The following is a 72,089-nucleotide window of genomic DNA, read 5'->3' on the forward strand; positions in this document are numbered from 1 at the left end:
TTTGGCTGGGCTCTACAGGATAAATTGTAAAAAAAGATTGACATAGAATACTTTTTTTATCAAGATTGAAAGTAAAAATAATCTGAACCATAAATATGTTGATAATTTAAACATTTTAGGAATATTTTTTGTTTATCTTTGCAAAACATAAAGGCATACACTTATAAATGTCGTAAGTTTTGTTGAAAATACTAAACGCAATCATTAAGGTGCTGAGTTAAAAGGGAAAATTACACAAGTGCAGCTCATATTTTTCTCCAAAAAAAAGATATACAAATGTGAAAACAAATTTATAATTACATTTCAAAACACATGGCAACCATGTTATTTAGAAAATGACCATAACAAATCAAACATTTAGCATCCACTACCGCCACTTCTGCCTATACCTATATACCGATAGCATTTGCTACCCTCGTGGATAAGGAACCCCTAGTAGGAACTCATAGGCACTACAGAAAATAGTAGGAATATGGAAGGAATTCTGTCAAGGACACTAGTCAAAAATCTGACCTCGTGGATGTGTTCAACATGGTCAAAATAGTAGGAATCGGCCCTTAGATCATGGTTTTTGACATAAAAATGTTTTTTGATGTTTGAAAATTTGGTGCCTTGTAGGTCACTGATTTTTCAACCCTCTTAAAATCTGACATATACAACAGAAAAATAGTATCCAAATGCCAGTTTCTACTAGAGGGTCAGATGTGCAAAAAAACTGAAAAAAATATATATATATATATTTTTTTACTAAGAGGTTCCTTACACATGAGGGTTATGAGAACTTAGATGGTAAGAGTGCGAATTAAGGAAACTATCTCATGGAAGGAATTCCATAGCAATCCCACCAGAAGAATCAGGAAAATTATCTGTCCCTTGAGATCACAAGTCGGTGATTCAGTACTTGCGACATGACGAGACTCATCTGTCACTGTGTTAGGCCGTGTGGGAGACTAGGTCCTCCCATTACCACAAAGGTGAGGAAGTAAAACCAAGATTAACCGTATACCAAAGATGATACCTCACTGAAGCAGTAATTCGCATCCGACTGCTGGAATGAAGCCTGTCAAGTGGTTTACACTTGACTCCATAGGGCCCTATAGCAAACCACGACTGACTGACTTTTCAACCAATTGAATGCTGCCAACATTAATATAACTTGACAAACCTCCATATAAGACACACACAAAGATTATATATATATATATATATATATATATATATATATATATATATATATATATATATATATATATATATATATATATAAGAAAACAAAATGTCAAATATACTATTAAAAAAAATGACAGTGTACCGCTGTAATTTGAGAATACACTTCAAATTCATGGTATTTTTTAAAATACATAGTTGCTAATGTAACATGCATCTGAGGACAACTCAATTGGCACAAATTGAAGAATGGATTAAAAATGTTACGTATATTAACTATGAAAATAAGAGGTAAATGGAATGGTACCTTTAATTTGCTCATCTTCACAAAGCTTTGCTACTGAAGTACTCTTTCCACATCCTCCAAAACCATAGATTCCAATCACAGAACATAAAGTTAATTCCTGCTGAAATAACTTCTGCTTTACCTCTTCCAGTGGCTGGTCCAGACCAAAAGTTAGGTGTCGAAGTCTTGGCGGAACACAAATAGAATCAACATACTTTTTTCTTTCCTACTGCAGTTGTGCCAAAAAAATTCTGACATTAATCCATGTCTCAGCCTGCATAACCTTACAAAATCTCCATCCAGCCCAATTTGTGGGAATAATAGAGCTTCATCACGGCATTCCATTTTGACACTTTGGAACATTTTTTAACGAGCTTCTTGCCATTAACCAATAGCTTCCATAGCCTTGCAACCTTTTCCATGTTATCCTTACGTACTCCAGCAACTAAACCATCATTCTTTGTGCTATATGCTAATTCCGCATCCAATTGTTTGACCTCTTCAACATAATCTTTTGAAGTTTTTGCCATAACTTCGAGCTTAGCAGCTTGTTTTCGGAAATATTTAATTAACTTGTATGCTTTTAAAACAGTTTTAAACGCTTGAAAAACGGCACCTAGTACCACTCCACCAACTAATGACCTAGCCATCAAGCCTGGATTTATGGTTGTGAAGTAATCGAAGTGATTTTACCAGAGATTTGCGAGTATAAATGGACTTAAGCAAGTCTTTCGAGTCCCAATGATTTCAAGTGAATGTGTGCAATTGCATACTTTTCTACCGTGAATGCACTCAACAAATTCAGATCTGCCCATACAGCTGCTAATACATCCACTTCAGAACCAGCAAAGAATTTCATTATCTTATACATTAATCAAATTTTGTTTTCTCGGTCAAAATATGCATAGGTACACAAGCTAAATCATCAGACAAAAGTGAAACAATGGCTTGCAGTCAATTTGTTGTGTTGAATTCAGCTGATTAATAATATGAATTTTGACTAAATGAAGCATTTAAGCATTTGAAATGAAAAATTTAATGTTCTACATTAACTTTTATAGCATTCAGGATCCTCAAAACTCAACTTGAATTTTAGCAAGGGATGTTTAATTTGCTGACTAACAAGTTGGATTTATATTATAAATATGGAGCAACATTGAGGACATATGACATACACTAATAAAATAAAATCCGTCATCTCTTCCAATGAAATGGCATAACAGGCATCAAAACTTCAAAAAACGATGCAAAGACAGATTCAAGAAGCTGAAGCACTAAAACTTGGTCAGGGGGAATGCAGTTTATTCTCATAAAATGCATAAATTGTTCATCTCTGTCAATCCTAAACCATAAACATGACAAGGTGCTTACCAATACTTTCATGTACCAAACTTCTCCATTTTCCAATTGATATAGCATGTGTCTCACACACAGAGAGAAAGGTGAACCAGTTATGTGTATAAAAAACCAAAGGTAAAGAAGCAATTAGGATTGCACAATTGCCCATCAGGATGTTAAAAACTTAAAACAAAGAGAAAACATAACATACCCCAAGCATCCAAGAATTCCTAATTTAGTATTACCAAAGGTAAAGTTTGACTAGGGAAGAATAGGAGGTTTCCAGAAATGACAATTTATGGGATAGAATATGCATAAACAATTCTCATCAACTCAGCTTAGACAGTTGGAGATATTTCCGATTCTTTTTTATAACTTCTTCTCTGCATTAATATAGGCCATTGCAGGTTAAACGAGGCTTATGACCTGGTTGAGCATAGAAGTGATATCAAACCCCACTAGTAAAGCCATGTTTTGAAGTGGGAAAATTTCGGAAATTTTTATACAAACTATAAAATGCAATAATAGAATCCTCCAATGCTATTCAAAACGAGAGAAACATTTTCATAGTTCAGATTTTTGTACAATTTCACCAGCCGTACATATGAAAAACACCTTCGCCCCAAAAAGATGCAGAAATGGTGGTGAAATTTTTCATAGTTGTATTTCCAATGCTTTTCACATGATATACATATTTTGTTTTTCTATGAAAAAATTTACCACTTCCAAACATGGTCTAAAATGCAATGATTACACTGAAACTTGGTTGGCAGAATGCATGAATAAAATATTCGTAAGAAAAAAAAATATGTATCATTGTCCTATATCTGCAAATGGAACCCAGCTGAATCTCTAGCCAGAGCAACCACGGCTCGGACTCTTTCTGGACCACTGTATGATCGATGGTGCAGTTCTCATCGTAATTAAAACTAAATGCTCAAAGGCCGGATTTGCTGCGAGGAATTAGCGAATTCCTGGATTAACATGTCAATGTGCAACCCAGTCTAGACTTGATCGGACCTCTATCCTGGCAGGGTCAGAATAGACCTGAAAAAACCAGCCACTTCCACTGAAGTAACTGGTTACTGGTCCACCAAAACCTATCTGAATTAGTCCCGTCTGAGAAAGATGTAACCTGATTCCGCCCTTTCATAAATCTTGCATCAACCCCTCTTAAGACTGAACCAACTCGGTCCCGCTGGGACAACCACTTTCACTTTGGAAGGGGAGTGAAGGTAACCGGTTCGGGTCGAAGTCAGGACAAACCCGGTCATACCTGATCCACACACCCGACCGGTAACAAGAGTATTTCACAGAAAGCTGCTTCACGTATCAGATATTTACGAAAAATGCGAACATATCAATACATTTTAAAAATATCACGATTTTAACTTGTATTAACCGTTATTTTACTGTTTAAAACGTGATATTTAAAAAAAAAATAACGAGATATAAGTTCATTCAATATGATTTCTTATTATTTATACGTTACTACATTTATATCTACTGTATAGTTTTTTATGTTTTCGAGTATAATGATATTTTATGGAGATCTTTAGAAAAAAAACAAACTTTTGAAAATCTCCCGTGCTTTCCCTTCATCAAGATTTGCAAGTCAAGGATCCAGTACCACAGGGTTGTGAGTCAAGAATCGGATTCAGAATAATACTATAAAATTGAAGTTGGATTTAGATTTGGATCTGGATCCACTTTTCAAAATTTAAATCTACTGATGGGTCAAGCTTGACCTAACTAATATCCGACCCGTTTGCATCCTTAGTAGGTTCTTGCTTGTTTTTCCAGGAATCAGCTTGAACCCACTGCTTAGGAATCTGCTTTGAATTATTCAAAGGACACGGAATTAATTGTAAAGAGTTGTGATAAGGTGACGTCCACATTTTGAATATGTATAGTCTAGAATAACTAGAATATGAGAACTGGAAATATGAGAACTAATATGTGAACTGTGATTTTCATGGATTCTTTCTTCTTTTCTCTTAAATCTAATCGTATAGATGTGATCTGCATGTTGGTTTTATAAGAACTCACTTTTGATTCATTGGATTTTAGTTCATTCGAGTAGAAGGAGGACCTTTGGACGCCTGTCGTCTGATGATCTGAAGGAGGAGGAGGGCCCTCCCATCGTCCGGTGATCAAACAAGCAAAGACTCGCCCCTGCTGGATGGCCTGATGAGGAGAACCGACTGCCGTTCGATGAATCGAGCAGACGATGACTCCTCCCATCGTCCGACGAGCAAAGAAAAAAATCTGAGGAGGGCCGAATCGCCCTCCCGTCCGATCTTCTGAAGGGGGAAAGGCCTATCGGCCCTTCCCGTCTGGTCCACTGAAGGGAGAAGGGCCTATCGGCCCTTCCCATCAAGCTAACCAAAAGGGGAAGGGTCTGCCAGCCCTTCCCGTCCGACAAACCGAATGGGGTAAACCCCTTTGCCGGCCGACGACAATTCGATATTCAGAAGTGGGAGGGTCGATCGGCCCTCCCACCTGCCTGAAAATGCTAAGGGGAGGGTCGATCGGCTATCCCCATGTTCGGGTACGTCTGAACAACACGAGAAGGGTCGATCGGCCCTCCTTCGCTCGTGCCCCAACAACGATCAAAACAGATCATCGCCATCAATGAAAAAAGCATGAAATATATACTAAAAAATGAGTTTTTCAACGATTCAATAGGAACAAGCCTATCTGATACTAATTGTTGGATTTTAAATTCATCGAAAAACTAAATAGGTCGTTAAGCTTGTTTGTGTTAAATCGTTGAAAGTAAAATAGAAATCAAATCTTGATACAAAAGCGTACCTAAATTCATTGGTGCTCCGATAAATCTTTGATAGATATGATCTTCTAGGACCTCTATATGTGGCTTTGTCTTTCTCTAAACCTTACGAGAAAGGGACAATTTTTTCTTGATGTTGACGAAGAGCTTAAAGAGAACGCCAATATATATGGTTTGGGGACTGTAACTAATTGTAATCATCTTAAGGTATATTTTCAAATCAGCCTTTTATAAAAAATAAAAATTGAGAGATAATTACACGTAATAAAACCGTACCATATGAGATATCAGATGACCCAACTTAGATCACATAATATGGGCCTAATCCTTATACAGCCCATAACGTACAGCCCATAACGTCTGATTGAACATATGTACGCACGAGATTTTCACATGGGAACGTCTCGTAAGGAGAGTCCGGTTCCAAATTAGGAAGGAACGTAATAAAGGAAAGGCTTATAAACGTGAGTCATTGGGATAGGGAAACTTCTAGTTGCCTCATCCCTGTTCCCTATAGGAACTCGTTAAAATCTATATATATTAACCTCTCCCACTCTCTCAAATAGTTAAATAGAGAGGGAGAGAGGCTTTCGTGGATGTAGGCTTGTCACCGTCGAATCAAGTAATTAAAAATCATGTTTCATGTTGCGTTTTTTCTATCATCTTGTTTTGGCCTGAGATCTGACCCAGCGTCAGATCTGTTTGTTTTCATTGTTATTGCACCTGATCCCATCGCGATTGTTTTTATAAGCATGCTTATTAAATCACTCAAATTTGGATCCCATCTCAGCTTATAGCAAAAAGGAAAGAGAAACATAAAGCACCCTCAATGAAAGTTTCCCGTGATAGTGAAAGGAGAAGAAAGGGGGGGGGGGGGGGGGGGTTATGCTCCAAAGTATCGATAGTTGTAACGGGCGAAAGAATTGGGAGAAAAATAGAAATAATAAAAGCAGAAATAGAAGAGAGGCACTTGGATATTGGGACAGGCTCCATCCCCACATCATTCAGATTTGCAGTGACATGTTATGACCAAATACAGAAGAACCAAATCCAAATAAATGTACTTTAAAAACTAGCAGAATTTTATTGCGGGGTCGATGCATCCGCTAGTCAAAAAAAACCATTGAGAAAACCACACAAGTTCAGGTCGTCGATAGAAAGCCCAAGTTCACTTCCTGTTTGCGCTTATCCAACTTTATCCCGAATTCCTCCCACAGATGAGCATCATCTTCGTAACAGACGATCGTTGTACGGCCTACCATCAACCCCACCGATTGAGGGAGGTGAGGAAGGTCGTTCAATGACAAACAACCCCTCACGTCCATCTTCTTTAGGCGGGGTAGCGCACCAATTTTCTCAGGGAGCATTTCCATCTTCCCACAGTCGGATATATCCAGATGTCTGAGACACTCATGTTCGCACAACGAGTCTGGCAACCCATTAAGATCTGAACAACCATGCAACCTCAGCACTTCTAATTTTCTCAAACCACCGATCCCTTGCGGCAGCTCCATCAAATCAGGGCACTTGGTTATGCTCAGCTTCTTTAGTTCGTTCATCTTGCAAACTCCGGGCAGTAGCTTCTGCAACGTTCCCTGACAGTAGTTTGCTTCCAACTCTATTAGATTGGGAAGGAGGATCGAGGCATCGAATGCTGGACGCTTATCACTCTCTTCTCCGTCAAACGTGCAACTGTTTATCGATAGCTTCTCCAGTCCCTGCAATGGTTTTGGATAAGCATTCCTTGCTGCAGAGATGTAGATCTTCCCAAGCCTGACACATCTCAGTTCCTTGAGAGATCCTACAGGAGGAAGATCACTTAGTTTTGCATGAACGGAGCTGCGATTTGCAATGATCAAAACCTTGAGATTCGTCATGCTCCTCAAGAAGGGTGGTAAACAATACGACTCAGCAGAGAAGTTCAGTATGAGAACTTCAGCTCCAAGGAAGGATGGCGAGCTGGGCCAATCGTTGCGTTTCATCTTGTCTGCACACAAATCAAATTGAATGCTTGTCATGCTGAAAAGCAACCCTACACACGTCGGAGCAGATCCAGTGATGGGGACCCGAGTACTTTACAAAGTAAGCCTACACAAGAACATAAAAATTCGCTGCACTTGTAAATTTTCGCAATTGCATGCAGTGATTTTCCATGTTTGTGTTTACACACAAAATTGCAGAATGCACGGCAGTTTTTTGCATTTTGTGTGGCCAAGTACTTTGAAATGTACTCAGGCCCGATCACCTAATAACCATGCCTGCCGGAACAGAAGGGAAAACAAAATAAAAAACAAAGTTTCACACAAACTTCTTTGGTGTAGAAAATAATCACCTGTGTTAATGGAAACAATTTGAATTGTGTGGGCTTGATCCTCGCGTCGACGGAAAGAGGAACTGAACGAATCAACAAGATGGGAAGGTGACAACGTGTCACCTACTAGAAGATAAGCCAATACGCAGCAGAAAAGCAGGAAACACAGCAGCAAAACTGAGACATAATGAAGAAGATATCCAAGAGCTAATGCAAAGCAAAGAACTGCTAGAATGAACCCCGAGTCGGTCCCAGCTGCCATAGATAATCCACGCCTGCTAGATTGTTGTAGGTTGTGCCAATTGAGGCGGCCGTCCTCTCCTTTGTCCACGACAACTCTTATAGTCTGGTTCGCATGGTTGGTCTGCTTACTGCGATAGATGGCCAAGTCCCTTAGTAGATCGTGTTGCTTCACAAAGAGGCCGCTCAAGCTTCCATCAGCTTCCCCTGCTTCCTTCCTTGAAGAGTTAAAAAACATAACTACAAGTATGTGAATAGATTTTTCATTACAGCAAATCTGAGCTATAATCACCAACCACATATAAACGGGTGCACCTTGTTCTTTCGAAGAGCACCACCAGTTGCCTTTTGGAGAGTTTTTCCAGGACTTGGAAAGCGTCAAGTTCGTGAAGGCCTCGGATCACAACCCACATGTCTATGAGAGCAGACCCGGGGATGCTTGCATCTTCTGGAAAACAACCCAAGTCCATGAAGCACTCCAGTTCTGTTTGACTCATGTCCATATCCAAGCTGCTCTGCAGCCGCTCGAGGATCTCCTTATGATTTTCAAAGACTTCGCCTCCTTTCCGAAGCAACTGCGCTGTGCGTTCCCACTTTTTCCCACTCTGCTTCTTCAATGCGGCCCCTATCACTTCCAATGCTAGTGGGAGGCCTTTGCAGCCTCTCACTATCTGCAATCAGATAGTTGTAACACATCATTAATACGAAAGGAAGTAGCATGGATAAAAATTGAGAAATGCTATAGCTACCGCTTGGTGGTATTCATTTAGAGTCCCAAGGTGCTCTCTCTCTCTCTAATAGAGTTTGGTATGGGAACAATCCGAGCGAAACCCAAGCCATCGCTAGCCCTATTCATATTACTATTTGCACAAGTTTGCTATTGGAGAGAGAGAAAGAGAGTAAATAATCACCTTGGGACTCTAAAGTGGTTCTACCGGTAAGAAGCCCTCCCAAATGGATAAATTCTTTGGAGTTCGTGGTTGTGTAGGCCTCCTCTCACAGCCCCAAGTAACAAGCAGAGTTCTCAAATGGGATGTGCGGTGGAGGTTGTGTATAGCTATTGATCGGTCATATGCAATATGACCTGATCTGCTTTCCAATCTGATGGGTAGGAGATTAGTGTTTGGAAAGTGGCTATCAGTGATTGATGCAGGTTTAAGGCTCTGTGGGAACTGGCAACAGGGATGGGAGTTGATGCGTTTGATTAAATATTGGTAAAACTACCTTGGTGGTGGATGCTTGGAAAGTGGCAGCTGGGGTTATTATGTATTTGGTAAAGAAAGTGAGATCCACTCCCCTTTGTATTTGCACTAAATTCTAAAATTGGTAACTATCACCTCCCTAGAAGTGGTAGCTGCCAAATCCATTGGCACTCCTTCGGTCTACCTCTGTTTTCAAGTAGAGAATAAAGCTTGCCAACTTTGACGTGGTTTTGTGTGTTGAGAGAGAGTCCAATTTCTTTTAAAAAACTACAATCAATTTTGTAAAATTTTAATTTTTGAGTTTTTTCACAATCGTCCATCCATTGTAAGGCAAATCCAGAATCATCTTTCCCTTACATTTCAAAATATTAGGACAAATGCACCCTTCTATCATGTTATTTCTAGTTGCCTGAAGGATGACTTTGCCATGGATGGAAAGAAAGGGGGATGACTTTGAAAAACAGGTGGATGATTTTGCAAAATCAAATAAGGGAAGGATTATATGGATTTGCCTAATAAGATGGATCATTATTGAAAAAAAATCTCTCAATTTTTCTTAGGGCCTGTTTGGAATCTAGGAACTGGGACAGGAGTTAATGCATTTGGCAAAAAGTTGGTCAAACTACAACCTGGTGACAGTTTGCTGGGATGGGAACTAATGCATTTGTGATGAGAAGTGGCATTGTATTTACACCAAATCCACTTCCTGAAATGCCACTTTCCATCCCAGCTACTAGTTTTCAAACAAGACCTTAAAGTCTTTCATTAATCTGGATACATTCATTAGGAGAATTGAGATCAGGTTTTATGTGTGCTGCTGCACCTGATCACCCAACACCTACTGTTGGGCCCCATAGCTGACAGGTTGTATCCCAAAGATGGTAGGCAACCAGGTTCCCAAGCACATTAAAAGTGTGCAATAGCGTTTTACCCAATCCTACCTTCCCATCAGGAAGTCCATTTTAGATACTATTGGTTCAAGCATACACGTGTGAATGATGGGGTTGAGTTTTTCTTTAGTGCTAAACTAGACTGGAAGAGTACCTGTTCCACCAGCTGATCATCCAAGCCCTTTTCTTTTGACAAGACAAGCTGGTCATCCGAGTATTGGAGGTCTTCATCAGGGTCGAGGGCATGATAGAGGAATAGCAGCTTGGCGTCCCTCATCCCCAGCATTTTCGGTTGGCAACTCCGTTGATACTGCGTGAAATTCTCCCTAGACGTAACCAGGGTTTTAAAGCCCCTTTTCTTGATCACCAGGGCCTTCAGAACTGATTCTTTCCAAACATCGTCCAGAACTACCAGAACCGGTTTCTCCCCTTTTTCTCTATCTCTTACAGCGTCTCTTAGCTGGTTAATTGCAGCTTTCTCGTCTTTAAAATTAGGCACGTAGTTTGGATTCACCAACGCCTTCCACAGCGTCTGAACCTGCTCTGTCAAATTCGTCGCCGTCCTCGAAATAGTCAAGTAGACAATAGTTTCAAACTTGGCTGCAAGATGCAAAACAACAAGAATTGGCCAGCGTTCGGATTACAAAACATACTTGAAATAAAATTTCTTATTGCAGATTTGTGTTATGTTAAATCAGGGTTACCAAGAACACTATACAAGGATGGGAAATGCATTTCTCAGCAAACCGTTTCTCAAACGGGAAACACCACTCTTCCGAAATGTATGGAAAACACCAAAAAAAATTATGAGAAACACGTTTCCCACCTTAAGAGAAACGCTTTTCCCATATTTGGGAAACTGTTTCCTACACGTTTCCCATTTGCAGGATACATGTTTATCATACTTGGTAAGCTTTTTATTGTTAAATGTTTTCCGGTAGTAATGGTTGTGGACGCTGCTCATCTTGACATCAACGGCATCAGAGCACACTCTGACCTGATCCCGTTTTCTATTAATAAAACGCTTTTTACCTGATCAGCCCTCAACTGTGTAGGGCAGCCACGTTGGGGGGCAGGTGCAGGAGCAGCGGCCAAGTGCCATGACTATTCAACACAGCTAATCGCTTAATAGTAGGCCCCCCATAGAGATTGGGTATGGCACTTAACCGCTCCTTTGACCTCAACTCTTAGGTTCAGACCTAGCCCAAAATCAAACTTAAAGAAAATGAAAAGTTTATATAGTTAACCATACCTTTAAACTCGTGGTTCCCACATAGCTTCTGCACGAGAGTGGTTTTCCCCGACCCTCCCATTCCACATATTCCAACCACTGACGTGCCCTCCTGCAACAGCATCGCTTCTACCTCCTTCTCTGTCTCGTCCAGCCCAATAGCCGGACTGCAAAGCTTCGGCACCGCGTAACCGTAGTCGCCGTACTCGCTTATCCCCTGGGCAAAGGTGCCGCTCAACCACATCTGAATCAACAAAGTCCTATTCATGGAGACATCCAGCTTCTTGTTGAGGCCTTTCAGTTTGTCTCCGTAAGCATTTATGTCGAACAAGTTCACGGGGTTCACCTTGGCACACTCGTTGACGCACTTGTCACACTCCTTCAGCTGTTCAACCAGTGTGTTCATCAGGGCACGTTTTTCCGCTGTTAGCTTGTCGAGGCTGCTGCTGCTGCCTACAGCTAGCTGCTCGAAGAAGGGTCTGACGACTTTGATGCTTTGTAACGTGCAATTGAGATCATCCAGTTCGCTGTCAAACTGATGTGTCATCTCTTGAATCTTCAAGATGCCTTTTGCAATCATTTTAACCACACCCAGCGGATCCATTGCCGTATATATGCAGAGCTGTGAGCCTGTTAAAGCACAGGGGGTGAGTATCCTAATCTCTGTTGAGTACAAGTTTCAAGTGTGGCTCCTTTTTCTTTTTCTTTTTTTTTGGATAACGAGAATCCTCATCAACAAGCCACTTGATGGGCTTGCCGCCATGCGAGTGCGTTCACCATCGACACCAGAACAGGGATACATAGAGCAGCCATATTCAAAAGTAGATGATGGCTCTCTATCTCAGGACAAAACAGCCATATTCAAAAGTTACCTAAGCAAGAAAATCCTAAAAATTACGTAATGGCCATGTGATGTCGGGACTATGTAGCTGAGGGCCTCACGCAATGCTGTCATGTGATTGCGGGTGTCATGTAGCCATGATACTTAACCACTCCTTTGATTTCTACTCTCGACACCGAAGCAGTTAAAAGACACGGGGACACAAGGTGAAAGTCACCCAAATGTGGCTCCTAATTCACTCGATTTATAATCACAAATATCAATGACGAAATGAAATTTAACGATGTAACTACGATCAATTCACAAAGGGGGCATTAGGATATGTTGAGAAGAACTCCCAGTCCCAGGATTGAGATCACCTTTTTTTTTAGTTTTATGACACAAAAGTTTGACCTCTGTTCAATGGACAAACAAAAGGATGAAAGTCTTCGATTTTTCTAAAAAAAAGACTCCTCACGGAAGGCATTTGCCTTACGCAGTTGGATGGTGGTGGACGATGGAGGTCGTCGACACCATCGTCCAACTGTTGCCGGCCGGGCAGGCGACAGCGGGCCTCCGGTGGCGACTGTAGCCCCCATGGCAGATGAGTATAAAAAAAAATAGAGAACCCTTACCTGCACCGGTGTAAGCCGGCTACCCGGTTGCAGTCATCGAGGAGGGAAGGGGGAGCCGCTCGCCATCATCGTCAGCCTCGCTGGTACCATCCTCTGAAACATCGGGGGCGACGGTTGTCGTTTACAGAAACGGGGGTGGAGGGTCAAGGTTATCCAGCATCATCGGGTGCCTTTGGGAGCGAAGCAGGTTATATGTCTCCCCCCCCCCCCCCCCCCGAACAGGGGAGTTAGCTACATCTCATGTTCGGGGGTCCCAAAGAGCACCACGTATGTAAGCATATGCGTCTCGTATCCCCATGTTTGTCAGCATTAATTAGCATTGGAGTTTGATGCGATTGCAAAGACTTAAGTACCCTCTTCTCCATTTGTGCCAAAAAAAATGACAATTCTTGAAAAGGAGTGGTTGTAAAGACTTAAGTGCTCCAAAGATGATTATTTAAGACCCAGTCTTTGCACTGCAGGATTATCCGAGAAAGAAATCTCCCCTGGAGGAGGCCATGAACATCAACTCTCTTTCACTCTCTCTCTCTCCCTTCTCTTTCTGCTTCTGTGCACATCCAGCAGGAGATCCTACATTGCTCCATCAAGCACCGACTGACCTGCACATTGACTGTTGTGGAACCTGATTCAGAGTTTTTACCCTTACAGGAGGAGGGTTTGGAGGCTCCTCCCAGCGTGGATAACATCATTCAACAAAATGAGTTGTAGATCCTGATTCAGAGTTTTTACCCTTACAGGAGAGGGGTCTGGGGACTCCTCCCAACGTGGGTAGCATCATTCAACTTGAAGAGTTGTGGAGTCTGATTCAGAGTTTTTACCCTTATAGGAGGAGGGTTTGGGGGCTCCTCCCAGCGTGGATAGCATCGTTCAACTTGATTCATTGTGGAGCTTGATTTAGAGTTTTTGCCCTTTTAAAAGGAGGGTTTGGGGGCTCCTCCCAGCGTGGGTAGCATCGTTCAACTTGATTCATTGTGGAGCCTGATTTAAAGTTTTTGCCCTTATAGGAGGGGGTCCGGGGGCTCCCCTCGGCACGGGTCCCAGGTGTCGTGGTCAAAAAATGCACAGGATATCGTGGTGAGAAAGACATATTTTTATTCCAAGCAAGGTTGAAAGAAATCAATGGAAAATCCAACAAGGAGCATGCCAGAATTAAGATGTGGATGTCAAGCGAGAATGGTGTTGTGCAACTCAAATAACACAAAATAATAAGAGTCTGGTTTTTAGTTAAAATGGTGAATGAAATGACAATAAAAATCGTTGAAAAATTACAGAAATAAACTAGACTCAATAACGAAGACACCACTTTTTACGGATTTGGAATATGACCTCCGGTTAGGGAGATATGGTCCTGACAAGTTGATCCTAATTCAGGTAGCGATTTACAGCGATTTGCTTACTGAATAACACTACAAATCGCTATAGCGATTTGCAGAAGAATCTACAAATCGCTATAGTGATTTGTGGAAGAATCTACAAATCACTATAGTGATTTGCGGAAGACACTACAAATCGCTATAGTGATTTACGGAAGACACTACAAATCGCTATAGTGATTTACGGAAGACACTACAAATCGCTATAGCAATTTGCGATTTGTAGTATCTTCCGCAAATCACTATAGTGTTTCGTTGGAGACCCGAAAATACTACAAATCGCTGTAGGAAAGCTCGATAATACTACAAATCGTTGTTGGAAGGCCCAAAAAAAATTTGGTCTCGAGGGCGCTGCCCCCCGAGCCCCCCGCCAAGGGCGGGCCCCCTTGGACCCCCCGCTCGCTGACCGCGCAGCGGGATCCGCGCCGGAGGGGAGCCCCCAAACCCCCCTCCTGTAAGGGCAAAAACTCTAAATCAGGCACAGAAGTAGAGAGAGAAGAGAGAGAGAGTGAGAGGGTTGATGTTCATGGCCTTCTCCAGGGGGAACTCTTTACCTCCCTTGATTTCTTCTCTAGAGAGAGAGGGTTTTACAGTGTTTTACGGAGAAGAAAGAAGAAGAAGATGACGATGAAAAGTTCAAACGGACATTTTTGATGGCTCAGGTTTGTTTCGTCGGATGACCATCGGATCACCGACTCACCATCGGATCGTCGGCTCACCATCGTTTCGCCGGATTACCATCGGCGAAACGATTAAGGTTTGTTTCGCTGGGTAGACTTTGAAGAGTCAACATCATCCTTGACTTTCTGGATGGAGGACATGTTTGTCCTTTTTTTGAACTGTTTGTTTTTTCTTTTTTGAATGAAGGACATTTTTGTCATTTTCTCAAACGATTAAGGTTTGTTTCGCTGGGTAGACTTTGAAGAGTCAACATCATCCTTGACTTTCTGGATGGAGGACATGTTTGTCCTTTTTTTGAACTGTTTGTTTTTTCTTTTTTGAATAAAAAGCATTTTTGTCATTTTTTCAAACCATCGCTCTATGAGAAGAATAGCAAGAAAGGGTACTTAAGTCTTTGTAACCGCACCACACTCCAATGCTAAGTGATGTCAACATACACGGGAATACGAGCCCCATGTGCTTGTATATGTGGTGCTCATTTAGACCCCCGAACACAGACGTGGGATTCAGTGAATCATCGGGGGCGAACATACACCATCCTCTCCTTTGGGAGTAGACGACATACGTCGAGGAAGTGCGAGGAGAGACGAGCGTCATCGACGGCGGCCTCGCGGTGTCATCCTCTGAAACGGGGGGCAGCGATAGTAGTCTACAGAAAAAGGGGGAAGGCAAGGTTTTTGCCTTTCAGATTTTTAGAAATCGAACGTTTCTGTTTCTCAAAAATTGAAACCCTTTTTTCGTTTTAAAACACTTCCTTGGTTGGTGGGTCCAGACTCGGACCCAACATCTGGACCCGATCCCGAAGACCAAACAAGACCCGGACATAGGGTTCAGACCAGACCCGGGTCCATTTGAGATTCTAGGTCTGGGTTAGACCTGAACCCTTGGATCGGACCAGACCAGATCCATAGATCGGACCCGAATCCATTATAGATTGGGTCTAGGTCTAGACTAGGTGGTGATCCATATTTGATTTGGACCGGGTCTGAATATGGATCACATTATAGATCCAGATCTGACCCAATTCTTATTTGGACTAAATCATGGATCTGAATCAGGTCTAGATCATTGGATCCAACCTGGGAGATGATCATACATGGGTCTGGATCTAGACTAAAGGAATCTGACCTTGGATCCATTAGAACTGAATTTGGATCCCGATTGAATCAGATTATGTTTAAAATAAGGTTCATGTACTATTTAATATCATTTAAAATAGAACTGGTTCGATGATCGATACAGAGAGTTCTAGGACCGGTTCAGAGCCATTTTTAAATGCTTATTATCGGTTTTTCACTGGTTCCTAAATTTAGAAACCCTGTTTTCATGAATCTATGAAGAAACATGAATTTTCTCATTCGGTTTTAGGGGTTTATAACCTTTTATACATATTTCAGATCGGTTCGACTGCTCAAAAGTTGGTTCAAGCCCTTGGTTGACCGGTTCAAAATCGTTTCAGACTGGTTCCAACTTAAGGACCTCAGGTTTTACCCATAAGAGCATGTTTTTGTCATTTTTCATTCTTTATACATGTTTATTGTTAAGGAAGCATTAAGCATGTCCAATAAATGCATTCTATGTTATTTAAGTTGTGCATAATATTTCAAGCATGAATTATGACTAAGTTTATGACATTTATGATGCATTTTCATCAAAATATATTTATGCATATAAGTTGAATCATGAATTTATATTTTTTTGTGATATAATGCATGTTTTATCATGAATATGCATGCATTATCATGTGTGCATGTGCATGCTCCATAATACAAATATGTTTGAGGTAAAAAATCTTGATTAACTGACTCATGCTATCACCAAAGTGATAAAGTGATCTAAGTTATGTTGATTAAGAATTCTTTAAACCGTGTTAAGATTCAGCGTTATGATTGTGTGTGACTTTATAAAACAATGATTCTACCCGTAAGTCATTATGTTTTAAATTCACATAGGGTGTAATAATAAATATGTATATCAACTCATGAAGCATGTTCGTACCGAAAGGTACAATACTGAATTGCCTTTGGTTACATGATATGTTACTTTTACCAATTAAAATTAATTATTTGAGAATTAAAGAGACGAAACAAATATGAATATTATCATTTTCACCAAAGTGGAATGATAATGACTCAATTATGCTTGTATCAGAAAAGGTAAATAATAAAGGGTCTCAGTTTTTACCTTTTCAACATGAATCTCGTTTAAGCAATAATAAAGTCTTTTCTTTGGTTTGTTGTTATATCAAGTTCTTTCATCATTGACGGTTCTAGTAACATACCCTTATTAAACGGATCCAATTTCTCAAATTGAAAAGAAATAGTGTTATTCACTATCGATTACATGGACCTAGATTTCACCCTTAAGATTAACGAACCTCCCGCTCTTATAGAGTAGAGTACAACCAAACAGAAGGCTAACTCTGAGAAGTGAAAGCGCTCGAATAGACTTAGCTTGTTGGTTTTACAATCTCGAGTGGCTAAGAACATTCGAGGAGTTATCTCTCACTACAAGACAGTGAAGAAATTTTTGAAAGTCATTGAAACTCAAATCGCCAGTTCTAATGAGACTAGGGTCAATACATTGATGTCCAAATTGGTGTCTATAAAATATTTTTGTGAGAGTCACATCCGACAACACATCTTGGAGATGAAAAATATTGCATTTCAGTTAAATGACATGAAGTTCGTCATTTCTAACTCTTTCTTGGTCTATCTTATTTTAACCTTATTGCCTAGTGAATATGAATCATTCAAGATCTCCTACAATACATATAACGATAAGTAGTCTGTTAATGACCTCTTGACCAAGTGTGTTAAAGAGGAAGAAAGACTAAAGGACAAGAGGGTGTCGACTACACATATGAGCTTTCATAAGGGAAAACGTAAGCCAGGGGCAAAAAAATGTTCCTTCATGAAAAAGAAAAAGAAGAAAACCTCTAAGGAGAGTTCAAACTTCCATACGAAAGTCAAATCCCAGGCAGAAAGCTCTTCTATAAAGTGTTTCTTCTGCAAAAAGAAGGAACATAAGAAAGTAGACTGTCTGAAGCATAAGAAATGACTCAAAAATAAAAGTAACAAGTCATTTGTTTCTCATAGTATAATTTGATCCATATTTTATTGCATAGTTGGTGGATTGATTATGGTGCCACAATACATATTGCCTACTCTTTGCAGACATTTTTAAACAAAAGGGAACCAACAAAGCATGAAAGATGCATCTTCTCAAGAAATAAGATGTATTCGCATGTCAAGAATATTGGAACTTGCAGAGTTGTGTTAGAATTAAGATTTATTTTGGATTTGATCGATATATTTTATGTTTTATCCTATAATCGAAAGCTTATTTCAATTTTAAAACTTGATAACTTTGGTTTTATTTTTAAATTTGAAAAGTCCAAGCTTATTATTGTTAAAAATTATATTCTTGTAGGTTTTGTATATGTGTGTAATGGTTTGTATCGTTTGAAAACCAAATTCTAAATTTGAGAATCCCACTCTATTGAGAACACTATGATTGACAATAAACATAGTCTAAAGAAGAATCAATCGCATTTGCTTTGATATCGAAGGTTAGGGTACATTTCGAAAGAGAGAGTCTAAAGACTTGTGAAAGAAAGAATTCTTGGATCCTTTGATTTCACAAATACAGAACCATGTGTTGCCTACATAAAGGCTAAGCAATTTAGCACATATAAAAAAGATGTCAAACACAGCAATGAAAAGTTAAATATCGTGCATACGGATGTTTACAGGCTTTTTTCTCCGTGTTACACAGGTGAAAAATATTTTGTCACCTTTATAGACGATCGCTCACGATATATGTATCTCAACTTTATTTAAAAAATCAGAAGTCTTTCAGTTTTTTAAGAACTTCAAGAAAGAAGTAAAGAAAGAAACTAGTGAAGTTATTAAAGTGATTAGGTCTGATAGAAGTGGCAACTATTATGATCGTTTTATTGAGATGGGACAAAAGAAATGGTCATTAACAAAGTTTTTAAAAGAGAAAGGTAATCTACCTCAATATACCATGCCTGGTAGTGCTTACCAGAATGGTGTAGCAGAAAGAAAAAATTATACACTTAAAGAAATTGTTTAAGCGATGTTGAATTACGCAAACATTCCATTGACCTTGTGGGTTAAAGCTCTTATGACACCAGTACATATTTTGAATAAGGTTCCTGTAAAGGTTGTTCAAAAAACTACTTATGAGTTATGAACTAATAGAAAACTTTTCTTGGCATATATGTGCATATGAGAATATCTAGTTGAAGCTAAATTGTATAACCCACATACAAAAGTCTCGTCCTAGGATGACTAGTAGATTTTTCATTCGTTATCTAGAAAAATCAAAGGGCTTTAGGTTTTATTATTCATCTGATATACCATAGATAGTAGAAACAGATAAAGCGTTATTTCTTAAAAATTATTCTATAAGGATAAATGCATCTCAAAGTATTGAATTTGAGAAAATGCAAGATTCAGGTTCCATACCTGCGAAGGATAAAAACCTAATTTTTTGTTATTATTTTATCTTTGGATAATGTCAAAAAAAAGTCGATCAATGAACATCAATCTCATATAGAACAAGTTGTTGATGAGGATATACAATAACAACAAGATTTAGAGGTTCATTTTGAATCACCTATGACGCCTGTATAGAGGTCTACAAGGACCAAAAAAACTATTATCCATCCAGACTATATGGTGTATTTGCAAGAGCTTAATAATTTCATAAACATTGATGATGATCTCTTTTCCTTTACAAAAGTCATTGAAAGTGAAATATCAACACATCATATCAATGTTATGAAAGAAAAGTTTGACTTTATGGTAAAAAACAAGTGTGAGATCTTTTACCTCTACCTGATAAAGTAAGACTTGTTGGTTGTAAGTGGGTTTTTAAGACCAAGATAGACTCCAAAGGTCAAGTAGAGAGGTACAAGGTTAGGCTCATTGCAAAGGGTTTCACACAGATGGAGGGCATTGATTAAAATGAGACTTTTTCTTCTCTTTCAACTAAAGAATCGTTGAGGATAATCATAGTCCTCGTAGCTCATTTTGATTTAGAGCTACAACAAATAGATATGAAAATTATTTTCATAAATGAGAATCTGAAAAATGAGGTATATATGCAACAACCTCATGGCTTCAGTGTAGATGATTTAAATTATTTAGTTTGCAAATTGAAAAAGTCAATTTATAAACATAAACAAGCCTTCCACCAGTGGTATAAAGAGTTCAATCAAGTAATTCTGAACTTTGGATTCACTAAAAACATTGTTGATCAATGCATATACCTTAAAGCTAGTAGGAGTAAGTTCACAGTTTTGGTTTTGTATGTTAATGATATTCTTCTTGCAACTAATTATTTGAGCATACTATATGAGATAAAATATTTTTTTCCTCTCATTTTGACATGGACATGGGTGAGGTCGTATATGTTATTGGAATTGAGATCTGTCATAATAGAACTAAGGGTGTCTTTCGTCTCTCTCAGAAATCCTATATTCTTAGAGTTCTTAAAAGATATGGGATGAGAAAATGTTTTCCTAATTTGACACCCATAGTGAAAGAGAATAAATTGAACCTAAAGGACTGTCCGCGGGATAATAATAAAAAGACTCAGATGACAATTGTCCCATATGCTTCAGCGGTCCAGATATCGTATTTGCTATGAGAATGCCAGGTAGATATCAGTTAAATCCAAGCATTACGCACTAGAAGGCAACGAAGAATGTTATGCACTATTTGCAAAGAACAAATGACTATATGTTGACTTAAAGAAAGGTTGACCACCTATAGGTCATTCGATACTCTAATGCGAACTTGAGAGAATGTCTCGACAGTAGAAAGTCACTAGTAGATACATCTTCCTACTAGTAGGTGGTGTCGTCTCATGGAGAAGTGAAAAGCAGTCTACAACTGTTGCTCATATCATAGAGGCAAAATTTATTACTCTATATGATACTTTATCTTAAGTTATTTGAATAAGAAACTTTATTATAAGTCTTGGAATTATGGACTTTATTGAGAAACCATTAAAGATCTTTTGTGATAATGAAGCGGTTGTGTCCTTCTCGAATAACAATAAGAGCTCAACCTCGTATTGACACATGAAGTAAAAGTACTTTATTGCTAAAAAAATGATTGAGAATCATCTAATATATATATTGATACAATCAGTACGAAGAAAATGACTCTGAATCTCCTTACTAAAGGGCTAGCACCAGGATTATATTTTCAACATGTAAAGGAGATGAGTATGCTTGATTTTTTTTTATGTATGACAATACATTATGCTTATATGTGATCATATTTATGAAACTAAACTTTATATATTATTGATTCTGCATAAAGGATCTCTCATTTGGTTAAAGAGAATAACAAAATAATAATATTAAAGAACCAATAGAATGGGTTAGAGACCAGCCTATTCATAAATGTAATCTCAACATACTAAAGCACTGAAAATGAATTATATTGTATTACATGAAAATATGACATTTTATAAAGAGGTGTTTATCTCCATGACTCATATGATTCATTCTTGTGATACCGGATAACATGTGAACCTCCATAAAAAATTAAGTCGAGATAACGGTATGAACCTCAATTTTATGTCTTTCCGTGTCAATGGGTCAAGTGAAAGAATGTTGGATATTTCGGATCGGGTCCAACCTTAAGTGTTACCCGGTTTGACACTAACGAAGGCAGTATTGGGAAATTAGTGGTAAAAGGGTTACGTGAATATGAAAGATTCACATTCAATATGGCATGTGAAGGGTTTACATACATGAATGTCATATATGTAACCCCTCTCACACTATAAATTGAGGCATGGTTGCTCGATGAGAGTAACCAAGGTGTCATAATTTTTCATTGGGTTTAAGGTCCTGCTCACCATTGACTTAACAACTTGGGCTCATTGTGGGCATCGATAGGCTGAGGAGAACACCCTTCACCTGCACAACACTTGTTCTTTCTGTGGCGAATACAGGCATGTGATATTTCTTTAATATATTCAGGTTATGGGTTTACATGAGTGCCTACCGGGAGTCCCACTAATTTACTAAAAAAAACATCACTTTCCCCCATGTGGACTGCAATAGATTTGCATCTCCCAGTCAACCGTCTATTTGGGCTCGCCCAAAAAGTATATCTTGATGATATGGAATCTTTATAGGAACCCCGAGTCACTCGGGTCCATTTTGCCAAGGGCGTTTGCATCAAGCGAAAAGGGAGTTTGATCCCCCTCTCTGGAATGCTTACAGTGGAAAAGGGTATCCGAACGTTGATTGTTGGGTTGTTTCCTTCGGAGAAAACAATCCCCATGTTTGTGTCGCTTTGGTGGTGCCCATGGAAACACCTCTTTCTCTGCGTATTTCCATGGAATCCACCAACTTTTGGTGCGACACAAACGCGTTCTAAGAAGTAAATCCCAAGGAATCCATCGAGCTCCATCCACGCAGAGACTTACAGGAAAAACAGGTGGGGGTTTGAACCAGACGCACCCAAAATATGGACACCACAAAATGTCACTTTCTTTTAACCTATTGCAATTTTAACTTTGAACTTCAGTTTTATTTTAAGCAGAACAACTGATTTTGAACCTGCAACATCCCACCACAAGGGGACGTGCAGTGAAAGCTCGTACCAATCACTCGAAAAACCATAAAATGTCACTTTCTTTCAACCTATAGGCAGTAAAAATGTTTCCTAGTTCCTGTTATTAATCGAGAAATTACCACCAAGTATTGCAGGAAACATTTTTATAGAAACTCTGGATTTTTTCGTGAGCGATGGAATCCCAAGAACAATTTCATCCCCGAATTTGGGCAGGGTTTCGGAGACTGAGTTTATAATATGGTCCAATTTGGACGGATTTCGGCATCCAATCACTATCCTGTTATTGCGGGGCTTCCACGGGTCCAACAGTCAACAACCTTGTTTGGGAGTCGAAGATGAGAGGTCGGGCGGGGAAATCCCAAGAAGCCCTGCCGTTTGGAATTCCGTATTTGGGAGATCCGAGTGGAGATGAGAGGGGAGATCCACCCTCATCAATCATTTCCACCTTTACTCTCTTCTCCATCTCCAGCTTCAAACTCAAATTTATGCAGAAAAAATAAAATCTAAGGCACCGCATGGGAGTCGGTGTTAGAGAGGAGATGAAAGAAGTGATGGGGGCGGAGAAGAAAATGGGACAGGATGTGATTGAAAATGGCCTGTCTCCACCCCTTTCTCCACTCTAACACCATTCTCATCTCCTTAAACAAAATTCCCCAAACACCTTTGGCCACAAGTATTATTAAACAGAGCCTACTGCAGAGAGAGAGAGAGAGAGAGAGAGAGAGAGAGAGAGAGAGAGAGAGAGATCTGACCTCCTTTGTACAGAGTGCTTCCGATTTCGAAGAGCAGATTCCTTTGTCCTCTCAGGATGAACCCAATCGTTCAATGAGTTGAACTTCTTCCTTCCAGGCTCTATTTATAGCCAAAAAGAAAAAGAGAACAAAAAATTTTGGAGAAGAGGAAGAAAAGGTAGCGTGAACATATATTACTCGATTGAAAGACCATGAAAAGTAGGCGTGGAGTAATCAACTTGATCGTATAATAAAAGTATTCACATTATATTTCATTCAAAAAATAATAATTGATTGACCGGGTTTGGTAAATTTTTGTTTACATCCAATCGTGTAAATGGGTCGGGTCGTAACTGGGTAATGCACTGCAAAACCCGATCAGATTCGGGTTCTAATTGGTATTCAGGGATTCTTGTGAACGTTAAAAAGCATGGAAATTTTATGATTGGCCCTTCAAAATTTCAGACCTTTACGAAAGGGGCATGGAACATTCTTTAATTAAAAAATACGGCAAGAGTAGCCGCTCATCTGTTTTATCCTAATCAACTTTAAGTATCATTCAAGTAGTATTTATTTTCAAGTAGCCGCCCAGTATTTGGAATCTGCAGCGTAATTTATACCCAATTAGAGAGCCGACAAGGGGCTCAGCACACTTGACCAGATAACTTAGGGTGCGTTTGATTATTGCGGGAATAGTGGTGTCCACAGTCCGCTTAATGCGTGGGACCCACACAACCAAAACGCCGGACGTGTGGACAGGCAGGACACCGGTCGCGCACATCCTAATAAAATGCTTTTTGATGTCTGTGAGAGTTTTGCCCTCTTCCTTGAAACAAGAGAGGACAAGACACCCCTTGACACATTTTTGAAAAAAAAAAGTATCCTTGTCCAGTTTTGGACAAGAACACACGCAGACAAAACATGACAGAACATCTTGTACTTCACCAGATGCAGAGACGTAAACAGGAGGTTTCTCTAAGTAAAAATAAAAAAATGTAAAACCATAATTCACCTTTTTACCTTTTCTTTGGCTTTGGGTAGAGACGTAAACAGGATGGATTAGGTTCGGATGTAGGTATTATCTAATCCGATTAATAGGATAATTGCCTTAATTGAAGTCGGAGTTGGAATTGCAGTCCAACATGAAATTCTTACAACCAAGTCCGAATGTAAGAAAAACAAGAACCACATTCATGTTGATTTTTTATTTGGCTTTCACACTACAAAAGTATTTTCCTTAATTATTTTAGTTGGCTTATTAGGCCTTGTTGCTAAAGATGCACACCCGTACCAACTCTCACCTTCAACTTGAGGACGCGTTTGATTCGCAATGAATCCAGCTTAATGTTGCTCATTTATAAATTAAATATATTATTTCAAAGTTGTAAGCAATAGGATTTGAATTCTAAACTTATGGCTCGCCAGGCAAACACTTTATTCTATATGAGTTGATCCAAACCGAACACTTGGTATTGGCCTTCTGAAAAGATTTTGTTCATTTTTACTTAGGTAAGTGGTGAAATTGATAATTTAGTCGGAATAATGCACACTAATTACTAATTAGCACCTTATCAAAGCATCCAATCTTAGATATAGACTATACGAGTCACTAGAATATGAGAATACTAGACATACACTTTTTTTTCACAAATCCAACCATGTTGATGTGCTTGGCATGGTGAATTTGTTAGGAATCAACCATTGGATCCTGAATTTTGGATGAAAAAATATGATTTTTGAATGCTTTAATATTTATGAAGATTGTAGGTGATTGATTTTAAAGCCTTAAAAAATCTCATTTATGCATCAAAATCGGACTATTCAAGAATGGGTTCTTATAAAACCAAGCATGCAGATCACATCTGTACAGTTAGATTTAAGAGAAAAAAGCAAAAAATCTATGAAAATCACAAGATCACAGTTCACATATTAGTTCTCATATTTCCAGTTCTCATATTCTAGTGATTCTAGACTATACATATTCAAAATGTGAACGTCACCTTTTCACAACTCTTTTCAACTAATTCCGTGTCCTTTGAATAATTCAAAGCAGATTCCTAAGCAGTGGGTTCAAGCTGATTCCCGGAAAAGCAAGCAAGAACCTACTAAGGATGCAAACCGGTCGGATATTAGTTAGGTCAAGCTTGACCCATCAGTAGATTTAAATTTTAAAAAGTGGATCCAGATCCAAATCTAAATCGAAGTTCAATTTTATAGTATTATTCTGAGTCGGATTCTTGACTTGCAACCCTGTGGTACTGGATACTTGACTTGCAAATCTTGGTGAAGGGAAAGCACGGGAGGTTTTCAAAAGTTTGATTTTTTACTCTCTATAAAATACCAGTATATTCGAAAACATAAAAAATACGCAGTAGATATAAATGTAGTAACGTATAAATAATAAGAAATCATATTGAATGAATTAATATCTCTTTTTCCTGGTTTGGGATTCATGAATCTCTTGGTTTTGAATTCGGTCTTGGTTTTTAGCTCTGTACCCCTCAGGTTGAGTTCCAACTTTAGTTTGTGAAAACTTGGTGGACGTATTGACCAATCACACACAAAAACGTCAATCACAGGAAGCACGATTTTTACGTGGTCTACTGAAGAACTCTCTCTTTCTCTCTTGAATAACTTGAGAGAAGATGAGGTGTATTGATTATTACATAGACACAGAGGGTGACGTCCCACCTTATAAACTCTCCTAACCTATTCAACATACTACATTGGTTATGGCTTCATTTTTATTGTATCACATACAGACACCTTATCAACAGGCTTACAATTAGACTTGTAGAATCCTTCTCTAAACTGGATTGCTTGATGACATTGGACTCTATTTTGAATTAGAAGTTATGAACCTGATTTCAAGCTTTTGTAAGACTACCTTCTCTTTGACAAAATGAAAATCAATTTATACATGTTTAGTATGAGCATGAAACTTTGCATTGGCTGCCAAATACATTGTTCCAAGATTATCACACCATATGGCAGAAGGTCCTTGAAAACAGATCCCGAGTTCCTTCACTATTTGCTTTAGCTATTAGGAGCTCTGAAGCTCCCCCTAAAAGTGCCTTATACTCAACTTCTTCTGTACTAGACTTTGCCACACAGTGTTGTTTAGTGAAATTCCAAGATAACAGATTATGCCCTATAAACGTGAGATAACCACCAGTTGAACATCTATCATTTGGGCACCTTGCCCAAAATTCATAGTGCCTTTGAGAAATTTAAAATTTGTTTGACATGTGCCCAGTGTTTATTTGTTGGTTGATGCATAAACTGACATGCTTTATTACCAAAATAAGAAATATCTGGTTTGGTGAAAGTAGAATATTGTAAGGCCCATCATTTAATATCTGTCCTTCAAACTTGAATAATTTAATACTTGTTGCAAGAGTAGTGCCATACATGTTTTGACAAGGCGTTCATAAATGTATTTTCTTTGAGATAGGATTATCCCACTATTTTGTGGTATGACCTCAATTCTTAGAAAATAATATAGAGCACCAAGATCTTTTATGAAAATTTCTTGGCCAAAATCTTTAATGAGCTCTTGAATGTAACAATTATATCATCAACATAAACCAGAATATATAGAATCATCTCATGCGATATTTTCACAAAGAGTGATGTGTCAACACTTGATCTCACAAAATCCAACTGAAGTAAATATTATCTTAGTTTGTCAGCCAAACTCGCAGAGCCTGTTTTAGCCCATATTGGGTTATGTTAGGTTACACACATAATGTAAAAACTTCTTGCTTTTAAACCCAAGTAGTTGATCCATATACACCTCTTTCTTGAGATAGCCCTGCAAAAAGGCATTATTAATATCAAGTTGATGCATGACCCAACCTTTACTAACAACAATAGATAGGAAAGTTCTAATGGTCGTGAGTTTTGTAACCGGACTGAAAGTCTCAAAGTAATCAATACTTTCTTGTTGACTGTAACCTTTTGCGATGAGCCTGCCTTTGTATCTGGCAACCAACAATATTATGAGCTTTATTAGGAGGAACAAGAGTCCAAGTGTTATTCTTTATCAAGGCGTCATACGCACACTTCATGGCTTTTTGCCACTTATCATGACCGGCAGCCTCATAGGTGTTTGGTTATGTTTCTTGGACAAGTTCACCTAACAAACCAATACCTAATTCATATATGGAAGCTATAAAAGTGTTGGGTTTTAACGTGCCATCTTGAGACTTGGTTATCATATGATGAGTTCTGGTTACAGGTTCAAGTAACTCAATGGGCTCAAAATGAGGCAGGACTTCAGTAGACTCCTGTTCAGACACTTGTTTGTATAGACTCGCTAACAGGTCCCAATTCACTTACAATTTCAGACTCAAAGATGGGACTTGGCGGACTTGGGAGGATATTAACAAATTCCAATACATTCATCGTTTCCGTGAATAAGAGAGAACCTCTATTCGTGAGTTAGAATAGAGAGATATTATCGCGGACATAGGTTTATACCGAACCACGTTAAATCGTTGTGCATCTGTGCAATTTCTTTGCTGTGTTTTGTTTCCATCATGTGAGTGATGGTTCATTTTAGTGAGTCGTCATTATGCTTAAGGGGTGTAAACATGTCGGGTTTACCGAGACCTGACCCAAATCAAAACCTATAGAGCCCGAGTATGATGATCAACAAGAAGACACGATTAAGACATAGGTCCATAACTAAAGGTCTGATCAATACATGGACCCGAGTATAGTTTGTGAAATTTTATGCCCAACTCGAGTTTCGATTAAGGTACCCACAAATTTTCAATATAAAAATAATAAAAAATATGGTTTTATCGAGTATGATTCATGTAGTTCTTATCGGATCCCGGTATGATTTCTTTAATGGTGGGTCAGATTAGACTTGGGTCCAATCCTGATACTATACCCGAAAATAAGGGCCAGGTCTAGTTTCACAACCCAACCCAACCCGTTGACACCCTTGCTTATGGTGTACTTTTTTCCATAAGTTGAGAATAGAGGGAGTTTTGCTTTCAAAGGTTTTTTTACATCCATACCCTAAGGTCCAAATGTGTTTTTGGGAGTGTTTGTCATTACGAATCTCACTGGATTGAGTATGCAAAAGTGAAAATATGTTGTACCAATCTCTTTTTAGTGGGGTTGTTGGTTGTGGGGTGCTCAAAGGATTGAGAAGGTAAGGTTGTTGATCTTCAATCTTGTATTCCCCCGTTGATCTCTTTATTAATAATGGAATTTTGTTTGCTGGCTTTGCCTGTAGATATAGCCCCTTGTACGTGAACAAAATAAATCTTGGTGTTGTAGTTTGTGCATCTTTTTTTTTTTTTCTTGTTGTTTTGGTTGATTCCGTGTTGTTACAATGGTTTTGAGCAATGGTTTAGCCACAATAGTCAGAACTGATTTTTTGCCCGTTCTAATTTGAAAACAAACAATCTAACTTGGTTCAACCATTTCCCCTTAAACCCTTTAGCTAGCCGCTAGCTGCCAGCTGCTCCTGGAACATGATTATTTGGCCAAATCCTTTTACTACCAAAAGCATCTATATACTATATGTGTTATTTGAGAAAAGAGAGAATTTTCATTGAACCGAGCAGCTAGTGCACGTCACCTTGTGTTAGAAGTTGAAGGTTCAAAACCCAATGGTAAGGGTCTGCCTAACCCCAGCTTGCCTTTCAAAAAAAAAAAAATTCCTAAAGCCAAATTTAAATTCAAGTCCTAGAAAATTGACGGAGCTTTAGAAACGTGTTTGAAGTAAGAGGCTAAATATTAGTGAAAAAAAATATGGTACGAAAATACATGTTGGACAAATAAGGTAGGGATGTAAACGGGTTAGATTTAGTTGAGATATAAGTATATATTACTGAATCCGACCTAATTAATTGGATGTGCCATAGTGGGAGTCCTATCCGGATTCAAACAGGAAAATTGAATATGAATCTGACTCTAGAAATAATAAACAGATTGAAACTGAAAATCTGATTGAAGAGGTTGGTCAGGGTCAGATTGGATTTTGTAACAAACCTGAATTCAACTCCTAATCGTATAGATTTCTAATATGCAAAATTGAATATGATCTGATTTCTTAGTCAGATCCCATTTTTTTGATTTTTACCAAATATGAGTACATAAGTTTGGGCTGGTCAGATATCCGACCCAAACGCAAACAGTTCATATCCCTACAGATACGGTATTGTATACGTATCAAGAGGTAAATCCTTTTAGCCGTCTATTCTGATAAAGTCAGTGTACTTGAAAATCAAGTGGTTGCTATACCATAGAAATTAAATGTTGGGCCACCCATATTCAATATGATCAAAGGCCCAGTGTGCTGATGATTGAATTGGGTGTATGGGTTCCACGCATTAAGTGGACCGTGGACACCACTATTCGCGCAATAATCAAACGCGGCCTAAGTTATCTGGTCAAGTGTGCGGAGCCCCTTGTCCGCTCTCTAATTGGGTATGTTATTACTTGAATGATATTTAAAGTTGGTCAGGTTCAAGCAGATGAGCGGCTACACTTGCCATATTTTTAAATTAAAGAATGTTCCATGCCCCTTTCGTAAAGGTCTGAAATTTTGAAGAGCCAATCGTAAAATTTCCATGCTTTTTAACGTTCACAAGAATCCCTGAATACCAACTCTAACCCGAATCTGATCGGGTTTTGCAGTGCATTACCCAGTTAAGCTGAATGATGGAGCACCACCGTCGGTCACCCATCTCAACAATTCTCAAGATGGAAACCACGCCCGAGAAATGCCAAGATGGGTGTTTGGCAGTGGGCCAGTGGCGCTGCGTATACTGTTAACAATTATTATTTTTTGAATGAAATATAATGTGAACACTTTTATTACACGATCAAGTTGATTATTCCACGACTACTTTTCATGTACTTTTAATTGATTAATGTTCACGCTACCTTTTCTGCCTCTTCTCCAATTTTTTTTTCTCCTTTTTTTTTTTGGCTCGTGATGTGGGCCTTATAAATAGAGCCATACCTAGACGAAGGAAGTTCAATGCACTTATTGATTGGTTCATCCTGAGAGCACAAAGGAATCACTCTGTAGAAAGGAGGTCAGATCTCTCTCTCTCTCTCTCTCTCTCTCTCTCTCTCTCTCTCTCTTAGGCTCTGTTTGAGAGCCGGAGATGGCATTCAATGAGCGTGGCCAAAGGCGTTTGGGAATTTTGTTCAAGGAGATGAGAATGGTGGTAGAGTGGAGGAAACTGGTGGAGATGGGCTATTTTCAATCATGGATGTAGTTGACAACTCCACCTTTATTCTCCGCCCCCATCACTTCTTTCATCTCCTCTCTAACACTGACTCCCATACGAGCTTTAGATTTCGTTTTTCTGCATAAATTTGTGTTTTACACAAAGATTCTGTTTGGAATCTGGAGATGGAGAAGAGAGTAAAGGTGGAAATGATTGATGAGGGTGGATCTCCCCTCTCATCTCCCGAATACGAAATTCCAAATGGCAGGGCGTCTTGGCATTTTCCCGACTCACCTCTCATCTTGGACTCCCAAACAAGGTCGTTGACTGTTGGATCCGTGCAAGCCCCGCAATAACAGGATAGTGATTGGATGCCAAAATCCGTCCAAATTGGACCAGATTATAAACCCAGTCTCCGAAACCCTGCCCAAATTCGGGGATGAAATTGTTCTTGGGATTTCATCGCTAACAAAAAAATCTATACATAATTGGTTGTTTGCATCAGATTTCGTAGAATTTTTTCTGATTTCTGGTTTCAAGACTGTCCAAGTTGTTCGCGAACAGTTGTTACAGAATGAACAGAATCGTTTTGTTTTTCTGTTCGGTGATTTCATGAACAAGCCATCAAAGATGCCCTAAATGTCTTCGTGATCAATTTGGTTTACTTCTTGTTAAGGCACTAGGGGGACTGACGTTAGTTAATTAAAAAAAAATTCATTGAATTTAATTTTATCATGATTGAAATTTTAATTTAAACCTCACGTGGGGACATGTGGTTGCACCAATCCTAATTTATTTAATATGCTGTTGTTATATCATTGCCATCCCACCCTCTTCCGCAAGGTGAAGTAGGAGTTCCATGAGGATAAATATTGCCGGCTAAAGCCAGCGTGGCCAGGTCGTCAATCAAGGTGCGGTTTGTTTGTGTAATAAGCCAAGATAAAAAACATTGAGCATAACTCTTTGTTTTTATAAATTTTACAGCCATCCAAGACAAAAAAAAAATCTACAAAAACCCCTAAAACCTAAAGAAACATTCATTGTTCATGATATTTAAAACATAAAACTAAATTAAAAGCCTAAATCCTATGCAAACATCATTCACATATATATATATATATATATATATATAAGGATATGCGGGACCGGTTCCTGCCCGTCCACACTTCCTGTGTTTGCATGGGTGTGTGAGTCCCACACATTAAGTGGACTGTGGACACCAATGTTATTGATATCAACCTGTATCGGCTGATATGCATTGTATCGGCCAGAATTTTGATACCATTAAGGTTCGATTCAGCTAATTTTGAATAAATGTAAAAAAATACAAAAATATTTTTTAATTATTTTAATAGTTTTAACTAGTGTCACGTTATGATTGGCATGTAAGGTAGGGGTGGCAATTTCTGACACGACCCGCCAACCCGGCTCTTAGGCGGGTTTGGGTTTGGCTATAAACGGTTTCGTGTCATAAACGGGTCGACCCGCTTATTAAACGGGTTGGTTTCTTGTTAGGGGTATGCCAACCCGCCTACCGGGCTGACTCGTTTAATAAACGGGTTAGGCGGGTGGGTCAACCCGTTTACCCGAACCTGACCCACCAACCCGCCTGCCAACCCGACCCATCAACCCGACCCACCAACTTGCCCGGTAACCTGCCAAACCGTTTACCCCACCCAACCCATTTATTAAACGGGTTGGCGGGTCATGTCGGGTTACCCGTTCATTAAATGGTCCGGGTTCGCGTTTGCCACAGCCGACCCGTTTAATAAATGGGTTGGGTTCGGGTTGAGGTATGCTCACCCGCCAATCTGCCAGGTCGACCCTTCAACCCGCCAACCCGACACGATTGCCACCCCTAATGTAAGGTTCAACCAGCCGGCGGCTACTCTTGCCATATTTTTTAATTAAAGAATTTTCCTTGCCCCCTTTCGTTTCTGAAATTTTGAAGGGCCAACCATAGAATTTCCATGCTTTTTAACGTTCACAAGAATCCGATAAGATTAAGTCTGATTACCAATTTGAACCCGAATCTGATCGTGTTTTGCAGTGCAATACCGAGTTAAGACACGACCCATTTACACGATCGGATGTAAAAGAAATTTAGCAAACCCGGTTAACCGAGTTCGGGTGGGCCGGATATCCGAGTGAAACCCGTGCCATTTGCATCCCTAACCGAGTTCTCCAATTTATTTTTTTTATCGTGATGGAATGGGCCGTATACATAGAGCCATGGTGGAAGGAAGAAGGTCAATGCATTGAACGATCGGTTCATCCTGAGAGCACAAAGGAATCGGAGCTTCGAAATCAGAAGAACTCTGTACAAAGGAGGTCAGATCTCTCTCTCACTCTCTGTGTGTGTGTACAAAGGAGGCCAGTTCTTCAATGAAGGTTTAATTAATAACACTTACGGCCACAGGTATTTAGGAATTCTGTTTAGGGAGATGAGAATGGTGTTGAAAGTGGAGAAAGGTGGTGGGGATAATCCATTTTCAATCACTTCCTCGCAAGGTTGTAATTGATAACTCCACCCTTATCTCCCATTTTCTTCTCCACCCCATCACTTCTTTCATCTCCTCTCCAACACCGGCTCCCAAACAGAGCCTTGAAGTTTTTTTTTTTTCTCATAAATTTGTGTTTTACACTAAGATTCTGTTTGGGAGCTGGAGAAGGAGAAGAGTATAAAGGTGGAAATGAGTGATGAGAGTGGATCTCCATTCCCATCTCCCAAATACGGAATTCCTAACGGCAGAGTGTCTTGGGATTTGCCGCCTCACCTCTCATCTCCCCATCTCCACTCTCATCTCCGGCTCCCAAACAAGGTCGTTGACTGTTGGATGCGTGGAAGCCCCGCAATAACAGGATAGTGTTTGGATGCCGAAATCCGTCCAAATTGGACCAGATTATAAACTCAGTCTCAGAAACCCTACCCAAATTCGGGAATGAAATTGTTCTTGGGATTTCATCGCTAACGAAAAAATTACGGGTTTCTGTAAAAAAATGTTTCCTTGAAGACTTGGTAATTTCTAGTAAATAGAAGGAACTACAGAATATATGAAAAGATAAGTATAAAAATAGAACTAGCCCAAAGTTAAAATTGTAATCGGTTGAAAGAAAGTGAAATTTTATGGTGTCCATATTTTGGGTGCGTCCGGTTCAAACCCCATCGCTTTCTCCGGTCAGTCCCCATGTGTTGCGTGGCGCTCGGTGGATTCCTTGGAATTTACTTATCAGGGCACGTTTGTGCCCCCCGAAAAGTTGATGGATTCCACTGAAATACACAGAGAACGAGGCATTTTCATGGGACCTACCAAACGACACAGACGCTGGGATTGTTTTCTCCCAAGGAAAGAACCCAAGAATCAACGTTCTGATTCCCTTTTCCACGGTAGGCGGAGAGGGGGTAATCGGATTCCCTTTCCGCAAACACACCTTTGGGAAAGCGGTCCGAGTGATTCGGGGATCTTAGAAAGATTCCATATCATCAAGATATACTTTTTGGGCGCTCAGAGAATAGGTGCTCCGGGAGCACCCTATTATATATAGATATATAGTCACTATAATAGGAAAACTGAAAATATGAGAACTAATGTGTGAACCTTTAAATTTTATAATTTTTTTTTCTTTTCTCTTGAATCTTACTCTGCTGATGTGATCTACATTCTTGGTTTTATAAAAAACACGCTCTTGAATCATTTGATGCATAAATGAGATATTTTTAAGACTTTAAAACTCATATTTTCATAAACATTCAAGCATTCAAAAATCATATTTTTTTTATCGAAAATACATGATTCAATGGTTGATTCCTAACAAATTCATCATGCAAAGCACACCCGCATGATTAGATTTGCAAAAAAAGCGTTAAAAATGCCCATATTTCCTGTTCTCATGTTTCAGTTTTTATATTCTAGTGATATATATATTTGTGTGAAAAACATGGGCAAACGTCAGGGTTTTCCAAAACCTCTAGTTGAAACTTAAATGGAAGACGTGATGTGGGAGGAGACTTCTTCGGCACGGTCAACCTTGTCGGGCTAGCTAACCCAACACTAATTTCGAGGTTTTACGCTGCTGGCACGGTGACTACTGTAGGTAGGAAAGGCTGAGCCCCGGATATGATTTCTTCAGGTTATATATAAATAAAAAAATAATTCCAATAACGTAAATGAAAATGGAATAGCCTATTATTGGTTCTGAAGTGGATATATTGACCGCTGGAAGCAGGCCGTTCAGATCCCGAATTTGTTGACTGCTTATAAATCACTAGGAGTTACTATTGGGAATTGAAACGTCTCGCTAGCTAACTCGATTCTTTCTTTTTATTTTAAAGAACCAGCTAGCTCGATTCATCCTCGCAAGTCTCTGGTGAAATCAGTTTAGTTGCTTTCACATCCATAAATCCAAGCCTGATGGCAGGGACATTAATTGAAGGAGCAGCACTAGGTGTCCTGTTTCAAGAGTTCACAAATCTTTTGAAAGAGTTAAAAGGTTTTCGAAAACAAGCTGCTAAGCTCAAGAATACAGTGAATATTTTGGAAGGCTATGTTGAAGATGTCACACAATTGGATGAAGAATTGATATACGTCAAGAGTGGGTATTCAATTGCTGAAATACTTAAGGAAAGGCAAAAGATTGAAAAGCTAAGCCTGCTATTGGATCGTGGGAAAGAGTTGGTTGAAAAATGTACCCAAGTGTCGAGATGGAATGTCAGGACGAAGCTCATATATTCCCACAGATTACGTGGGTTGGATGGAGATTTGGTAAGGTTTACCCAATTTGATATGCAGTGTGGGATGTCGAGGGACATCAAAAGGATTAGGGAATATCTGTATGGGGAAAGAAACAGGAGCTCTGATTCTGGTCGTGCTGAGCCGAAGCTTCCACGACGAACTTTTGGTCTGAAGGGGCCGCTAATAGAGGTGAAGAATATGTTGCTTCAGAAAGATGGTTCTGTTTCTGTTATTGGAATCTGTGGTTTCGGAGGATGTGGAAAGACTACTTTAGCACTAAAGCTTTGCGAAGACAAAGAGGTTGAAGGTACAATTTCGTTCAACTTTGATTTTCATAGTTAACATTACTAATGATAATCAATCACCGATACAGGAGAAAATAAGCAAAACCATCGATGCTTGCAGCCAAGTCTTCCTCTCTCAATGACCATGGTGAACAGCCCATGACTATATATGAGCTTTAATTACTTGTAATTATGGAAACAATAAATGACATATTTATTGGTCATACTGCAAAAATATTTATTTAAAAAAAAATTGCTAAGATATTTGTAGGTTTATATTTAAAAAATAAATTGCTAAGTTATTTGTAGGTTTATTAGACACATAAATTTGAGATTAACATGTTAATAATAAGTGCATATATGTCTTGTGAAATTGCATGAGCAGTCAATCATTATTAAGCAGCATCAAGTCATATGAGAAATTTTAGTGTATTTTAGATTATTGACTTTTGCAGCTGTTGGAAAACATAATTACACTTTGCAATCACATGATTAAAAAAAATTGCTTACTATCCATATAAAAGACGATCCATAAAGCAAAATATTTGTTTTTTGCTATCGGAATATACTGCTGACCAGTGACCACCTTCTTCGTCTTACATTTTTGCAGCAGAGTTTGATATTGTTGTTTTGACTATTTCCAAGTCGCCCAATTTGGTAGAGGTGGTTCGGAAACTATGGGGGAAGTTGGTGCCTGAAAAAGACGTGCCTAATTTTGATGACGAGAACGATGCAATTGAGCAGCTAAGAAACGCTGTACAAGACAGAAGAACAAACCAGAAACGCGTTCTGGTAGTTCTTGATGATGTTTGGTCCGAATCCGATCTCGCCAATCTCGTCATCGATAGAGGGGGCTTAATTAAAACCCTGGTCACCTCTAGAAAAAAGTTCCGTAAGTTTCAATGGATTTATCAAGTGCAAGAACTGAAGATGGAGGAAGCCAAGCTGCTCTTGCTTGGCCATGCCCTTTCCCAACATGAAGACCCTGAAGACTTGAATGACGAGCTTCTGTCAAAAGCAAAAGATTTAGGCGTGGATGATGAGCTGGTGGGGAAGGTACGTTATCACTTCTAGTTTAGCAATTAGCATTAGAGAAAAGCCCACAAGGGCTCGGCTCATCTGGTTGGGGTGACTTGTGAATGGTTGACCGGATGTCACAACTTAGAAACCCACGGGTGGCGTCCCTTGCTGCAAGATCGAAGCTGGGTGTACTCTCCGGTGGGCATGGAGGACCTTGTGGGTTTTACCAACCAGAGGGTGATGGGGTATTTTTTTCCTTGGATTATCCAAAAAAAAGAGATTAGCACTGAGAAAAACGCAACCCCATCGTTCACACGTATACCTATGTTAGACCACAAGCTAAACAGGTGTCCAAATCAAACACGGGGAGTGATTAAAATATTAAAAGAAAAAAAAAGTAGAATAAAGTTTTAGAAATTAACATGGGGGTATTCAGAAATCTGTACAATTGACAATGACGTATGTGGTACTCACTTTTGATACCATTTCTTGTTTTGAGAAAAGAAAATATTCTATTTAAGGGCCAACCTTTTAAGACTATGGTTCAAGTGATACCCTATGTCATCCCCCCTAGAAAATATTATGATGCAAGGTGTTTTGATCAAATATAACCTTATACATGGATTCAAAATGGTTGATTGAGTAAGAATTGACCTAGGATCATTTTTTTAAGAAAAATATGTTTTTTAAATTAAAACGTCGAAGCTGGGTGTACTCCCGGGTGGGCATGAGGACCTTAAGGGTTTTACCAACCGGAGAGTGATGGGGTATTTTTTTTCCTTGGATTAAAAAAAGATTGGCACTGAGAAAAATGCAACCCCATCGTTCACACGTATAACTATGTTAGACCACAAGCTAAACAGCCCCTCCTCAATCCTCACCTAGGTGTCCCCCAAATCAAACATGGGGAGTGATTAAAACTTTGGAGAAAAAAAAAATAGAGTAGAATAAAGTTTTAGAAATGAACATGGGGTATTCAGAACTCTGTACAATTGACAACGACTTAGTTGGTACTCACTTTTGACACTATTTCTTGTTTTGAGAAAAGAAAAAATTCTATTTAGGGCCACTATGGTTCAATTCATCCACTATGTCATCCCCCATCTTCATACCTTTACAAAATATTATGATGCAGGTTGTTTTGATCAAGTATAACCTTATAGATGGATTCAACAAGAATTGACCTAGGATCAATTTTTTTAAGAAAAATATCTATGGAGCCGGATTTCATAAAAATGTGTACATAGAAAGATATGGATGACATAGGGGATGAGTGGATCCGATTTAACCTTTTGCCCTTAATATGAAAAAATGAACCCTACATTTTTTAAATTCCTATATGGGGCATAGGTTTCCGGACTTATGATTTAACCTGAACTAATATTATCAGATATCGTCCAGTATCGACCATCATGTCGGATACGCATCATGTCGGCAGAAAATCGATACGTTGCAAACATGAATCAGCTATTTTTTAATAAATGTAAAAAATACCAAAAATAAATTTTAATATTAATTTAAAATTATTTTAATGGTTTTAAAACGTGTTACTTTATGATTGACACATAATAATTTAGTATTATTTTTACTCCGATACATAATGATTCACTTATCGGTATGGTATGGGCCGATACAGCTGAATTCGGTGGCCAAACGATCCAGGGCCGATACCATTACTGACAACATTGACGTGAATGAACACGTACGGTAAAGGTAAGCATTTTCAGGAAAACAAGAAGTAGCAGCATAAACGGTTTTGATTCAGGTCCAATGGAGCCAATACCGGATCCAATTAATCAGATATTCACTAAATGGAGTCAGATTTGGATGGAGAAAAGCTCATAGAAGATCTGTTTTTTTTTTTTACACCGAATCAGAATTTGATGTCCATCAAATCCAGATATCCATCAGATTTGATAGCAAAATACCAAAAATATTCAAATCCAATAATAATCAAATATGGTTTTGGCTTACCGAATTCAACTAAATGGACTTAGATTTGGTGGATATCAAATAAAATCTGATCCGTTGGGATCCCTAAACAGAGGCCCATATTAGGAATTTCGTGCTTCCATATTACCAGTTAATCTGAAAGTGATGATGCCTGGGTAAGAAGGTTTAGTTATTGGGGCTCCACTTGTCCACCTTGTGATGGGACGTTGCAGGTTCACCCCCACGCACTCACCACACACATACACACACACACACAAAAAAAAAAAAAAGACTTGATTATTGACCATGTACGTTTTTACCAAAATGATAAAGCATTCTACTATTCATTTGCAGATAGTGAAGTGTTGCAAAGGTCACCCCCTTGCATTAAAACTGATAGGGACCTCATTGCGGTGGAAAAACGAAACAAAGTGGAAAGAAGCAGCAGAGAAACTTGAGCAACTGGGCCACACTGAAATCCTCGAGCTCTTGGCCATCAGCTTACGTGATCTGAGTGAAGAAACGGTCGAATGTTTTAAGGACTTGGGTTCCTTTCCGGAGGACGAAAAGATCCCTGCTGCTTCTGTCATTGATATGTGGGTTGAAACCCGTGACCTAAGTGAGGATGGAGCCTTTTATGTTCTCGCTGAGCTTTCCGGCAACAATCTTGTTACTCTTTTCCGGAGAAGAGGGTATGATAGCTAGTGACTGATGTGCTTCCCATACAATGTGCTCACATTTGCATTACTTCTCACCACTGATAAGTTTCTTTTCAATGTTCCACTAGGAATGAGGTTAGAGTCAAAGATAGGAACTACAGCGACCTCTATGTGATTCAGCATGATCTGCTGAGAGAATTGGCAATCCACATAGGCCGTAATACTAGGCTCATCATGGACAAGAAAGAATCAGGTCTTCCTGAGATTTGGAAGAAAAAAAAAGAACACAGTCCAAGCTCAGATTGTTTCCATACATACTGGTAAACAACACATGTCAATTCACACTTTTCTTTTTCTTTTTGATGACGAGGAACCCTCGCCGAGAACTGGGTCACGTATAATGGGCATGCCCTCCTATGTGGCAAAACCCCAGGTGAAGTCACCAATACCCTGTGGGAGTCTAACCTGGGACGAAGGGGTCAACACCTTCTCTCCAGGGCCGCTGCCACTCGAGCCACCAGGGTGGGTGTATGTCAATTCGCACCTGTAGTGATTAAAACTTTCTCGCATCTCTTTTTCATGAAAAGTAACTTTGTTTGATCTGTTTGTAGGTGAGATGAAACGCGAGGACTGGTTCAAAGTGACACTTCCTCGTGCAAAAGTCCTCATATTGAATTTCTCAGCTGATTCTTATTGTTTACCTCCGTTTTTGAAGAGAATGGAGAAACTGAAGGTTCTCATCATCGCAAATCACAGTGCACAGCCTTCAAAACTAAGTGGGTTGCCTCCACTGGGCTCCCTAAAGAACCTCAGAAGGGTCAGGTTTGAAAAGATATCAGTCCCTAATTTATCTACTGCAACAGTGCGATTGCCAGAAGCGGCAACATTTCAGTTTCGAAGAAATCTGCTTCCGAAGTGCTTTGTTCCCAGATCAAAGAACACTCGGTTAGAACCATTGCAAAACCTGGAGAAGCTATCAATGGTGTCTTGTTTGTTTAACCAAGTCGACAACAGTTCTCCATTTGATATCCCAACCATCTTTCCTAAATTGACAGAAATCGAAGCAAACTACTGCAATGGTTTGGAGAAATTACCACCTGGAATTTGTGAGGTCACCAATCTAAAGAAGCTTAAGATAACAAAATGTCCTGATCTGGATGAGTTGCCACACACAGTTGATAAATTGACTAAATTGGAGGTCCTAAGCTTGCACGCATGTTCAGCGCTGAAATACCTGCCAAGCTCAATATGCACACTCCAAAACTTGAGATTTTTGGATATTTCTGACTGTATGCAAATTGAGGAACTCCCCGAAGAATTTGGCAATCTTTGTGGCTTGGAGAAGATCGACATGAGAGGGTGCGCAGGTCTGGAACCGCTCCCTGATTCAGTAGAAAAGATGAAAGGTCTCACTGAGGTTGTCTGTGATGAGGTTACTTCTCGCCTCTGGGAGCGTTTCCAAACTTCTCTCAACAGTTTAAGGTTTGATGTGCGCAAAGAGGAACCGACATTGAATTTTCTGGAATACTCGTCTGCTTTACTGCTTGATGAATACACTTGTTAATTCTTGAACTCATTGTGAGCGTGAAAAATTCTGCTGGTTCTTCATCCTGTATTTGCTTCTTTTTCATTTTGGAAGGCACTTTGGGGATTGACTTAGTTTCCATGAAGATAGGGCAATTTGTTTGTGTTGAATAACAACAATGTTAGCTGTCAGCAGCTCTGCCCGTTCTCATTCAATCATCTCTCTCTTGGCTAGATCAAGTTGGGGCATGGATTATGGCAAGGCTGCCCTCTCTGGGCTTTGATGCTCAATGTCGTTGCTGAGAGTCTCGTGGTGTTGCTTAAGCATGTTGCGAAGAAGGGCATGATAGAGCCTTTAGATGTTTCTGATTTTTCGAACTATATTCTTATTTATGCTAATGATATGATTATTTTTGGATGAGCAAACGTGCAACAAATGTTTAGATTCAAACTTATTCTCCAGTTCTTTCTCTCTATTTCTGGGTTTCTCTAAATAATAGCAAATGCTCTCTTACTATATATGTTCAATGTTGAGTCTTCTATGCTTGTAGCAGGACAACGAATTTTTAATTGAGCAATCTCTGAGTTGTTGATGACGTAATTGGGTCTGTCATTACAAGTGAAGCCCCTCTCTTCCTTTGTTTGGGCTTCAACTATTCAAAAAGTAAAAAACAAGTTTTTTCCGTGCCAGACATCTTTATCTCTCCATTATTGGTCGTTTGACTTTAACAAGACATGTTCTTTCCTCTATCCCGTATTTCTTCATGTCAATGTTCATGATGCTTGCGGGTGTGGAGAAGCATTTTTGTCATTTAATGATAGATTTCCTTTGGTCTGGGTGTCAACTTCAGGGTAAGCGCTTTTTGGTTGGTTGGTGAACGATGGTATTACCTAAGCGTATGGCTGACTTAGGTGTTTTTATGCTCAGACAGAGGAGTATTGCTCTTATGGCCAAGCAATGTTGGTTGGTCGATCAACCGAGTTCTCCATGTGCTCGTTTGCTTCATGATAAATGTGGTGCTCCTGATTTATTTTTTTTTCGTCATGGAACTCGGGGGTTGGCGATCTCACACTTGCGAAGCATGTGGCTGACAACCTTATTGTTCTTCAGAGATAAAATTGGGGATGCAAAAAATTATGATCAGTGGTCGCAATGGGCGGTTGCGCCAAATGGTTTGTTCCATACCCACAAAGTATATAGATTGTTACTCCCACCAGGGGCTGGTTGGTTTCCTGATTTCGTGTTATGGGCTAAGGGCTCTTCCCCAAGATCTCAAGTCTTGGCTTGGTTAATTTTGCATGATAGGGTTCAAACTCACAATTATTTAAAGAAGTTGGGTTTTTAGTTTCCTAGTTGGTGTGCGCTTTGTCAAGCTGTTGAAGAAACTACCTTTCATTTATTCTGGTTATGCCCAATCTTTGTGGTCATTTTTAAATGGATATGGAGATCGCTGGACTTGATTGTCAAAGAGTAGTCTTTCACGCTTGATCTTCTCTTGGGCCCTGCTCGGATTAGACAATGCAAGTGGTGGAGGCTGATATGGAAGACATGGTTGCTTACTACTTGGTGGTTTGCTTGGATGGCATGCAATGATGCTATTTTTCGACAAATTTTGCTCATCCTTAGTAATCTTGTCCAAAAAAACCTCGTGGATGTTTATGCGATTTTTGTATGCATCTTCAAGGCCTCCCCTTCCCTCTGATCAACGTTCACTCATCGATGGTGCCTTCTAGTCCAGCGGATCCTGGTTGAGCTTGGCTTTGTTGTATGTTCCCATCTGTTTGTAGTTTCTTTTTCTTTAGCTTCTTATTTTTCTATTTATGTTTTCTATCTAGTTCGGTTCATGGGTTCAACATTTTGTTGATCTTCATGAGTGGTAATATTGATTTTCTTTCGACTCTCTCTAGCTTCTGAAAATGTCTAGATGATTATGTCTATTATATGATGATTTTTCATAACATACCGATGAAGTCTGGTCTGCCAATAGGTACACACTTGTTAATGATAGAGGGGATTTTCTTGGGGAGGAACTTCCACAATTGTAATGTGAGCAAAAGCTGTAAGAAATGCACTCTAAAAAATCTCTCTTTTGATTCATGGAAATGGCGTACATCATTGATTAGAAAACTTTGTTCTGACCAACAAAATCAATACTTTTAGAAAGAAAATAAAAGTGGGGAAGAAGATCCATTGTCCATTAGAACAATGCCCTTTCTTTTGTAAACTATGCATTCTTTTCTGAGGAAATTCATCAACAAAATAGAATGCAAATGTGTTTGCTGATCTGATTCATATACTGTCAGACTCTAGTTTGGGTTCAAACTCGCTTTTGGATCGATGATATTCTATCGGGTATATGTTCTAGGTCAGATCAAATCTGATCCCCTTCATTTTATGTATAGATACAAGTTTTTAACCATTTTTTACTAGACCTAATACTACCATATGAAAATTCAATTCTGATCAAAATCTACTTTATCAAATATGTTTCTAAGTAAGATCCAAATTTGGATTTGAATTTAGACTAACATGATACCGCCCCTATATTTTAAGACAGAGACATGCACTCTTTTCCACAGGCTAGGGGTGCAAACATGTCGGATTCGGGCTAGATCCTTCAGATACAAATACAAATTGTAAACAATAGATCTGAATCTAGATCCATATTTGAATTAGATCCAAGGAGGTTAGATTGAATCTGAATCTCAAATGCATGTTGTAATATTGGATCCAGAAAAAATAGAATAAAACATGCTATTTACATGTAAAAAATGCATTTCAGTAGGATTTTGATTCGGATCAACCTTAGATCCTGATTAAAATGCTGATTTGAATCTAACCCAAATCCGAAAGTGATCTGATTGAACACGTCCAAAACCAATTCTAATCCACATTCAAATTTTACTTAAAAGAACCCTATCCTAAAAATTCTGTCAAATTCAAATAGGATATCCAACCATATCTTATCCATTTGTAGCCCTACCTCTGGCCCTGTCCCATCCTTGGTAATACCTCAACATACCCTTCAATTGTTGCTTGCTATCTGAGGGTGGATTGTGATTGCACAAAGACGTGCTGCTCCAACTTTGCTGGGTGAGCCAATGTGGCTCGATCCCTATGACTGGTGCAACTTCCTCGAGTAGAAAAAATACTCTGGCCAAGTGCACTCTTTCATTTTCCCTTTTATTAAAGCTTTGTTTGGGAGTCGTGAATTGGTGGCGTTTTGTCGTTGCTCATGGTGCACTCGTGCTCTTTGTTGTTTGGGAGTAATGGTGTTATCAAAGCGCTGCAAGGTGATTGGAGTTGGCACCCCCTAACACCACATTTCAACACCTTGCAAGCTAATTACGTGGATGATATTATTGTGACCAGTAACTCTACTTCTCACATTCGGTCTCTCATATCTTATATGGGGCATGAGTTTGCCCTAAAGGATTTGTGTCTACTATATTTCTTTCTCGGCATTGAGGTTCTTTCTCTTTTCACTGGTTTGTTGTTATGCCAACACAAGTATATTCTAGATCTTCTTTATCGATCCAACATGCTTGCCGCCAAACCCATTGCTTCACCAATGGCGACCAGTCTTTCTTTGTCTGCCTTCAGTGAAACTGCTTTTGAAGACCCTACTTTATATTGCAACATTGTGGGCGCCTTGCAATACATCACCTTGACTCGACCATATGTGTCCTTTGCTATGAACAAAGTGTGTCAGTTCATGCATCGCCCCACTCATGATCATTGGCAGGTCATCAAGCATATTCTTCGCTACCTCAAGTCCACGATTTTCTATGGATTGCTTATGACTCGGTCCACTAATTTTGACCTCTCTGTGTTCACATATTCGGATTGGGCCGGTTGCCCTGACGATCACAATTATACTAGTGGAGATGTTGTGTTCATTGGTCCTAATTTGGTTTCTTGGAGCTCTAAGAAACAACATATTGTCTTTCGCTCAAGCAACGAAGCTGAGTATCGTGCTCTCTCTAACTCTACTGTTGAAGTTACTTGGGTTGGATATCTTCTGCGTGAACTCGGTTTCACTAGTTCTTTGCCTATCATATGGTGTGACAACATCGGTGCCACGTACCTTGCTTCTCATCCAGTGTTTCATTCTCGCACGAAACATATCGAAATAGATGTTCATTTTGTTCGTGACAAAGTTGCCAAGGAGTTTCAAGTTCAATATTTACATACTCATGATCAATTGACTGATTTGTTCACTTAGCCCTTTTCGTCTCAGTGATTCTCGTTTCTGCAGTTCAAACTCAATGTGCATGAAGACCCATTGAGTTTGTGGGGGGGGGGGGCTGTTAGAGTTACGATTCTAGAGAGTTCCACCAGAGTCCAGTTGAGAGAAATGACTTCTAAGAGTCCTGATGAAGAACAAGATAAAGCAAATGTCCTCCTTGAAGATCACAATAATTCAGTTTAGAGAAGAATGCACAAATTGTCTAGTGTAGAGATGATTTTATCAAAACTGAGTGATGAGGATGCTAAAACATTGGATAAGACTAGGACTCCTTATCCTCATATCATGTTAGCTATGTTGGACTCTCAATGTAACACATATAAAGATAATAAGAGAGAACCTCTATTCGTGAGTTAGAATAGAGAGATATTATCGTGGACAAAGGTTTATACCGAACCACGTTAAATCATTATGCATCTGTGCAATTTCTTTGCGCTGTTTTATTTTCATCGTGGGTGCTGGTCCATTTTAGTGAGTCGTCATTATGCTTAACGGGTGTAAACAAGTCGGGTTGACCCAAATCAAACCCTATAGAGTCGGAGTAAGGTGATAAACAAGAAGACCTGAAGGTTTGATTAATACATGAACTCGGGTATAGTTTGTGAAATTTTATACTCGACCTGAGTTCCGATTAAGACCTACAATTTTTCAATGTAAAAATGATAGAAAAATATGGTTTTGCTGGGTTTGGTTCATGTAGTTCTTATCGGTCCCGGTATGGTTTCTCTAATGATGGGTCAGATTAGACTCGGGTCCGAACTGGTACCATACCCAAAATAGGGGCCAAGTCTGGTTTCACCTGGGTCTGAACCAAACCCGACCGTTGACACCCCTGCTTATGGGTAACACTTTTCACAAGTTAAGAATAGGGGGAATTTTGCTTTAAAAGGTTTTTTTACATCCATACCCTAAGGTCCAAATGTGTTTTTGGGAGTGTTTGTCATCACAAATCTTACTGGATTGAGTATGCAAAAGTGAAAACATGTTGTAGCAATCTCTTTTTAGTGGGGTTGTTGGTTGTGGGGTGTTGGGTGCTCAAAGGATTGAGAAGGTAAGGTTGATCTTCAATTTTGTATTCCCCGGTTGATCTCTTTATTAATAATGCAATTTTGCTTGCTGGATTTGCCTGTAGATGTAGCCCGTTGTGCGTGAACAAAATAAATCTTGGTGCTGTAGTTTGTGCCATCTTTTTTTTTTCTTGTTGTTTTTGTTGGTTCCGTGTTGTTAGAATGGATTTGAGTGGTTTAGCCACAATAGTCAGAATTGATTTTTTGCCCGTTATAATTAATTTGAAAACAAACAACCTAACTTGGTTCAACCATTTCTCCTTAAACCCTTTAGCTAGCTGCTCCTGGAACATGATTATTCGGCCATATCCTTTTGATATGGATTTTCATTGAACCGAGCAGCTAGTGCACGTCACCTTGGGTTGAGACGTTGCAGGTTCAAAACCCAATGGTATAGTTGTATAACTGGTAGGGATCTGCCTAACCCCAGCTTGCCTTTCAAAAAAAAAAAATAACGCCAAATTAAAATTCAAGTCCTATAAAATTTACGGATAAACGTGTTTGATGTAAGAGGCTAAATATTAGTGAAAAAAATGGTTAGAAACTACATGGTGGACAAACAAGGTAGGGATGTAAACGGGTTACAGATATAAGTATTACTGAATCCGACCTAATTAATTGGATGTGCCATAGTGGGAGTCCTATCCGGATTCAAACAGGAAAATTGAATATGAATCTGACTCTCCAAATAATAAACAGATTGAAACTGAAAATCTGATTAAAGAGGTAGGTCTGGGTCAGGTCAGATTGGATTGTGTAACAAACCTGAATTCAACTCCTAATCTGATTGATTTCTAATATGTAAAACTGAATATGATCCGATTTTTTAGTCAGATCTGATTTTTTTTTTTACCAAATATGACTACATAAGTTTGGGCTTGTCAGATATCCGACCCAAACGCAAACAGTTCATATCCCTACAGATAACGTATTGTATACGTGTGAAGAGGTAAATCCTTTTAGCCGTCTACTCTGACCAAGTCAGTGTACTTGAAAATTAAATGTTGGGCCACCCATGTTCAATATGATCAAAGGCCCAGCGTGATGGTGATTGAATTGAGTCAGAGTGGTGGTTGTTCCCTGTCCCACATCCATTGAATTTTAGACAGTGATGCATTTACCTTTTTTTTCTCTCTTTAGAAAGAAAAAAAAGGAACATCCATTTGAACCGCCTCCGATACAATTATTCCAAATATGAAGATAAAAAGAAAGAAGGGAAAGAAAAGAACCGCCTCCAATAAAAATAAATAAATTTTCGTTAACTCACAACCACCCTAATATTAATACGGTACCTATGAACTCATATTTATTATCAAAGTTTTCTACTCAACAAGAAATATATATGTCCTTTTCCAACGAGAAAAGACTTACATGGCTCTAAGTGTTGCGATCGGGTGCCACGGCCTGGGTGATCCACTACTACAAGAAAAACCCTTATTAGCGACGGATTTTTGCAATGGCTTTTTTTCATCACAAATTAGCGACGGACTTAGCAAGAGAATATTATCCGTCGCCAATCTATGAAATATTTTTGAAATTAGGGACTGTATAAATTCTGTCTCAAATCCGTCGCTAATTATCGATAGATCGATGACAAAAAATTTTCACTGCAAAACTATAGAAAATTAGCGACGAATTTAGCGAGAGAATTTTTCCGTCACTAATTAGCGACAGAAAATTTCTCTCGCTAAATCCGTCGCTAATTTTCGATTTAAACTGTCCCACCTAAGGCGCGAAATTTTCCCTTTCTCCCCCGTTCGAAATTTAAATTGATGTTCGATTTAAATCGAGCCTCGTGCTCCCGCTGGTCGATGAAGCTGAGCCTCATGCTCGCCGCAGTCACCGGACGATTCTGCTGGACGATGTCGACCGCCGTGACTGCCGTCGCCCAACTCCGACGCAGCAGAGGAGGGCAGAGGAATCTCGATGAAGGGCATGCGGATTGCGGGGCGGTCGTTGTACCTGGACATGCAGGAGACGTCGTCGGTGCTGGACGTGATGTTGCCCTTCTTCACTGGCAGCTTCGGCAACCCCCATTTTCGCACTCACCTCTACGGCTGGGAGTCGGACGAGGCGGTCGAGCGCGCCAGGGAGCAAGTCGCTTTCATGCCACCTACCTCCCCGTCGGCTCTGACGACCTCCTCGACCGCCTCCGCGATGCCATCCGCCCCGACACCAGCCTCGTCTCCGTCATGGCCGTCAACAACGAGATCGGTCCATTCCGACCTCTGCGAGACCCAATCAGAGATCTTGGGGTCGAGGGAGTACGGCTTGCTGGGATCCGATGGTGGGTCGTCCTCCTCCTCCGTCGCAGCCGACGAATCGCTCCAAGTCTGGCCTATTGCTGCCGGAATACCTCCGGCAGCGAGCAAATATTTTTTAATTTTTTTTTTTTAAATTTAGCAATGGATTAGTGACAGATATTATTCGTCGCTAATTTAAAATAGCGAAGGACTCGCGACAGATATTATCCATCGCTAATTTAAAATAATGACAGACTCGCGACGGATTATTTCTGTCGCTAATCCATCGCAAATTAGCGACGGATAAGTTTTGTCACTACTTAGCGTCAAAAAATTCGCGATGAAAGCGATCTGTCTCTAATCCGATGCTAATCCATCGCTAAATTGTTTAGCGATAAATTAGCGATGGATTTAAGTCGTCGTTAATCCACATGTTTCTTGTAGTGATCAGCCCTCCACTACCCGAAGTTGAGATTATAAATTAGGCCTAAGTTGGGCCTGAATCGGTATCATAAAAGACTTACAAAAGTATTATTCTTAATTTTTTATTTGGTTTAGGCCTTGTTGCCAAAGATGCACACCCGTACCAACCCTCACCTTCAACTTAAGGACTGGTTTGATTCGTCCGCAGATCTGGACAAGTACAAGATGTCCTGTCATGTTTTGTCTGCGTGTGTCCTTATCCTTTTTTATTTTCAAAAATGTGTCAAAGGCGTGTCGCCTCAGGGCAAAACTCTCACAGACATCAAAAAACATTCTATTAGGATGTTTTTCCACCGGTGTCCTGCCTGTCCACACGTCCTGCGTTTGGATGGGTGTGTGGGTCCCACGCATTAAGCGGACCGTGGACACCACTATTCGCGCAATAATCAAACGCGCCCTAAGTTAAGCTGCATGATGAAGCACCGCCGTCGGTCACTCATCTCAACAATTATGAAGATGGAGACCACGCCCATATGGAGAAATGCCAAGGGTGTTTCGCAGTTGCATATAATGTGTACAATTATTAATTTTTGAATGAATAATATAATGTGAACACTCTTATTACACGATCAAGTTGATTATTCCACGACTACTTTTCATGTCCTTTCACGCTGCCTTCTCTTCCTCTTCTGCAATTTCTTTTTTGCTGGTGATGAAGGAAGTTCAATGCAATTTCTTTTTAGCTGGTTCATCCTGAGAGCACAAAGGAATCTGGGCTTTGAAATCAGAATCACTTTGTAGGAAGGAGGTCAGATCTCTCTCTCTCTCTCTCTCTCTCTCTCTCTCTCTCTCTCTCTCTCTCTCTCTGTTTGAGAGCCGGACATGGTATTCAATGAGGGTGGCCAAAGGCGTTTGGGAATTTTGTTCAAGGAGATAAGAATGGTGGTAGAGTGGAGAAAGATGTAGAAATAGGCCATTTTCAATCACATCCTGTCAATTTTTCTTGTCCGCCCCTATGGTTTCTTTTATCTCCTCTCTGACATGACTCTCATACGGAGCCATAGAATTTTTTTTCTGCATAAATTTGTGTTTTACACTAAGATTCTGTTTGGAAGCGGGAGATGGAGAAGAGAGTAAAGGTGGAAATGATTGATGAGGGTGGATCTCCACTCCCATCTCCCAAATACGGAATTCCAAACCGCCGGGCGTCTTGGGATTTCCCCGCCTCACCTCTCGTCTTCGACTCCCAAACAAGGTCGTTGACTGTTGGATGCGTGGAAGCCCCGCAATAACAGGATAGTGATTGGATGCCGAAATCCGTCCAAATTGGACCAGATTATAAACCCAGTCTCCGAAAACACAACTAACTGACAGGCTACTCTTTCACTTTTTGCAGGCCCTTTAGATTGAGTACCTGTGCTGATTTGGACTGAGAAAGCAAATCTAATTAACGTATATGAAAATGGAATAGCCTATTATTGGCAGCTGGAAGCAGGCCGTTCATATAAATTAAGCACATTAATGCTCGCAAGTCTCTGGTGAAATCCGTTTAGTTGTTTTAGCAACCATAAATCCAAGCCTGATGCCAAGGACATTGATTGGACGAGCAGCACTAGGTGTCGTGTTTCAAGAGTTCACAAATCTTTTGAAAGAGTTAAAAGGTTTTAGAAAACAAGCGGATAAGCTCGAGGCTACAGTAAAAAATTTTGAAGGTTATGTTGAAGTTATCACACAATTGGATGAGGATTCAATTGCTGAAATACCTCAGGAAAGGGAAAAGATTGCAAAGCTAAGCCTGCTATTGAATCGTGGGAAAGAGTTGGTTGAAAAATGTACCCAAGTGTCGAGATGGAATGTCGGGATGAAGCTCATATATTCCCACAGATTACGTGGGTTGGATGGAGATTTGGCAAGCTTTGCCCAATTTGATATGCAGTGTGGGATGTCGAGGGACATCAAAAGGATTAGGGAATATCTGTATCGGGAAAGAAACAGGAACTCTGATTCTGTTCATGCTGAGCCAAAGCTTCCACAACGAATTTTTGGTCTGAAGGGGCCGCTAATAGAGGTGAAGCATAAGTTGCAACAGAAAGATGGTTATGTTTCTGTTATTGGAATCTGTGGTTTCGGAGGATGTGGAAAGACTACTTTAGCACTAAAGCTTTGTGAAGACGAAGAGGTTAAAGGTACAATTTCTTTCAACTTTGATTTTCATAGTTAACATTACTAATGATAATCAAATCAACGATACAGGAGAAAATAAGCAAAACCATAGATGAAAACAGATGCACCCATCTTCGATCCACAAAGTCAATCGATGCGTGCAGCCAAGTCTTCCTCTCTCAATGACCATGGTGAACAGCCCATGACTATATATGAGCTTTACTTGTAATTATGGAAACAATAAATGACATATTTATTAGTCATACTGCAAAAATTTTTATTTAAAAAAAAGACTGCTAAGTTATTTGCAGGTTTATATTTAAAAAATAAATTGCCAAGTTATTTGTAGGTTTATTAGGTACACCTAAATTTGTGATTAACATGTTAATAATAAGTGTATATATGTCTTGTGAAATTGCATGAGCAGTCAATCATTATTAAGCAGCATCAAGTCGTATGAGAAATTTTATAGTGTATTTTAGATTATTGACTTTTGCAGCTGTTGGAAAACATAATTACACTTTGCAATCACATGATTAAAAAAAAATTGCTTACTATCCATATAACAGACGATCCACCAAGCATTAGAAAAAAAGGAAAAAAATGCAAATCAGTAGGATCTGTTACATAGTAATTAATGGTACGAGCAACTTGAGCAAACGTTATCTTATTAAATGAGGTAGTAGAGGAACTAGCTATTTCTTTCCAGCCCAATGGATTGATACCCAACACGATGTGTCGCTAAAAATAACAAAATATTTATTTTTTGCTATCGGAATAAGTGACCACCATCTTCGTCTTACATTTTGCAGCAGAGTTTGATATTGTTTTTTTGACTATTTCGAAGTCGCCCGATTTGGTAAGGGTGGTTCGAAAACTATGGAGGAAGTTGGTGCATGCAAAAGACGTGCCTAATTTTGATGACGAGAACGATGCAATTGAGCAGCTAAGAAACGCTGTACAAGAGAGAAGACCAAACCAGAAACCCGTTCTGGTAGTTCTTGATGATGTTTGGTCCGAATCGGTACAATCTCATAATCGATAGAGGGGGCTTAATTAAAACCCTGGTCACCTCTAGAAAAACGTTCAGTAAGTTCCAATGGAGTTATCAAGTGCAAGCACTGGAGATGGAGGACGCCAAGCTGCTCTTGCTTGGCCATGCACTGGAGATGGAGGGCTTGAATGACGAGCTTCTGTCAAAAGCAAAAGATCTAGGCTTGGATGATGAGCTGGTGGAGAAGGTACGTATCCCATCTAGTTTAGCAATTAGCATTAGTGAAAAGCCCACAAGAGCTCGGCTCATCCGGTAGTGGCGACTTGTGAATGCCACCAAGTTGACTGAATGTCACAAGTTAGAAACCCACGGGTGGCGTCTCTTGCTGCAAGGTCTGGGTGTACTCTCCGGTGGGCATGGAGGAGCTTAAGGGTTTTACCAACCGGAGGGTGATGGGGTATTTTTTTCCTTGGATTACAAAAAAGATTAGCACTGAGAAAAACACAACCCCATCGTTCACACGTATACCTATGTTAGACCACAATCAAATATGGGGAGTGATTAAAGCTTTAAAGGCAAAAAAAAAAAGTAGAATAAAGTTTTAGAAATGAACATGGGGTATTCAGAACTCTGTACAATTGACAATGACTTAGGTGGTACGCACTTTTGACACTATTTCTTGTTTTGAGAAAAGAAAAAATTCTATTTAGGGGCAACCGATTTAAGACTATGGTTCAACTCATCCCCTATGTCATCCCCCATCTTCATACCCCTCGAAAATATTATGATGCAAATTGTTTAGATCAAATATAACCTAAGTATTAAAAAGCTTCCGGTAATTAACTATGGTCTAAACTATGCTTAGCGGTTTGGTTTGACATCGAAATTGGGTCTCCAACCACCAGCATTGACCTATTCTTAGCTCATGGTGATCCTACAACCAATGTTATCAGAATTGATATCTAGCCCTTAATAGGTTTTGAGAACAATTTCGGTAGTTGGCCAATTCCGATTCTGACCTTTATCAACTGAATCGGTCAGTTTAAACCAGCAGATGTCACATTTAAAAAAATATATTTAAAAATATATAAAATAATTTTAAAAAATATTTAAAAATAAGCCAAATACTAATTGGCCGATTCAAGCCTATTGGGAATGATACTGACAACATTGCCTACAACACACGGTATGAACCTAGACTGTTTCAAGTATTTGGCTGGACGTGGCCTAAGGTGTGAAAAGATCAGCTGCAATACCATTGCACAAATAGTTGTGCATTAAGCACCTCATCACCCGCCTTCATGGGTAGGGGTGGCAAAATCTGACACGACCGGCCAACCCGCTTCTTAGCCGGGTTCGTGTCATAAACGGGTCGACCCGCCAAACCCGTTTATTAAATGGGTCAGGTTCATGTTATGGTTATGCCAACCCGCCAACCCGGCTGACCCATTTAATAAACGGGTTAGGCGGGTGGGTCAACCTGTTTACCCGGCCCGCCAACCCGACCCGACCCGCCCGCCAACCCGTTTACCCGAACCCAACCTGCCAACCCACTTGCCAACCCGTTTACCTGAACCCAATCCGCCAACCCGCCCGCCAACCCGTTTACCCGACCCGTTTATTAAATGGGTTAACCGTGTCGTGTCGGGTTATTTGTTTAATAAATAGGTCGGGTTCGTGTTTGCCACAGCCGACCCGTTTAATAAACGGGTCGGTTTCGTGTTGAGGTATGCTGACCCGCCAACCCGACCAAATGCTGGAGGTTAGATTTCTCTCTCTCTCTCTCTCTCTCTCTGAACACGTACGGTAAAGGTAGGGTCTTGTTAAGCATTTTCAGGAAAACAAGAAGTAACTGCATTAACGGTTTAGATTCAGGTCCAATGGAGCCAATACCAGATCCAATTAATCAGATATTCACAAAATGGATTCAGATGTGGACGGAGAAAAGCTCATAGAAGATCTGATTTTTTTACACCCAATCAGAGTCTGATGTCCAACAAATCCAGATATCCGTCAGATTTGATAGCAAAATACCAAAAATATTCAAATCCAATAATAATCAAATATGGTTTTGGCTTACCGAATTCAATTAAATGGACTTAGATTCGGTGGATATCAAATAAAATCTGATCCCTTGGGATCCCTAAACAGGGGCCCATATATATTAGGAATTTCCTGCTTGCATATTACAAGTTATTCTGAACGTGATGATGCCTGAGTAGGCTTGGTTATTGAGCCTCCGCTTGTTCACCTTGTGTTGGGACGTTACGGGTTCAAAACCCAAAACAAAACAAAAAAAACACTTGATTATTTGCACTGTACGTTTTTACCAAAATGATAAAGCATTCTACTATTCATTTGCAGATAGTGAAGTGTTGCAAAGGTCTCCCCCTAGCATTAAAAGTGATAGGGACCTCATTGCAGAGGAAAAACGAAACAAAGTGGAAAGAGGCAGCAGAGAAACTTGAGCAAGTGGGCCACATCTTTCAAGGCTACACTGAAATCCTCGAGCGCTTGGCCACCAGCTTACGTGATCTGAGTGAAGAAACGGTCGAGTGTTTTATGGACTTGGGTTCCTTTCCGGAGCACAAAAAGATCCCTGCTGCTTCTGTCATTGACATGTGGGTTGAAACCCGTGACCTAAGTGAGGATGGGGCCTTTTATGTTCTCGATGAGCTTTCCAGCATCAATCTTGTTACTCTTTTACGGAGAAGAGGGTATGATAGCTAGTGACTGATGTGCTCACATTTGCATTACTTCTCACCACTGATAAGTTTCTTTTCAATGTTCCACTAGGAATGAGGTTAAAGACAGAGATAGGAACTACAGTGACTTCTATGTGATTCAGCATGATCTGCTGAGAGAATTGGCAATCGACATGAGCGACCTCTATGTGGTTCAGCATGATCTGCTGAGAGAATTGGCAATCCACATGAGCCGTAATACGAGGCTCATCATGGATAAGAAAGAATCAGGTCTTCCTGAGAGTTGGAAGAAAAAAGAGAACACAGTCCAAGCTCAGATTGTTTCCATACATACTGGTGAACAACACATGTCAATTCACAATTTTCTTTTTCTTTTTTATGACGAGGAACCCTCGCCGAGAGCTGGGTCACGTAATGGGCCTGCCCTCCTATGAGGCAAAACCCCAGGTGAAGTCACTAACACCCTGTGGGAGTCTAACCTGGGACGAAGGGGTCAACACCTTCTCTCCAGGGCCGCTGCCACTCGGGCCACCTGGGTGGGTGTATGTCAATTCGCCCCTGTAGTGATTAAAACTTTCTCACATCTCTTTTTCATGAAACGTAACTTTGTTTGATCTGTTTGTAGGTGAGATGAAACACGAGGACTGGTTCAAAGTGACACTTCCTTGTGCAAAAGTCCTCATATTGAATTTCTCAGCTGATTCTTATTGTTTACCTCCGTTTTTGAAGAGAATGGAGAATCTAAAGGTTCTCATAATCGCAAATCACAGTGCACAGCCTTCAAAATTAAGTGGGTTGCCTCCACTGGGCTCCCTAAAGAGCCTCAGAAGGGTCAGGTTTGAAAAGATATCAGTCCCTAATTTATCAAAGAACACTCGGTTAGAACCATTGCAAAACCTAGAGAAGCTATCAACGGTGTCTTGTTTGTTTAACCAAGTCGACAACAGTTCTCCATTTGATATCCCAACCATCTTCCCTAAATTGACAGAAATCGAAGCAAACTACTGCAATGGTTTGTTGAAATTACCACATGGAATTTGTGAGGTCACCAATCTAAAGAAGCTTAAGATAACAAAATGCCCTGATCTGAACGAGTTGCCACACACAGTTGATAAATTGACCAAATTGGAGGTCCTAAGCTTGCACGCATGTTCAGCACTGAAAGACCTGCCAATCTCAATATGCACACTCCAAAACTTGAGATTTTTGGATATTTCTGACTGTATGCGAATTGAGGCACTCCCCGAAGAATTTGGCAATCTTTGTGGCTTGGAGAAGATCGACATGAGAGGGTGCGCAGGTCTGGAACCGCTCCCTGATTCAGTAGAAAAGATGAAAGGTCTCACTCAGGTTGTCTGTGATGAGGTTACTTCTCGCCTCTGGGAGCGTTTCCAAACTTCTCTCAACAGTTTAAGGTTTGATGTGCGCAAAGACGAACCGACATTGAATTATCTGAAATAGTTGTCAGCTTTACTTCTTGATGCATACACTTGTTAATTCCTGAACTCATTGTGAGTGGAAAATTCTGCTGGTTGTTCTTCCTGTATTTGCTTCTTTTTCATTTTGCAAGGCACTTTGGGGATTGACTTCTATTCCATCCTTGTAATAATATTTACTATTGTCAAATGAAGCTAGGGCAATTTGTTTGTGTTGAATAACATGTTGGATTAACCACCATGATTTACGTGGTAGTTATCTACGATGTGGATTCATCCCCACGTCAGGGATGATCTCTTCCGATAAACCTGCATAGGATAAGGGGGAATGGTTACGCAAACCATTCTCCACCTTATGCCCTTCAAGAGTGATTCTCAATTAAGGAGAAATAAGAAGATATACGAGAGAGGGTTTAGAATCTTACCTCTCCATTCAAAATATTTTCATCCGATTGCGGGAATCGGTTTTGTTCACCGACTGCATTCGGCAGCCTGTGCTTGTGGAGGGCCGCAGTCCGGCTGAGGAGAGACCACTCCTTGCTTCAATTAACCTCTGACCTCCACCACCAGCCGAACTACTCTTAACGCAGTCCTCCCCTGTTGATTTGCTGTTTTAACACAGTGTTTGCTTTGCTGTGTTTTTCTTGTCTCTGCACAGGGCCACCGCCATTAAGGAGAGGTGATCCCGGTCGATCCCTACAATGGGTTTTGGGCCCACACCCTGCATCCGTTGCGCGGAGTGTGTCCAGGTCGTCCAACAATTCAGGTCACCGTGGGGCGATGCTGCAGCTGGTCGCCAGCACCGGCGACTATCGTTGTAGGGCAAAAAAAAAGAAAAAATAATAAAAAGAGTTTCGGGTTTTTACCTGTGGCCGTTGGGCTGCAGGAGCATCAGTCGTCGCCGGTGGACACCGCGTAATGACGCCGACTTTCTGGACGGCATCTGTCCTGCGATGCCGGCATTTGGCCGACGATGCAACACAAGGGTTTCATGTTTCCTTTACCGTCGGGTGAGGAGAGATGTTGCGCCGGCAGGTGTGACACAGGGGTGGCGGCTCACCGGCAGGCGACTTCGATCGCCGATAGGTATATGGCAATACCTCCTTTTTCGGCTTCTTTCACTGTTTTTATAAACAGAAACCCTCGAGTTTCTGTTTTTGATTTTTAAAACAGTGAAAACGGATCCGGATATTGGGTTGGATTCAGTTCATTCCGGATCTTACTTGGATCCGGCAAGTGTCGGGTCAGACCCAGATCCGGTAATATACCGGGTCCGACCTGGATCAGTTTAAAACCGGGTCAGACCTGAGTCAACCTCTTATCATTGCAAATTTTTTTCCTCTCTGCGAGAGAGAAACAATTCTGCGAGTCAAACTCGACCAAATGTTGTTTTTGGGAGTGTTTGTCATCACTAATCTCACTGTATGGATTGTGTATACAAAAGTGAAAAAATGTTGTAGCAATCTCTTTTAGTGGGGTTGTTGGTTGTGGGGTGTTGGGTGCTCAAAGTATTGAGAAGGTAAGGTTGTTGATCTTCAATTTTGTATTCCCCTGTGATCTCTTTTTTGATAGTGGAATTCTGTTTGCTGGCTTTGCCCGTGGATGTAACCCCTTGCACGTGAAAAACATAAATCTTGGTGTTGTAGTTTGTGTTTTTTTCTTGTTGTTTTCGGACAGCCTCAGTGGGTTGTTTAAATTGATTCCGTGTTGTTAGAATGGATTTGAGCAATGGTTTAGCCACAATAGTCAAAATTGATTTTTTGCCCGTTCTAATTTGAAAACAAACAAACTAACTTGGTTCAACCATTTCTCCTTAAACGCTTTAGCTAGCCGCGAGCTGCTCCTGGAACATGATTATTTGGCCAAATCCTAACTTGGATAGGAATTTTCATTGAACCGAGCAGCTAGTGCACGTCACCTTTTGTTGAGAAGTTGAAGGTTCAATTAAACCCAATGGTATAGATGTATAATTGGTAGGGGTCTGCCTAACCCCAGCTTGCCTTTAAAAAAAACAGAAATAAAGCCAAATTTAAATTCAAGTCCTAGAAAATTGACGGAGCCTTATAAACGTGTTTGATGTAAGAGGCTAAATATTAGTGAAATAAAATACGATACGAAAGTACATGTTGGACAAGTAAGGTAGGGAAGTAAAAAAGGTTGGATTTAGTTGAGATATAAGTATTACTGAATCCGACCTAATTAATTGGATGTGCCATAGTGGGAGTCCTATCCGGATTTAAACAGGAAAACTCAATATGAATCAGACTCTCGAAATAACAAACAGATTGAAACTGAAAATCTGATTAAAGAGGTAGGTCTGGGTCAGATTGGATTGTGTAACAAACCTGAATTCAACTCCTAATCTGATTGATTTCTAATATGTAAAACTGAATATGATCCGATTTCTTAGTCAGATCTGATTTTTTTTTTTACCAAATATGAGTACATAAGTTTGGGCTGGTCAGATATCCGACCCAAACGCAAACACCCTACAGATACGGTATTGTATACGTGTCAAGAGGTAAATCCTTTTAGCTGTCTACTCTGACCAAGTCAGTGTACTTGAAAATCAAGTGGTTGCTAGCCTATACCATAGAAATTAAATGTTGGGCCACCCATGTTCCACCTGTTCAATATGATCAAAGGCCCAGTGTTATGATGATTGAATTGAGTGGTTGCTCCCTGTCCCACATCCATTGAATTTTAAACACTGATGCATTTACTTTTTTCTCTCTCTTTAGAAAGAAAAAAAGGAACCTCCATTTGATCGCGGTGACTTATACAACCGGAGAATCCCCATACCCTTAAAGCCTCCAATACAATTATGCAATGACGCTGCATGATGAAGCTGGAGATGGAGACCACGCCCATATGGAGAAATCCCATGATGGGTGTTTGGCAGTGGCGTTGCATATAATGTGAACAATTATCATTTTTTGAATGAAATATATAATGTGAACACGATCAAAGGAAGTTAAATGCACTTAATGATTGGTTCATCCTGCGAGCACAAAGGAATCTTGGCTTCGAAATCCAAAGCACTTTGCAAATAGGAGGTCAGATCTCTCTCTCTCTGGTGCTCTTGATTTATCTCGTCTTTGTCATGGAACCTAAGGGTTGACGATCTTGCACTTGTAAAGCATGTGGTTGAGAGCTTTATTGTTCTTCAGAGATCAAATTGGGGATGTAGAAAATTAGGATCAGTGGTTGCAATGGGCGATTGCGCCAAATGATGCGTTTCAAACCCACAAAGTGTATAGATCGTTGCTCTTCCTGGGCGTCGATCGGTTCCCTAAATGCGTGTTATGGGCTAAGGGCCCTTCTCCAAGATCTCGGGTCTTGGCTTAGTTAATTTTGCATGATAGAGTTTAGACTCACGATTATTTAAAGAAGTTGGGTTTTTAGTTTCCTAACTGGTGTGTGCTTTGTCAAGTTGCTGAAGAAATTACCCTTCATTTATTTCGATCTTGCCCGATATTTATGATCCTTTTTAATAGGACGTAGAGATCGCCGAACGTAATTGTCAAAGAGTAGTCTTTCGCGCTTGATCTGCTCTTGGGCCATGTTTGGATTAGACGATGCAAGCGGTGGAGGCTGATCTGGAAGACGTGGTTGCTTATTACTTGATGGTTTGTTTGGATGGTGCGCAATTATGCTATTTTTCATCAAATTTCGATTGTCCTTAATAATCTTGTTCATAAAATCCTGGTTGATGTATATATGATTCTATGTATGCATCTTAGAGACCTCTCCTTCCCTCTGGTCAACGTTTACTCATCGGTGTTGCCTTCTAGTCCAGCGGATCCTGGTTCAGCTTGGCTTTGTTGTTTGTTGCTATCTGTTTGTAGTTTCTTTTTCTTTAGCTTGTTATTTTTCTATATTTTTATTTATGTTTTCTATCTCGTTTGGTTCATGGGTTCAACATTTTGTTGATTTTCGTGAGTGGTAATGTTGATCTTCTTTCGGCTCTCTCACTCTCTTTGGCTTTGTTTGATAGCCGAAGATGGTATTCAATGAGGGTGGCCAAAGGCGTTTAGGAATTTTGTTCAAAAAGATGAGAATGGTGGTAGAGTGGAGAAAGAGGTGGAGATAAGCCATTTTCAATCACATCCTATCAAGGATGTAGTTGACAACTCCACCTTTATCTTCCATTTTTCTTCTCTGTCCCCATCACTTCTTTCATCTCCTCTCTAACACCTGACTCCCATAGGAGCTTGAGATTTTCTTTTTCTGCATAAAACATTTTCACTACCTATAGGTTGAAAGAAAGTGGCATTTTATGGTGATCGCATGTTGGTAGGAGCTTTTAGTAAACGTCCCATTGTGGTGAGATGTTACAGGTTCAAAACCCAATGGTACGTTGAATAACTGGTGGAGGGGCTGTTTAAAATAAAACTAAAGTTCAAAGCTAAAATTGCTATAGGTTGAAAGAAAGTGATATTTTATGGTGTCCATATTTTGGGCGCGTCTGGTTCAAAACCCAACCATTTCTCCGATAAGTCTTCGTGGATGGATTCCTTGGGATTTACTTCTCAAGGTGCGTTTGTGTCAAAAGTTGGTGGATTCCTTGAAATACACAGAGAATAAGGCATTTCCATGGGCACCACCAAAGCAACACAAACACGGGGTTTGTTTTCTCCGAAGGAAACAACCCAACAAACAACCTTCCAATCCAAAACCATAGTGAGAAATTTTTTGAAAGTTCATGGTGGTAGCGGAAGGACCATGCCATTATGTAATTTTTAAGATTTTCTTGCTTAGGTAACTTTTGAGTTTGGGTGTTTTATATTCAGACAAAGAGACATCATCTACTTTTGTAATCTCTTTTTTGACATAGAGAATTTTTTTTCCTCGGCCGTTGCAAGTGGATGTAGACCTTTGGCTGAACCACCACCACGTAAATCGTGTCATTGTGTGTGCTTGTTTTATTCTTGAATCTCTCTCTTGTGTTTATTCTGCTGGGTAACTTTCTAACAAAAATGATATCATGTGATTTTCCATGTTTTGTTTTGTGACGGGGAACCCTTGCCCAAGCAAGAAAAACCTCAGGTGGGGCCCCACGACCACCCTGCCTTAAGTGGCCCATCTCTGAAAGCTATGGGCACAACCGTGCACCATGTAATTGCCTATGTCAAATAGCCATGACACTTAGCTGCTCTCCTAATCCCTGTTCGAGTGTCGGCTGTGAACGCACTCGCAGGGAGGCCAACCCATCAAGTGGCCTGGTTGTTGATGAGGATTCCCGTTATCCAAAAAAAGAAAAAAAAGTGGAGCCACACTTGAAACTTGTACTCGCAGAGATTAGGATACTCACCCCCTGTGCTTTAATAGGCTCACAACTTTGCATATATACGACAATGGATCTGTTGGGTGTGGTTAAATTGATTGCAAAAGGCATCTTGAAGATTAAATAGATGGCAAATCAGTTTGATAACGAACTAGGAGATCTCAAAAGCATGTTACAATGTATCGAAGCGGTCAAACCCTTCTTCGAGCAGCTAGTTGTAGGCAGCAGTAGCAGCCTCGACTGTTGGAAATAAAACAACAAACTAGAGAAGAAGATTGTTCTCTAGATAAAGAAACATGCAGAAATGGTGTTAGAGAAGGAGAAGACTACAAATGGCTTCAAAATAGTCCAACGACTAATCAAAATGATGATACATGGCTGCTATATATATAGCATTCAAGTCCAACCCGAATTTAATTACATAGTAAATGCCTACCATTGAAAAACTAAAAAGCTATTATATTTTCAAGGAGAAGAAATAAATGGAAGAAGAACCCAAAGAGTTTGCATAGAAAAACTGCAGATAGCCTTAATATAAAACGAGCTCTCAAAATGAGAGAGGAATACAAAGAGTTTAGCTTATAATTCCAACAGACCCTTTTAAGCTAGACTATAACGACACCTGATTTCTCTCTCAATTTATTGAAAGTTTCATTCTTCAATGCTTTTGTAAAGATATCAGTCACTTGGTCTTGAGTCTTGCAAAACATGACATTGATATCTCCATCTTTGACCAAGTCTCTATTGAAATGATACTTTATTCAAATATGCTTGCTTTTGCCATGAAAAACTGGATTTTTGGTGAGTGTTATGGATGAACTATTGTCGCAAAATAAAAGAGTGCTTTCACATTGAGGATGCTTCAGCTCATGAAGAATTCACCTTAGTCAGAAAGCTTGACAACTAGAAAGAGCTAAAGAAATATACTCAGCTCCGGTTATAGATAGAGTATTCTTCTTGTCCTTGATTTCATATATTTCTCCTTTGAAATGAAGATTGCATCCTTTTAGAATAAGTTGCCCAACACTCAAAAAATTGTGTTTGAGGCCTGAAACATAGAAAACATCGGTGACGTGCTTGCTATCATGGTTAGTTTTTACAAGAATATCACCACATCCCTTGACCGCAAGCCTATTAGCATCACCTATTCTAACTTCAGTTTGGACCATTTTATTTAAATTCACAGATAATTTTTTGTTTCCAGTCATGTGGTTACTACAACCACTATCAATATACCATACTTCATCATGTGTTTTTTCTTTGGTATCATAAGCAAGAAAGAGAATATCATCAAGAATTTTATTTTTCTCATGCATAAAAGTTACCTCCTTTTGGTTTTCTTCTGCCAATGTCTTTCTACAAAACTTTATGGTATGACCATACTTCTGACAATGAAAGCAGTGAACTTATGAGAGGGAGCGGCCACGACCTCGACCTCTTTCTCGCATAGAATAAGATGAATCACCTTCATCTTCTTTCGTCTCTTGATTTCTACCACCTTCATATCTTCTTTCTCTTCTTCTTCGTCCTCGAGCACCACCACGAATAGAGAGTTGTGTCTGAAAAGCTTGCTCTATTGAAGGAGAATCAAATTGCTTTATACAAAGTTTATGGGATTGAAGTGATCCCATTAAACTATCAATGGACATGGTGAATAAGTCTTTAGATTCCTCTATAGCAACAACAATATGTTCAAACTTGCGAGTTAAGCTTTTCAATATTTTTTCAACAACTCTTTGATCTTCAAGTTTTTCACCATTTACTCGCATTTGATTAACAATGAAGAAGACTCGATTGAAAAATGGTTCAATAGTTTCAGATCCTTTCATTTTTAAAGAATCAAATTCACTTCTAAGAATTTGGAGTCTCACCATTTACTCGCATTTGATTAACAATGGAGAAGACTCGACTGAAAAATGATTCAATAGTTTCAGATCCTTTCATTTTTAAAGAATCAAATTCACTTCTAAGAGTTTGGAGTCTCACCATTTTTACTGTGTCTTCTCCTTTATACATTGTATAGAGAGTATCTCATGCTTCCTTTGCCGATTTCGTCGAAGATATCCTTTTGAAAATGCCTTCATCAACAGTTTGATAAATATAGAACAATGCCTTATTGTTCTTCTTCTGGTTTTCCTTCAACTCAGTTTGTTGTCGTGGAGTGATGCCCTCCACATTGTGTATCTCATCGAAGCCACTTTCAACAATGTTTCATAGATTTTGAGAGCCAAAGAGCGCCTTCATTTGAATACTTTACTTATAATTTTTTTCAACAAAGTAAGGAACTTGTGGTTGCACCATATTGTTGGAAGTCATCCTAGCTTTGATACCACTACGTTGGAAATAAAACAACAAACTAGAAAAGAAGATTGTTTTCTATATAAATAAACACACAAAAATTATGCTAGAGAAGAAAAAGACTACAAATGGCTTCAAAACAGTCCAACGACTTATCAAAATGATGATACATGGCTGTTATATATATATAGTATTCAAGCTCAACCAGAATTTAATTACATAGTAAATTCCTATCATAGAAAAACTAAAAAGCTATTATATTTTCAATGAAAAAAAATAAATGAGAGTGAAACCCAAAGAGTTTGTATAGAAAAACTGCAGATAGCTTTAATGTAAAACGAGTTCTCAAAATAATGGAGGAATAAGAAGAGTCGAGCTTATAATTCCAACATCGACAAGCCACCAACGGTAAAACATGCCCTAACCGGTTGAACAACTGAACGAGTGTGACAAGTGCGTCAACGAGTGTGACAAGGTGAACCCGGAGAACTTGTTCGACAAATGCTTACAGACACAAACTGAAAGGCCTCAACAAGAAGCTGGATGTCTCCATAAATAGAACTTTGTTGATTCAGATGTGGTTGAGCGACACCTTTGCCCAGGAGAGAAGCGAGAACAACGACTACAGTTACGCGGTGCCGAAGCTTTGCAGTCCAGCTATTGGGCTAGACGAGACAGAGAAGGAGGTAGAAGCGATGCTGTTGCTGGAGGGCACGTCGGTGGTTGGAATATGTGGAATGGGAGGGTCGGGGAAAACCACTCTCGTGCAGAATCTATGTGGGAACCACAAGTTTAAAGGTATGGTTAACTATATAAACTTTTAATTTTTTTTAAGTTTGATTTTGGTCTAGGTCTTAACCTACTCGTTGTGATCAAAGGAGCGGTTGAATGCCATGCTTAAGAGACGTAGCCCATCCATATGGAGCTTACTGTTACAGAGTGCTGTCATGTGATTGGCAGTATTGAATAGTCATGGCACTTGGCCGCTGCTCCTGCTCCTGCACCTGCCCCCAACGTGGATGCCCTACATAGTTGAGGGCTGATCAGGTAAAGATCGTTTTATTAATGGAAAATGAGACACCCATCATGTCCTGCATTTAAAAAAAATAAGAAATAGAATCTTAGGGATAGCAGTGGACCAAGGAAAACGGGTCCCACCTCGTCTGGCCCCCATTTGGATCAGAGATGGAGAACATGAAACCAAGATAGAGGCGGGGATAAAGGTCAAAATCAAAACCTGTGGGGAAAAGGAGGCCGGGATGGACTTACGCTTTCCCCCACCCTGCCTCATTTCCGTTCCAATTGCTGCCTTGCCCTGCCCCCAATCCTTCCTTTGGGATGGCAAAGGACAGAAGGAAAACGAGGCTGGAGGACATGAAATGAGGATGGAGATTAAAACCCAAACTGGTGCAGAGATGAAGGCAGGGATGGAGGTCCGGATTTTAAGATAGGACGGGAGTGGGGACCTTGTCCCCTGCCCGGGTCCACTGCCATCCCTAGTCAGAGCGTGTTCTGATGCTGACCGGAAAACATTTGAAAAAAAAAACGCTTACCAAATATGATAAACATGTATCCTGCAAATGGGAAACGTGTAGGAAACAGTTTTCCAAATATGGGAAATGTGTTTTATCTTAAGGTGGGAAACGTGTTTCTCATAATTTTTTTGGTGTTTCCCACACATTTCGAAAGAGTGGTGTTTCCCGTTTGAGAAACAGTTTCCTGAGAAATGCATTTCCCATCCTTGTACAGTGTTCTTGGTAACCCTGATTTAACATAATAAAACTCTGCAATACGAAATTTTATTTCAAGTATGTTTTGTAATCCGAACGCTGGCTACTTTTTATTTTGCATCTTGCAGCCAAGTTTGAAACTATTGTCTATTTGACTATTTCGAGGGTGGCGACGAATTTGACAGAGGAGGTTCAGACTCAATGGAAGGCGTTGGTAAATCCAAACAACGTGCCTAATTTTAAAGACGAGAAAGCTGCAATTAACCAGCTAAGAGACGCTCTAAGAGATAGAGAAAAAGGGAAGAAACCGGTTCTGGTAGTTTTGGACAATGTTTGGAAAGAATCAGTTCTGAAGGCTCTGGTGATCAAGAAAAGGGGCTTTAAAACCCTGGTCACGTCTAGGGAGAAGTTCACGCAGTACCAATGGAGTTACCAGCCGAAAATGCTGCGGATGAGGGATGCAAATCCGAGGGATGAAGATCTCCAATACTCGGATGACCAGCTTGTCGTGTCAAAAGAAAAGGGCTTGGATGATCAGCTGGTGGAACAAGTATTCTTCCAGTCTAGTTTAGCACTAAAGAAAAACTCAACCCCATCATTCACATGTGTATGCCTGAACTAGTAGCTAAAATGGACTTTCTAATGGGAAGGGAGGGTCGGGTGCAATGAGATTGCACACTTTTAATGTGCTGCTGCAATCGCCCACAACCTGTCAGTTATGGGACCCAACAGTAGTGTTGGGTGATCAGGTGCAGCAGCACACATAAAGCACGCAATCACATTGCACCTGATCTCAATTTCTCGTAATGGATATATCCAGATTAATGAAAAACTTTAAGGTCCTGTTTGGAAACTAGTAGCTGATAAGGAAAGTGGCAGCTGTCAAATCGTGGATTTAGCGTAAATACAATCCAACTTCCCATCCCAAATGCATTAATTCCCATCTCAGCTACCAGTTTCCAAACAGTCACCAGGTGGTCGTTTGACCAACTTTTTATTTTTTTATCAAATGCATTAACTAGTGTCTCAGTTCCTAGATTCCAAACAGGCCTTAAGAAGAATTGAGAGATTTTTTTCAATAATCATCCCTCTTATAAGGTAAATCCAGATAATCCTTCCCTTATTTGATTTTGCAAAACTATCCACCTGTTTTTAAAAGTCATCCCCCTTTCTTTCCATCCATGGCAAAACCATCCTTCAGGCAACTAGAAATAACATGATAGAAGGGTGCATTTGTCCTGATATTTTGAAATCTATGGGAAAGATGATTTTGGGTCTGCCTTACAATGGTTGGACGATTATGGAAAAGCTCAAAAATTAAAATTTTACAATTTAATGTGTATTGCACTTCTTGAGAACTGATTGTAGTTTTTTAAAAGAAATTGGACTCTCTCTCTCTTTCTGGGTTATTGCTAATTCTTGGAACAAACCTGTTGATGAGCATTGGGCCGCGCTCCGGGTTCAAAATAAGCTTTCTTGTCTAGCTAAGGATATCAAAGCTTAGCTTGATAGTCGTAAGGTGGAGAAATTTCAGCAAATGGCCGCATGGGATCAAGAGATTTCTGTGTTGTATCAGTCCATGTTTTCTCCTAACTCTCTTTCTGATTTGCAACTTCTCAGTCTCCAGACAAGGTCTTTAAAATTAACTATGCTCTTGAAAATTTGGAGGGTCAAAGAGGGGATTCGTTGGAAGCAGAGGTCTAGGGTGAAATGGCTTGTGGCTGGTGATGGCAACACTAAATTTTTTCACTCATATGCTTCTCATCGTCATAGAAGGAAGGTTGTTCCTTCTATCTCCATTGAGGGTGTTTCTTATCTCAATCAACACGTTAATCCGGCAGTTACGTTATATTTTAAGGACTTATATTCTGCTTCGTTAACTGCAGAGGGTGTCTTTGGTAATATCTTAGTTGGGTCAATTCAGCCTGAGCAAGCCAGATCTATGCAAAAGAGGTTATCTGACGATGAGATTTTTAGAGCCATTAAGGATCTGTCGGGTTGGAAAGCGCATGGCATTGACGGGTTTCATGTCGACTTTTTTAGAATCTTTTGGGACTGTGTTAAATCAGACATGGTGAGCATGTTTGATGAGTTTCATCGTAACTCCAGACTGCCTTATCATTTTCATGTTATTAATATTTTGCTCATTCCGAAAGATGATGAGGCCACTGATATTTCATGATTCCGCCCAATCTCAGTTATGAGTGCTCTCTATCGGATGTTTGCCAAGGTTTTGGCGAATAGGCTAAAATTGGTGGCTAACCAGATTTTTTCAGACTCTCAGTTCACCTTTATCCGTAATAAGAGGGTCCAACACTCGTTCATCATAGCGTTCGAGGTTGTTCATTCCTTACATCATAGCGGTCAACCTTACTTTGTCCTTAAATTAGACTTTCATAAAGCTTTTGACTTTGTGCATTGGCCATTCTTATTTCAAATGTTAGCAAATTTCGGTATTGGTCGGCGTTTTTTTGGTTGGGTGAGGGAGCTGGTCTCAAATGCCCAAACCATGTTAAATATCAATGGTGTTAGAGGAGACCGGTTCAATCTGGGACGGGGTTTGCGGCAAGGGTGCCCCCTATCGTTTTTCTTGTTTAATGTAGTTGCTGAGGGTCTTGTGGTCTTGCTTAAGCGGGTTGTTGTATTGTGTTTCATTGATCCTTTGCAGGTTTTCGACTTCCCGGGTACCTAAGGCTTGCGCTCATCGTGGGCATTGATCGGCTGGGAAGAAGGCCGTGCACCCGCACTCGCACACCATGGCATCTTCAGGTATGCTTTCTGTATTTGATTATGCAGATACGCCAACAAATGTATGTCAATTCACACATGTGGTGATTAAAACTTTCTCACATCTCTTTTTGATGAAAACTAAATTTGTTTGATCTGTTTGTAGGTGAGATGAAACACTATGACTAGTTGAAAGGGACACTTATGCAAAAGTCCTCATATTGAATTTCTCAGCTGATTCTTATTGTTTACCTCCATTTTTTAAGAGAATGGAGAATCTGAAGGTTCTCATCATTGCAAATCATAGTGCACAACCTTCAAAATTAAGTGGATTGCCTCCACTGGGCTCCCTGAAGAACCTCAGAAGGGTCAAGTTTGCAAAGATATCATTCCCTCATTTATCTATTGCTACAGTGCCATTGCCAGAAGGAGCAACTTTTCAGTTTCCAAAAAATCTACTTCTGAAGTGCTTTGTTCCCAGATCAAAAAACACTCGGTTAGAACCATTGCAAAACCTAGAGAAGCTATCAACGGTGTCTTGTTTGTTTAACCAAGTCGACAACAGTTCTCCATTTGATATCCCAATCATCTTCCCTAAATTGATAGAAATCGAAGCAAACTACTGCAATGGTTTGGAGAAATTACTACATGGAATTTTTGAGGTCACCAATCTAAAGAAGCTTAACATAACAAAATAACTTGATTTGGACGAGTTGCCACAAACAGTTGATAAATTGGAGGACCTAAGCTTGCACGCATGTTCAGAACTGAAAGACCTGCCAATCTCAATATGTACACTCCAAAACTTGAGATTTTTGGATATTTCTGACTGTATGCAAATTATGGCACTCCCCCAAGAATTTGGCAATCTTTGTGGCTTGGAGAAGATCGACATGACAGGGTGCAGAGGTCTGGAACCGCTCCCTGATTCAGTAGAAAAGATGAAAGGTCTCACTGAGGTTCAGTGATGAGGTTACTTCTCGCCTCTAGGAGCGTTTCCAAACTTCTCTCAACAGTTTAAGGTTTGATGTGCGCAAAGATGAACCGACATTGAATTATCTGAAATAGTCGTCTGCTTTACTGCTTGATGCATACACTTGTTAATTCATGAACTCATTGTGAGCGTGGAAAATTCTGCTGGTTGTTCTTCCTGTATTTGCTCCTTTTTCATTTTGGAAGGCACTTGGGGATTAACTTTGATTCCATCCTTGTAATAATATTTACTATTGTCAAATGAAGCTATGACACTTTTTTTATGTTGAATAACAACAATGTTAGCTGTCAACTCTGCCCATTCTCATTCAATCGTCTCTCTCTCTCTCTCTCTCTCTCTCTCTCTCTCTCTCTCTCTCTCTCTCTCTATATATATATATATATATATATATATATATATATATATATATATATATATATATATATATGGGTGAAGGGCCTTTCTCCCCGTTCTTGGGTCTTGGCTTGGTTAATCTTGCATGATATGGTCCAAACTCACTTTACCTTAAAGAGGTGGGGCATCCAGCTTCTTCTGAGCTGTTGTGTGCTTTGTCATGCTGCTGAAGAATCCTTGTTCTACCTCTTCAGGTCTTGCCCTACTTTTGTGGAGATCTTTCGTACAACTTGGAGGCACCCGGAGGCCCTGGTTATGGAGGAGTTCTTTGCGCTTGATCTCATCTTGGGTTCAGTCTGCCTTCGGCGCAGTAGGCGGTGGCGGTTAATCTGGAGGTCGTGGTTGTTTACCACTTGGTGGTTTGTTTGGATGGCACACAATGATGTCGTTTTTTGGGAGTCTTCGGTTCACATTAATCTTTTTGCGCAAGAAAATCCTAGTGGACGTTTACGCAATTTTGCATATTCATCTTCCCGATCTTACGTTTCCTCCTGGTGTTGCTCCGCTTCCTCCGGACATTATTGGTTTTGCAGTTTCTGCGTGAGCCACTTGTTTTTTGTTTGTTTTGCTCCTGTTTGTTTTTGTTGTTCTGTTGTTGTTCTCTCTCTCTCTCTCTCTCTCTTTCTCTCTCTCTCTCTCTCTCCCTCATCCATTTTGGGTCTGTCTGTGGATGATGCAGCTCGGCGGCTCGAACTCGCGCTTACCCAAACCCAGTTACTCAGCATCGAATCTGTTATGCGTGAGTCCCTGGTTGCAATCGCAGATCGTTTACCGAACTCGGTCGTGGATGAGGGGTGTTTCACGAACTTCAGCACCCTATCTCTTTCGGTCGGGGGGTTATCTCAACCTGAGCAGGGTGGTCTCCTAATAAGGAGACGTCGTCGGCCCTCGCTTTCTCCATCCGGCGAGTCTGGGGTCTCTCCCAGGCGGTCTATGAGGATCCGCACTCCTCGGGGATTTCTGGACTTTCAGTTATGAAGATCTTGTGTTGGAATATCCGGGGACTGAATTGCCCCTCCAAACGTCTTTTTTTGGCGAGTTGGATCCGTCAAGAAAAGCCTAATCTGATTGCACTTTGTGAAACGAAGATGGCAGATATCCCGAGATCTGGCGTGGGCCAGAGTTCTTCTTCAAGCCTGCGATTCAATATGCGGGAGGCATTCTCATCCTCGGAAAGCAGTCTCTAGCCTTACAACAGGTGGATAAAGGTACGTTTTTCATATCCATTACTCTTCCACTTTTTTCAAACGCAAATCCAGCTGTGGTCACTATGGTGTATGGTCCCCACCGTCAAAGTCGGCGAGAGGAGTTTTGGTTGGACTTGAATAGGGTCATTGCTTCATTTGAGGACCATCATATTATCATGGGAGATTTCAACTGCCTTCTGTCTCCTATCGAATCAAGTATTCTGGTGCCCTATTCGGCTTCAATGAGGATTTTCCAAAACTTTATTCAGATGAACCAGTTGTACCACGTTCCCCATGTAGGCGAAGCTTTCTCGTGGACCAATCGACGATCTAGACCATGCTTTCGTCTGCTAGACAGGGTGCTTGTTTCGTCAGATCTGCTGAGTTCTACTAATGACATTTCATGTTACCTTCTTCCACCATCTGTCTCGGACCATAGTCAGATTGTGATCCGATGGGGACAAGGCTTCACCGGCGACAGATCCTTTAGATTTGAGCAATGATGTATATCAACGGTGTCTCCTTTTCGGGCGATCAGGTAATCAATGTTGTTACCAACTATTTCTCTAACATGTATTCCTGCAACCAAGCTGCAGGTGGCAATATGGGTACGACTTTATTTTTGTCCTTGGATCGAGCGCTCTCCAACTATATTCAGGGGTTATTCACCGAAGAAAAAATCGTCTCGGCGGTGCAGGATTCGTCTGGGTGGAAAGCTTCTGGTTTTGATGGGTATCCAGTGGATCTCTTTCGCATATTCTGGCAATGTGTTAAGAGTGACATTCTTAGTGTCTTCGTTGAGTTTCATCGCAATGGCAGATTGTCGGTTCATGTTCACCTAGCAATTGTGTCACTTATTCCTAATGAGAAAGCCGCATCGGATATCTCGCAGTTTCGACCTATATCAGTGTTAGGGAGCTTATATCGCATTATTGCCTAGGTCTTGGCTAATAGGATGCGGTCAGTCGCTCCTAGGATTTTTTCGGAGGGGCAGTTTGCCTTCATTCCTAACAGAAGGCTTCAACATTCCTTCATTTTGGCCACAGAAGTGTTGCACTCTCTGAAGATCAGCGGGGGGGCCTTTTTTACTCTTAAGCTTGACTTTCATAAAGCCTACGACTCGGTTCATTGGCCGTTCCTCTTCATCATGTTGGCGAACCTGGGCTTCGGTAGGCGTTTCTCTAGCTGGGTGCATGAGCTGGTTACCAATGCCCAGTCACAGATTCAGATCAATGGGGTCAAGGGAAATCAGTTCAAACTTGGTCGTGGTCTTCGGCAAGGATGTCCTCTGTCTCCGTTACTCTTTAACATCGTCTCTGAAGACATTGTGGTTTTGGTTAAGAGGGCAGTGGAGGATGGTCTAATTGAGTCTCTCGGTATACAGGAGTGTCGTAGTCAGATCCTGACCTACGCAGATGACATAATTATCTTTGGAAGGGCGTCCATCCAACAAATGTTAAGATTCAAGCTTGTCCTTCTTTTTTTCCTATCGATGTCAGGGTTATCCATCAACT

The 72,089-nt window shown here is 40.1% G+C and overlaps 2 protein-coding genes across 2 annotated transcripts; one reads left to right on the plus strand and one right to left on the minus strand.

Annotated features, from left to right (window-relative positions):
• Window positions 1-6,523: 6,523 nt before the first annotated feature.
• Window positions 6,524-23,433, minus strand: LOC149841831 (putative disease resistance protein At5g47280). Its single transcript, XM_089998714.1, has 6 exons — window positions 23,346-23,433; window positions 11,478-12,086; window positions 10,380-10,825; window positions 8,449-8,804; window positions 7,915-8,351; window positions 6,524-7,569 (listed from the first exon to the last, which is right to left on the minus strand). Exons 2-6 carry the CDS (start codon window positions 12,058-12,060, stop codon window positions 6,725-6,727), a joined length of 2,667 nt encoding a protein of 888 aa, XP_089854840.1. The 5' UTR covers window positions 12,061-12,086; window positions 23,346-23,433; the 3' UTR covers window positions 6,524-6,724.
• Window positions 23,434-34,938: 11,505 nt separating this feature from the next.
• On the plus strand, window positions 34,939-40,718 carry LOC149841832 (putative disease resistance protein At5g47280). The gene is made up of 6 exons (XM_090000533.1): window positions 34,939-35,566; window positions 36,154-36,599; window positions 38,850-39,187; window positions 39,283-39,289; window positions 39,369-39,474; window positions 39,766-40,718. Exons 1-6 carry the CDS (start codon window positions 34,939-34,941, stop codon window positions 40,716-40,718), a joined length of 2,478 nt encoding a protein of 825 aa, XP_089856659.1.
• Window positions 40,719-72,089: the final 31,371 nt, after the last annotated feature.

This window comes from Nuphar pumila, chromosome 3, assembly GCF_984573655.1.
Source record: "Nuphar pumila chromosome 3, dmNupPumi1.hap1.1, whole genome shotgun sequence".
Lineage (NCBI taxonomy): Eukaryota > Viridiplantae > Streptophyta > Magnoliopsida > Nymphaeales > Nymphaeaceae > Nuphar > Nuphar pumila.

Excerpts from the sequence above, each read along its gene's own strand:
- LOC149841831 (XM_089998714.1), bottom strand. The coding sequence starts at position 12,060 with ATGGATCCGCTGGGTGTGGTTAAAATGATTGCAAAAGGCATCTTGAAG. Across the intron at positions 10,826-11,477 it reads TGGGAACCACGAGTTTAAAG|CCAAGTTTGAAACTATTGTC; the intron begins GTATGGTTAACT and ends TGCATCTTGCAG. Across the intron at positions 8,805-10,379 it reads ATGATCAGCTGGTGGAACAG|ATAGTGAGAGGCTGCAAAGG; the intron begins GTACTCTTCCAG and ends ATCTGATTGCAG.
- LOC149841832 (XM_090000533.1), top strand. The coding sequence starts at position 34,939 with ATGGCAGGGACATTAATTGAAGGAGCAGCACTAGGTGTCCTGTTTCAA. Across the intron at positions 35,567-36,153 it reads CGAAGACAAAGAGGTTGAAG|CAGAGTTTGATATTGTTGTT; the intron begins GTACAATTTCGT and ends ACATTTTTGCAG. Across the intron at positions 39,475-39,765 it reads GATTGTTTCCATACATACTG|GTGAGATGAAACGCGAGGAC; the intron begins GTAAACAACACA and ends ATCTGTTTGTAG.